Genomic DNA, 69,608 nt, shown 5'->3' with positions numbered 1-69,608 from the left:
CCTCAGAGCCAGCAGCTCTCCTGCTTGGACTGCACAATGGTAGACACCCTGCCAGAGCTCCAGGGCTAAAGGTCTCCACCAGCTTGCCAACGGGAGGCCACAGAGGCACTCTTCCTACTGCAGTGCCCTACCCTGGACCACTGCATCCACAAGCCCGTGGGCACAGCACGGCTCACTCACAAATGGACCAGGTGATGGGCCTCGGAACCCATGGCCTTACCACTCCACACTTATTTCCAGCAGCAGCTCTAGGCAGTGAATGCAGGAGGATTGTCCTTGATTTCCCAAGTAGGTCCAGTACAATCACATGAACCTTTCACAAATGAGAAATGAGAAAGAGGAGGAAATCCAGAAAATCTAAAGTATGACAAGAGGACTCACCATTACCAACTTAGAGACGGAGGGGCAAGGTGGGAAGTGTGAGAATGGGACAACTCTGTCAGCATTCTGAATCTGCCTAGAAGCAGATTCTTCTCCATTCCCTCCAGAAACGTCAGCTGACCTGTGAACTGGGGCTGCTGCCTTGAGAGGCCCCAGGCAGGGACCCTGCTGAACTCACCCAGGCTTGGGACACTCTGAGATAATGAGTCTGGTTTTAAGCCACTAAATTGGTGAGAATTTGCCATGTAGCAATAGAAAATTATAGAAGTCAGTTGGTGGACATTAGCCAAGTACAACAGCTATAGAATTAGGCAAGAACAGTCTTCAATACATGTGATTATCCTTCCATAGCAGAGAGACAATCCAGAAGAAATACTCCCAGGAAACTGGTCTGATGACTACCATTAGAGAGAAGCACTTTAAAAAGTCTTACACATGGGGCAGCCTGGGTGGCCCAGTGGTTTAGTGCCACCTTCAGCCCAGGGCCTGATCCTAGAGACCTGGGATCGAGTCCCACGTTGAGTTCCCTGTGTGGAGCCTGTTTCTCTCTCTCTGCCTGCGTGTCTGCCTCTCTCTCTCTCTCTGTGTCTCTCATGAATAAATAAATACAATCTTTTTTAAAAAAAAAGTCCTACACAAAAATCTACTCGTAATTAATGTTATCTCACTCCACCCACACTTACAGAGTTAATTTTTCTTATTTGGATTGGCAACATGTCACATGATTTAAACACATTCCTTGATCTCTAGGAACTGATATTTTGCTTGCTACAGCAGGCTTTGCCTAAGATATAAGGCTGTAAGTGTCCAGGCAGTGGACTCTCAGGCTATCAGGACCCCTTGGGGACACTTCTGCTATAAAGAAACACCACTGCTCCAAACTGCCGCTGTCACCCAGAGGTTTGTGTGACACTTCTCACACAACAACCCACTTCAACCAGGAAGGTGAGCTCGTTTTCTTTTGAAGAAGTGAACACTAGGCTGAAAATAAAAATATTCCAGAACTGAGGAATATGGTTCATCCCAAAAACAATAGCTTCTATTCTTAAAAATCATATTTCTTGGGCAGCCCGGGGGGCTCAGTGGTTTAGCACCACCTTCAGCCCAGGTTGTGATCCTGGAGACCCGGGATCAAGTCCCACGTGGGGCTCCCTGGATGGAGCCTGCTTCTCCCTCTGCCTGTGTCTCTGCCTCTCTCTCGTGCTCTGTCTCTCATGAATAAATAAATAAAATCTTTTTAAAAAATCATATTTCTTTTAACAATGTTCATGGTATATGGAATTGTTAAAAAGGCTTTTAAGAAATTACACAATATAATTATAATTTTATAAAAACGAAGCATTGTGTGTATAACTCACAAATGATTATTAAAATGGTACTTGTAGTCACTACTCAGAGCGCCAGGAGCGACTGCAGCAAGTGGGAGGGCGGTGGGGGGGGGGCACTGCAGGTCCCCAGCCCCGCCCCGCCCGCACCCGGACTCCCGCGGGCCCCCAACCCCGCCCCGCCCGCACCCGGACTCCCGCGGGCCCCCAGCCCCGCCCCGCCCGCACCCGGACTCCCGCGGGTCCCCAGCCCCGCCCCGCCCGCACCCGCACTCCCGCGGGTCCCCAGCCCCGCCCCGCCCGCACCCGGACTCCCCCGATCCCCAGCCCCGCCCCGCCCGCACCCGGACTCCCGCGGGTCCCCAGCCCCGCCCCGCCCGCACCCGCACTCCCGCGGGTCCCCAGCCCCGCCCCGCCCGCACCCGCACTCCCCCGATCCCCAGCCCCGCCCCGCCCGCACCCGGACTCCCGCGGGTCCCCAGCCCCGCCCCGCCCGCACCCGCACTCCCGCGGGTCCCCAGCCCCGCCCCGCCCGCACCCGCACTCCCGCGGGTCCCCAGCCCCGCCCCGCCCGCACCCGGACTCCCGCGGGTCCCCAGCCCCGCCCCGCCCGCACCCGCACTCCCGCGGGTCCCCAGCCCCGCCCCGCCCGCACCGGGACTCCCGCGGTCCCCAGCCCCGCCCCGCCCGCACCCGCACTCCCCCATCCCCAGCCCCGCCCCGCCCGCACCCGGACTCCCGCGGGTCCCCAGCCCCGCCCCGCCCGCACCCGCACTCCCGCGGGTCCCCAGCCCCGCCCCGCCCGCACCCGCACTCCCCCGATCCCCAGCCCCGCCCCGCCCGCACCCGCACTCCCCCGATCCCCAGCCCCGCCCCGCCCGCACCCGCACTCCCCCGATCCCCAGCCCCGCCCCGCCCGCACCCGCACTCCCGCGGGTCCCCAGCCCCGCCCCGCCCGCACCCGCACTCCCCCGATCCCCAGCCCCGCCCCGCCCGCACCCGCACTCCCGCGGTCCCCAGCCCCGCCCCGCCCGCACCCGCACTCCCCCGATCCCCAGCCCCGCCCCGCCCGCACCCGCACTCCCCCGATCCCCAGCCCCGCCCCGCCCGCACCCGCACTCCCCCGATCCCCAGCCCCGCCCCGCCCGCACCCGCACTCCCGCGGGTCCCCAGCCCCGCCCCGCCCGCACCCGCACTCCCGCGGGCCCCCAGCCCCGCCCCGCCCGCACCCGCACTCCCCCATCCCCAGCCCCGCCCCGCCCGCACCCGGACTCCCGCGGGTCCCCAGCCCCGCCCCGCCCGCACCCGCACTCCCGCGGGTCCCCAGCCCCGCCCCGCCCGCACCCGCACTCCCCCGATCCCCAGCCCCGCCCCGCCCGCACCCGGACTCCCGCGGGTCCCCAGCCCCGCCCCGCCCGCACCCGCACTCCCCCGATCCCCAGCCCCGCCCCGCCCGCACCCGCACTCCCGCGGGTCCCCAGCCCCGCCCCGCCCGCACCCGCACTCCCGCGGTCCCCAGCCCCGCCCCGCCCGCACCCGCACTCCCCCGATCCCCAGCCCCGCCCCGCCCGCACCCGCACTCCCCCGATCCCCAGCCCCGCCCCGCCCGCACCCGCACTCCCCCATCCCCAGCCCCGCCCCGCCCGCACCCGGACTCCCGCGGTCCCCAGCCCCGCCCCGCCCGCACCCGCACTCCCCCGATCCCCAGCCCCGCCCCGCCCGCACCCGCACTCCCCCGATCCCCAGCCCCGCCCCGCCCGCACCCGCACTCCCCCATCCCCAGCCCCGCCCCGCCCGCACCCGGACTCCCGCGGTCCCCAGCCCCGCCCCGCCCGCACCCGCACTCCCCCGATCCCCAGCCCCGCCCCGCCCGCACCCGCACTCCCGCGGGTCCGCAGCCCCGCCCCGCCCGCACCCGCACTCCCCCATCCCCAGCCCCGCCCGCCCGCACCCGCACTCCCGCGGGTCCCCAGCCCCGCCCCGCCCGCACCCGGACTCCCGCGGTCCCCAGCCCCGCCCCGCCCGCCCCGCCCGACGCCGGGTTTAGTGCCGGTTGTTTGCGGCGGCGGCTCGCCCCCAGGCTGGACCGCGGAGGGGATGTGCTCACATCGTGCCTAAAGGACCACAGAGAGGCGATGCTTCAAGTGAAACTCCGAAGGAGCCGGTTTTCACAGCAGCATCCTCACCGCGCGTGTGGGAACGACGCCGAAGGACCGAGCGGGTGGTCCGGGGGAAGACGCTTTCCCGCGGGGCGTGTGGCCGGGAGCTGCCGGGGCCGCGTCCCAGCCCCCGTCCCAGCCCCCGTCCCAGCCCCCATCCCAGCCCCCGTCCGCGCCCCCATCCCAGCCCCCGTCCGCCGGAACGCGGAGCCCGCCCACCGCAGGTTTCCGCGCAGGCCGGACTTCCGCGCACACCTGGGAGCGTGCGGCGGCGCTTCCGGCCCGCTCCGCCGGAGGAGACCGACTTCCGGGGCTGTGACCTGGAGGCTTCGATGCCTCCCGCGTCAAGGGGATGCCAGTGCACCGCCGCGGGAGCTCCGCGTGTCTCGGAGCTGCGCAAAGCGATTTTAAAGGTTTCCCGGAAACTTGAATCGTGAAGGAATTGTCGAGGGCAATGAAGGTTTTATAGAGGGGGCTTCCCGTTCCCCGCGGGACGCGTCGGGCGCGGCCGGAAGAGGGTCTCCCCGGGGAGCAGGGCGCACGGCGTCCTGGGCGGGGCCGCGGCCGCGGAGCTACGTGACCTTCGCCCCTGTCGCCCCGGGCGGACACAGTTCAGTCGCTTGGAAGTCGAAGTGCGAGGACAGTGAATAAAAAGAGTGAAAATAGCAAGGAGTGTGGAGGATGTTTGTATAATTTTGGAGGAAAGACGACTTTTTAAAGCAATACGTTATGAGCGTATAGTATTTCTCAAACAGGTAAAACCACCCTAGGGGCCCCCGCGGGGCTCCGCGGTTGAGCGCCCGCCTCCCGCCCGGGGTGGCCCCGGCGTCCCGGCGTCCCGGGGTCCAGTCCCGCGTCCGGCTCCCCGCAGGGCGCCTGCTTCGCCCTCTGCCTGTGTCTCTGCCTCTCTGTGTCCCATGAATACGTACATAACATCTTTTTAAAAATGATAAAATAAAACCACTCTAGTAAGCTTCCAGACTTACCCATGCGCAGAAGAACTCTGATCATCTGCTTTCTGTGGGCAATAAAAATTCATAAAGTGAAAAAATTTGTTGACTGTGAGCTTATTCTTCTACAAAATTCAAGCCACTTATTAGTTAATTCTGAGTAACGGTAGTTCTGAGTCTCCTGGGTCCCAGGAAATGACCTCACTGGGGGGGTGGTAGCACCCTTGTTCCACAATACTCACGCTTTCTCTTCTATCAGGTAAGAAACTTAAGAGTGGGATCGCTGGTTAAATGGAAAGAATAGATTCTACTTTTTAAAGAAAATTCCAAGCTGCTTATCAAAGTGATATAATTTGCTGTCCCCACTAGCAACATAGGAGACTTCCTTCTCTACAGCTTCACCGACACTTGGTATTGTTTTTCCTTTTGATTATAGTCATTCTAACGTGTGTAATGGATCTTGTGGTTTTCATTTGTTTTTTCTTAATGGTAAATGATGTTGACCGTTTTGTCACCCATAGACCCTCCTTGGTGAACAGCTGGTTCAAAGTTTTTGCCCATATAAAAAATTAAGGTAGTGGGTCATTTTTCTTATAACTGAATTTTGAAAGTTCTTTGTATGCTCTGGACACAATATATGATTTACAAGTATTTCATTTCTGCCTGTGACTTTTATTTTCATTTTCTTAATGGTGACCTTTTGAAAAGCAAATGTTTTTAATTTTGATGAGAGGCAGCTACAGAAATATCTGGCCCTAAATGACGTCAGCCCTGCCAGGAGTCGGCCCCCCGGCTTGGTTCTGTACATAGTGAATGCAGAGATGGTATAACACACATGCAACACACACACTAAACACACAAACATACACTGCATCACAGACACAACCACACACACCATGCACACTCACACACCACCACACACAAACATACACTGCATCTCACACTAAACATTGATAAATCACACATACACACTGCATCACTCACCATGCACACTCACCCACTCACACATACAGAATCAGAGGATTGTGCCAACACAAGTCCCAGCTGCAAGCTGACCCTGGCATTGCCTCAGGCCTACATAATATGAATAGTGAAGTAGCAAGACAACCCATACCTGTGGGGATCCTATTGGGAAGGACAGCTCTTTCTTTTCTGATAAAGCTCTTGCTGGAGTCTTTTGGTGGCGGCGCTGTGTCATGTAGTCAAATGTGCTCAACTTCTTGGCCACTAGAGAGGACAGAGGAGGAAACAGGCAGTTACAATTATGCAAGTAGGCAGAGTGGCCCATGTGCCACAACCCAGCCGTCCAGGGCTCCCCCATCTAGGGTGCTGGGAGCTGCCTCCTAAGCTGGAGCACTGGGGGACTGTTGGATGGCCAGTCCAGAGCCCCTCTGGCCTGTGGGCAGCAGACAGCAGCTCCTCACACCCCCGGGGCCTACTGGATTCCAACCCTAGGAGCAGCTGTCCTGCCTGCCTCCCAAGCCTGCAGAGTCAATACGGAGCGATGCTGAGGGCTGTGCCCAGCTCTGCTGGGCTGGGACACTAGCTCCAGCATCATGGCAGGAACACCCCGGGCCGCTGGAAGAACATCTGAGGCCTAGGTTTACTGGTAGACAGCACTATTCACAAAATGGGTTCTGTGCCTGTTGCAGCCATGTGCTTCAGTGGAGGTGCCTAACTTCCCATTTCTCTTTCCCTAAAGCCAACAGACATGAAGACAGATGGCTGCTTATTATTTCTGGAAAGTGAGAAAGGCCACCCACCAAAGCCTATTTGCAGCTCGAGGAGCAGACGGAGGACGGACCGCTCCACACACCCCCGTGGAGCCCTCAGAGGCTGCTCCCCAGGTGGAGAGAGCTCCTGTGGAACGGAGCCCAACCCCTTCCTGGGTTCTCTGTACAAGTGCTTTTGTTTTTGTTTGCTTTGGCTTCTCTTTCTCAGTTAACGCCACCTGGCTCCTCACACCCCCTCAGAACCTGTGTCTCAGGGTATAAACTTGCACTTGGTTACATGCTAGTGGAAACACTCCTTCTTTTGCATGGATTTGCACAGCTACCAGCACCATCAGATGGTCAGCACACACTGTCTCCCAGAGCTCACACTTGTCTTGAATTTCATCTGAGAGTAACAAGAGGAAATGCAGCTGAGGAAGTGAAGCCAGAGCGCAGGGTTAAGTGTCCACCATGTTCCCTCTAGCGTTACAGGAGCTGGAGGCCACTGTCCTTCAGGATGCTTTCGCTCCCACTTCTGAAGGTGGCTTTCCCCACCCCTGCTGCTGGCACTCCCACATCTCTGTGTCTTCCCGGGAGATCTTTCCCTCACCAACGCTCCCACTCCTGCTCACATGCTGCAGACCCATCTGGATATCCTTTTCCCAAGCTTGGAAATGGAACATCCAACTGCTGGGAGTTTCTGATGTGTCCCCCAGCAGTTCCCCCCACCTCAGGGCATTAGTGGAGTCCCCTCCCCTGGAGAGCAGGCTGACCCCAGCAGCTTGCAGAAAAGGTGAAGGGGCATCACTTCCACAACTGAGCTACACAAGGCTGGTCCTGTCTGGCTCTGCTGAGGATGAGGACACTATCAGCTGAGAGGGCCCACTGGTGCCACCTTCTTCCACACAGAGGCCACAGAGGGTCACGTACGTTCAAGGAAGGGCTTCATGGGGAGAACCCTGCCCTCCCTGTGCCCAGGCAGAGCCCGCAGCACATGATGCTCTGCGGACACCAGAAAACCGCCAGGCTCCCTGTGGTGAGTTTGGTCGGCAGATACCCATCACTGCTTTACTTTTTTCATTGTTTGGATTTAGTGCCTCCCTAAATCCCCTGATCTTTTTTCAAGGTGCCCTGTTCCTGCCTCAGATTCTGCTCCTTCATTTCTGAACATTCAAAGTCACTCTTAAAATCCTAAAATCCTTCTCGTGTTTCAGATGTCTCAGAACGGAACGAGTCCTGCTGCCCCTCAAGGGGTGTCTCTTCCCGCCTTGTGATTTGTCTTGTGCTTGTTTCTGGCAGGGGCCAGCTGAGCAGTCTTCTGACTTGGGACACAAGCGAATGCATGGAGGCCTGACTGGAGTAGGGGCTCAGACACATACTTAGGTAGAGGTGGAAGATAAGCAGGTGCCCAAGCAGTAGGAGGCTGATGACATCTAACAGCAGCACTAGCACCCCGATGCTGAGGACCACCGGGATCTTCGTCTTTACAGGGAAAAGTGGGAGGAACAGCAGCCAGGTGTTCTTGTTGGAGATCTCTGTGGAGGCAGGGCAGACACCCACTTGTCCATCACCGGGGGCACGGCGGCTGCACCTCCCCTCAGGACATGGCTCAGCAGTGTGAGAAGGAAACCAGCCCAAGGGAGCCCCTCTTCCTTGCCCCGGGATGTGCCTTACCTTACCTAAGTGCAGCCACACCCACCCGCAACAATCCCACTTATAGGTCTGGAAGAGGATAACTAAGTGTCCAGAACCCAGAGCCTGGCCCACTGCCTGGCCCTAGCCCTTCCCCATTCTCAACCAGTCACTCTCACAGAGAACTACAGAGCTGTAGCCAACGCCTCGGGGCATCTCCAGAACACGGTCCTCTGTGTGCCAAAGGCTGCTGATACTTCCAAACTGAGGAATCTGCAGGCAGGCCCATGAGATGGAATTCCAGCTGAAATGCCCTCATTTCACTCTAGAAGGTGCTTGACTCCAGTCCCTTACGTAGCACCCCAAAAGGTGGCTGCTGGCCTCAGGGGCTGCAACACCATGGGGGTGGGGGGCTGGCTGGACCATGGGATGGTCAACCCCACGCTGTCCCCTTAGCTGGTGCTGTTTTCATGAATTCCCACCAATGACAGCAAAGTGTCCCAGGGAACTGGTGGTTAAGCAGCCCTGTGGAATCTTCTGAAACAGTAAACCCAGGAGATCGCCTCAGTCATCAGGTATTCATGTGTAGCTGGTCCCACTATTGCTGCATGGCCAGCAAGTCCCAGAGAGAAGCCAGGGTCACTTGGCCTCTCTGTACCTGCTGTGGCCACAGAGGCTAGTGGGCTCCAGGCAGTCACCATGCCCTGTGACCCCGCGCTACACATCAGTGTGGAGGCCATGAAGAAATGTGCAGAGGTGCAGCGCGGGCACTTGGGTGTGCCGAGGTCCCCGCTCACAGCTGCAAGCCACATTTGGAGCGTGTAAGGACCTTGGGAGGCCATGTAATGGGACGGGCCGTGCCCACCCTTGACTGTTCTGGAGGCTGCCGGCACGGCTAGCCCCCCTGGCTCAGGCTACGTGTAGAGACTGTCAGGGAGCATCGCAGGTGGAGGCTTCCAGCTGGCTGTGTGCAAAGCACGGGCAGCTCTTCTGCTGAGTGGGGCCTGGTCTCGCTGAGACCCCCACTGATCCCTTTTACCACAGAAATAACCAGGATGTGTTCTGGAGCAGATGCAGGTCAGACAGTCTGTGCCACGAGGGCTCCTCCATGCCAGGGGCTGTGTGGGCCAGTGGTAAAGGTGCACAGGCATCGCACCCCCCAGGAAGAAGGGCGGTGCAGCTGGGCTCTGGTTAGATGGCAGAGGGAGAAGGGAGACGCGGGGGCTCAGTCCCACCACCGCATCCTCTCACTGGCCCTGTAACTGCTGGCGGCTCACTTTCCTGGGAGCAGGGCACTGTCCAGACCTGCTCTGGAGCCCGACACAGGGCCTTGCTGAGATGTTGGAGCCCGGGCGGGGTGACAGTCCCTGGAATGTTCTGAGGTGGGCCACAAGTGCCTCCATTCTCCTGCTCTTTGTGCTGGGCTGTGATGACGTGCTCTGGAGAGAGGCCTGGACAGCATTGCTCTGCACCCCAAGGGCTGTGGTCCCTGAACACTCAGGACAGACACAAAAGGTACTCCACTTGAGGTCCTCCCAGCATCGGTGTCTGGGCTGCTGACCAATGACCAATGACCACAGTCTGGGTGGTTTAAACAGACATGGAGCCTAGAAGTCAGGGTGTAGCAGGGCCCAGGCACCCCTGGGCTTGTGGCTGTGTCCCTCAGGTCTCTTATAGGGATGTTCTCAATGGATCCAACACCCCTCACACACACTCCCTGGTAACCTATGATCATTTCAGGATCCCTAATCATGTCTTTAAAAACCCTTTCCCAAATAAGGTCTGGGGGTGAGATCAGGACATACCTCCGAGGCCACATCCAATCCCACGTCTGCTCTCAAGGCCAGGTCCTGGACCCACTCAGCAGAGGCCCACAGCCACACATCACCCAGAAGCCGTCCCCAAGCAGCCCTGTCCTCCCACCCCACTAAGGCTAACTCCAGGATGACTGGGTGAGGGGCCCCCTCCAGTGCTTGGCGCTACCTGGGAGCATGACCTCAGCAGCTGGTGCCCACAGGCCCTGAACCCCTCCTCCTGGTGCCTGGGAGGCTGCTGCCCACCTGCCAGCCCCACTGCTCACCTAGCTGGGGGCAGGCCAGGCTGATGCTCCCCAGAAGGAAGGCTTTTACCCCAAAGGCAGCCGGAGGGACAGGCTACCGCTTGCTAGTGACCCGAGGGGAAGCAACGCCACAGAGAAGCCAGTGCGTACTTTTGTAGTAAGGGTGCGTGCGGAGCTCTGCTGGGTTGATGAAGAACTGGATGAAGATATAGAGCAGGATGGCTGTCAGGCAGACCACACCGGCCAAGGCGGAGGCCACAGAGCAGAAGAAGTACCTGCAGGAGAGGCAGAGGCAGAGCCGGGCTCAGAACCTGGCGACCTGGATCCAAGACCCAGCCTTCTTCCCGTCTCCTATCCTGGGAGCCCCTTTTGAGTTCTCCAGGGGCCGCTGCTGGTTTGAGGCCGCCCTGACGGCACCAGTGGTTTCCGTATCTCATGGCTTCCAGACGTGTTCCCCTTTGACCCCCACCAGCTGGTGAGGAGGAGCCACCCTGGGCCACAGGTAGGGACGCACTCTGGGCCAAGTAGGGTGCACAGTCACCCACATCTCAGCTGCCGCTCACCTGGGGCTCCTGCCCGGTCACATAACTGTGGAAAATGAGCCCTTGTGGCTCCTAGCCTCGGGTTGTGGTCGTGACTGCTGCCACTGAATAGAATTGGGTGTGGACACATGGTGGGGGCTCCTGGTGCTGGCCTTCCATCAGGGCACCAAAGCCGAGTTAGGTTGGGGAGGCCAGGGGTGTGCTGTAACAGGGGCCTGGCCCTGTGCAGCTCACAGGTGGCCATCTCCACACACCCTCCCTGGGGCTGTGCACGCTGCTGTGCACGATGATGTCCTGTGCTTTGACATTAGACCAGAATCAGTCCTGCCCCCCTGCATGTACTCAGAGACCCAGAGAATAACTGATCCATCCAGAAAATACGCTGTGGGTAGCAGTTCTTGGAATATGCTCCCACTGCAACGTCTTCCCCTGGGCTTTCTGCTCTTGGGACAGGGAAGGGAACTACTCCTTTAACATTTTCAATCCCAGTATTATCTCTTCATCTGAAATTTAGCGGATTCCATTATCTTTTTCAGAAATTTTTAAAAAAGATTTTATTTATTTATTCATGAGAAACAGAGAGAGAGAGGCAGACGCAGGCAGAGGTAGAAGCAGGCCCCATGCAGGGAGCCCAATGTGGGACTCGATCCCAGGTCTCCAGGATCAGGCCCTGAGCCAAAGGCAGATGCGCTTAACTGCTGAGCCACTCAGGCATCCCTTTTCCAGAACTTCTTGAGGGTTCTTTACATATGTCTTTAGGTGGAGAGCTAAAATGTGCACGTTCCTGCAGGGTCAGGTGGCTGTGGAGTGGGGCCCTAGGGTCCCAGGGAGTAGCTGTCTTGAGGGCTATCCCCGGTTCCCCAGGTATGTCTCCTGCATGGTCCTGCACAGGCCCAGTGCCCTGTGTCCTCAAGCCTGGCCCTGTACCTGGATTTGGTTTCCAGAGAGCCCCTCTAGGCATTGGAAGCCCCTCAGCTGTCCTGTCCTGATGTCAGGGCAAGGCCCTGACAGGCCCTTCCAATAGGCAGGGCACCAAGGCCTGTCCAGCCAACATTCAGGACATGAAACATTGCCTCCCTCTCTGACCCCTGGGTCTGTGGCACCTCAGCACCTTATCTAGCACTTCTCTGTGAAGACCTGGCTTCTCTCAGGGCTTGCTATGCTTTGATCACTTTTTTTTGACAAATTGTCTTGTAAATGCAGTCACTCCCTCTTGCTTTCTCTGCTGGATGATTGCAGGGACAGGAATCTGGGCAGATGTGCAGGAACGGTGGCCCTGTGCTCACTCCGAGTATCCCCTACGCTGTATGTCAGGCACCTGTTCCTTCCTGCCGACCCTGCCCAGCAGATGCCAGGGGGGCTCCAGGGCTCCTCCATGGTCCAGGGTCTTCTCGTCCCCACTGGGAGCTCCCTCTGACTGCTGGGCCGAGGGCCCACTGTCAGGACCTCTGAGCTCAACCTGTGTGCCATGGGACCCAGTCCACTCAGTCTTCATCAGTGGCAGGGCTGCACACCCATAACGGCTAACTGGACCTCAAGGTGACCAGCGCATGGCAGCAAGGCCTGAAGGAGGTGCGTCCAGGGGGAGAAGAGAGCCACCCCACACTGGCTGGCCCTGGGCTCCTCTTCCTAGTGAGGAAGCAGGACGGGGACTTCCAGGCAGCCCCTGTCACCTGATGCTGATTGGGTTTTTCTAACTATGAGAGCTCTGTATTTCCTTCTGCTCAAAGCAGCAGTGTTCCCCAGGCCTGAACAAGTGGCTCCCTCCTGACATGGTCTTCCCTCGGCACATCAGCTGCAGGATGGCATGTATAGTCAGCGAAGGCCAGTGTGAGCTGGGGGGCTGCAGCCTTTCATGGCTACTCAGAGCCCAGGCTCCAGCACAGGGTCCTAGTGATGCTCATGGGCCCTACATCTGAGCCCATCCGGGCCTGGACACTGGTCCTACAGCAGCCTCAGCCCACATACTCTTGGATGGCCTCACTGGAAGGAGGAGGCTGGGCCAGGCCAGCGGGTCAATGACCAGGCAGCTGGGTCCATGCCCCTGCCAACGTCACAGGTTTCAGAGCCACAGGAGAACAGAGGGACATGAAATACCACCGTGCTGGAGATAGGAAGTGACCCCCCCAACTGCCTGGGGCCCCCACCCTCACCCAGGAGGTCCCCCACCACTTCACCCTTCCCCCACACCTGGGTCTCCCCCCCACTCTCCAAGACCCCCATCAGCCCCCAGCCCCTCACCAGTAATTCCTGCTGCCCACACAGTTGTTCAGCCATTTGCAGTGGTGGTCAAAGCCAGAGATGCACTTGTTGCAGGCACTACAGTGTTTGGCTTTCTCGCTCCTGAAAGGAAGAATTCAGATCAGGAGGGGGTCTGTGGCAGCACCTGCAGGAGGAAGCTGGGTCAGAGCCCTGCCCACCTGGGGCATCCACATGGTGCCAGGCCTCAGATCCACCCTGAGCTGTGGCCTCCCTCCAGGCTGCCCACTGGGTGGAGACCCCAGGGCCTCGACCAGCCCAGGTAGAGGTCTGATGGGGGTGGCTAGACCGGGGAGGAGCCCTGTGTGTCTGAGGACAGTGGTGCTGGTCAGCTGCCTGGACACAGGGTGGTCCTGGGCGGCCCCACCCCTGCGTGGTCCCCCAGGGTGGCAGGCCACAGAGGGATCAGCTCCCCCCCCCCCAATGCCGCCTGCCTCCACACCCAGGGCACTCACAGGGTGAGCTCACACAGGTGGCAGTACTGGTTCTGGATCACATGTGTGTGTTTGGACTGGTCAAAGGTTGGCATAGGCTCAGAGTAGTTCTTGAGACGGACGTTAGCTTCAGCTGGGTCGATGGAAACTGTAATCAAGTGGACCAGGAAGTGGAGAAAGAAGAGCCCACCAGTCACCTGAGGAGGGAGTGTCAAGGAACAACACAGCGAAGGTGCCCACTCAAGGCGGCCGCCGGTCAGTGCCATGGGAGCTGTGAGCCTGGCACCAGGGGAGCCCCACACAGGAGACAGGCTCTCCCATTGGAAGGGGGCCGTGGAGGTGCAGTGAGGGGTGTGTGCCATGCCGGGTGCTGAAGGTGGTGTCGGGGCTCTTCGGGAGGCTCCCACAGCACATGTGGGGTAGGAGGCAGGCATATCATCAAGAAGTGAAGGGGAGGGAGGGCGTTGTGTGAGGCACCCGGTCTGCCTCCATCTGCCCTCATGTCTCCCTGCCCCTGGCCCCTCCGGCTTTCCAGCACCCACTCCCTCCGCAGCACCCAGGGTAAAACCAGGCCCGGGGATTGCACCCTCTCCTCCTCCTCCACCTCAGGACCAACATGCCATCCCCATGGAAACCAAACAGAGGAGGTGGAGGCCGCCTCCCAGTCAGCCCTGCCCCGCTTCCCTGGAGGGCTCCAGGGTGTGGCGGGGAAATGAGCAGCCGGGTGCTCAGGACTCTGCAGTGGTTTTATGGGGTGGGGTTCCTGAGCAGGGGCTGTGGGAAGCCCCCCTTGGGGTCCCTCTCGGCTCTGTCACTGTTGTGATCCGGGGTCTGCTGCGCACTTCGCAAAAACACTCAGCCTTGGCCTGGCCTGGAGTTGGCAGGCGTGCCCCTCCTTCCATGAGCTCCTCGTAAGAAATGTCCATGATGCGCCAAAAGCCTGAGGGAGAGGCTGTTTCTGGCCAGAGCTGATTATGGTCCCTCGTCCTCTCGCCTCCAGGTACAGTGCAGACCTAGGATGTGGGCTCGGAGGCTGGGGTGCCAGCCCTGCTGGGGAGACCTGGCTGTACAGAGGGCAGGCAAGAATGAACTGAGAGCCAAGATAGTCAGACGGGAAGGCTGGCACCCAGGCCAGGGGCAGATGACGGCGGCTGAGCCACACCTCGGGAGACCTGCAGGGGGAAGGGACTGACCAGATCCCTCGGGCCATAGAGAAGATGCAGTGACATCAAGACCCTGCTCCATGCAGGGTATGGGGCAGCAGGTGGGCGGTCAGGGCCAGGCTAGGCTTCACTACCACAGCAGGAGACAACAACGCAACACTGGCAGGCCAGTCCCCCTGCACCTGCTCCCCAAAGCCTGAGGCGCTGGCCAGATGCATGGTGCTGTTTGTGTGGTTACCAGGGCAATAGGAACATCCTGAGCAGCAGGTCCAGGGCAATAAGATGCAGCAGGAAGTGAAACCACGCCCCAGCCCCAGGGCAGTCCCTTTCTCTGCCTGTATCAGAACTGGATGGGCGGGTGACCAGGAGGGAGCACAGTAGGGAGCATGAGAGAGAGCCTGGGAGGGAGCATGAGAGAGCACAAGAGGGAGGTCAGGAGGGACCCAGGAGGGAGCGCAGCCAGGAGCATCGGAGGGAGCCTTGGAGGGAGCTGGGGAGGGAGCCTGGGAGGGAGCCTGGGAGGGAGCACGGGAGGGAGCACGGGAGGGAGTACAGGAGGGTGCATGAGAGGGAGCCTGGGCAGGAGCACAACAGGGAGCCCAGGAGGGAGCATGGGAGGAAACATGAGAAGGAGCACAGGTCGGCAGCAGGTAAGGCTGGGCCTGGATGTGTGGTTGAAGCCCTCTGCCCCCATGGCTACACTTGGCTCATAGGAGACCACCGGGGAGACTGTGGGGACAGCATGGCTGGCACTCCAACCCTCGATGTGCAGGTACCTAAGGCATGTGACTTGAGCCTGATGGGCCAGGCACATGGAGCTGCCTGTGGCCAATTTCCCCAGATCTCCCCATGCTTCAGGTGTCCTGGCCAGGCCGCCCCTGGGATGGGTCCCCCATCCCCCAGGAATGAAGAGGCACCCTGGGGCATGAAGCTGCCCAAGCAAGAACACAGCCCAGCAGTTTGTCTGACCTAACGCCGCCCAGCCAGCACTCAGGCAGGTTCAGGGGGGCCCTCACAGCCCAGGTCACCCACAGAAGTGCGGACCAGAAGACCATTCACTCAGCCACACACTGCGGACGTTGATGGACATCAGTGAGCAGGGGCTGAGCCCCCAGTGTCACGGAGTGGGTACCACACCAAATTCCCGCTCTCATTTATCTCAAGAGGATCTCAGGTTCCCATGAACGACAAAGAGGGAAAGCAACAGGGTAGGAGGTCTGGCTCTCAGTTAGCAGAGGCCTGGTCCCCTAGCAACAATCTGTGTTTGGTAAACAGGCAATGGCGCCAGCCCAGGACACCCGCCAGCCCAGGACACACGCCCTCCCGTCCTTCCGGTTCTTCAGCAGGAAGAGGTGAGGCGCCCCCAGAGCCACCCTCCCCACCCCCCCACCCCGCGTCTGCCTCACCCCAGCCCCTGGAATCAGAGGGAGATGTCGCCAGCACTGTCATAGCAGTGCAACAGGGGCTTTTGCACCCTGGCCACAGCCACAGCCCCTCGGACTAAGTCCCGTCACATCAGACACTGGTCCCTCTGCACAGTGGGCGCTATGGGCTGGGGGTCAGCCTGCTTCCCGTTGCAGGATGGCGGGGGAGGCTCAGACTCTGAGGGTCAGCCAGGAACCCATGGACCCGCCTCCTGAGCAATGTCTTCCTGAGGTGCCCTCCTCCCTGGGGCCCAGCGGTCCCTGCAGGCGTGGAAGGACACTGGCGCCCCCCGGTGGCCAGAGTGCAGGGCCCAGGCGGCAGTGAGGCCTGAGGGAAGTCCCCAGACCCAAGAAGACGCCTGGTGTCCTAGGGCAGCCTGAGTCCTGGATGTCCGTGAAGCCAGCTGGAATGGACCTCTGGGCCCCAGAGCAGGTGAGTGCCAGCGTGCCCCCTGAACAAAATACACAGGGAAGCTCAAAAAACACCCCCAAACAGGCAGAGCTCTGGTCAGTCGAGGGACCATGAGGATGAGGGCTTGTAACCCAGCACGTGAGCAGACCCCAGTCAAGGGCACACATTAGAATACAGACAAGGAGGGGCAGCAGAGACAGGGGAGCCCACCCGCACCTGCTGGCTTCCACTGCTCTGCTCCAGCGGCTGCCACCTTGCCCTATGCACAGCCTCTAAGTGAGCTGAGCACACAGGAGGAGTGGCAAACAGAGACCCCCCCCAACAAGCCCCAGCCAGAGGGGGCTCCAATGGGAAGGCCTACCTGCAGGCTGGCCCCGCTATGGGGGTGGTGCACAGACCAGGGCACCTGTGGACACAGCGCTGGGCCAGAATGGGAGACCCAACACCACACGCAAGGTGTGAACTGTGACTGGATTCTGGGTAAATTACTCCCATGTTTTGAGGACCACTGGAGAAATTTTAAGATAGGCTGCCTTTAAGATGGGTATTCCTATCCATCCTGTCGGCAGTGAAAGCACAAGTGCGTTGGGCCCTGCCTCACACCCCGTCAGACCACCAGATGGCAGGAGGGGCTGCTGGGCCCGGGGCACACAGGACCCATGTTCCCCTGCTCTGCTTCTGGGGACCAGGCACTCTGAGGGCCCTGCAGGGGGACCATCAGGTCAGGGGCCACCAGGCGCAGGGGAGGCAGTGGGCACGCCCGTCAGGCCATGGCGGATGCCTAGGTGCATTGGTGGGGTCTGCAGCTGTGGCCCCCAGACACGGACGCGCTGGTGGAACTGAGATCCGCCACCCACACTGTAAGGCGTGAAGAGGGGCATGGTGGGTGACACCTGGGCGGCTGGGGGCGGAGCACAGCACCTCCACGCATCCTGCACCGTGGCCTGTGTTGTGAGTCCCAGCAGCCGGCAGGCTTTCTCTCTGCCAGGTCCGCCACCACCCACCACAGGCTCCTGTATTACCAGAGGGACCAAACAGGAAAGCACAATGATGAACAGCTGAAGGCGGGCCACCATTATAATCAGTGTTATAAAAACACCCCCTCGGCCCCCGGCATGGCTCCCCCACCCAACCTGTTGGACCCAGCCCACTGTGGACATGTGAGGGGACCCTGAGACCAAACCCTTCATTCTCTGAGCCAGATGGGCTGTTCAGATGCGAGGAAGTACCTGTGTGTGTGAACACGGGCATGGCTGCTGTGGGACTGTGCCCATGTGTGCCTGCATGGATGCCCTGGCCATGTGATTCCTTCCCGTCCTTGGCCCCACCCCGGGGCCCCTCCACCCCTGGCCACCGAGAGTGCTCTCCCCAAACCGAGGGTGGCCAAGCGGCAGACATGCCTATGCTTTTAGTCAGGACTCAGAGCCAGTGAGCCACACAGGGAACAGATGTGGGCATCAGGCGCTGTGGCCATGGTGGCTGTCTGGGGTGAACAGGGGGAATGGGATCAGAGGGCAGGGTGATACACCTGGGGATGACTCAGAGCCGAGGATGGAGCAGTGAGGACAGAATAGCAAGGGGAACCAGCAGGCATGGCCTGACCCTGAGCCAGCTTGGGGAGGGCCCCTTGGGAGCCTCCCTGGGACAGCAGGTGCTGCTCCCACAGTAAAGGATACACCATAGGCAACGTACTTCCAGTTATGTGGCAGGAAGGGAATGAAGATGCCAAAGTTGGCAACAGCCAAGATGAGGAATGTGGCCCAGGCCACCACCTGGAAGGAGTGCAGGGGCCTCGACCAGCCATTCACTCGGGACAGCTGCGGGGGTGAGGCCTGCTTGCCCCCGGCTTCTGGGACGACCCATCTCCAGCTCCTGCTGCACAAATCCATCTGCAAGGGGTGCAGACAGGTGTGCATGGATGCTTCCCGTGGCCTGTGTGGCAAGGGGACCCCAGGGCTGCCCACATCTTGAGGAATATGGTGGGTGGAGCCCTCCAGGGTCCCTGGGGAATCCCGCAATTTGCCCAGGCCACAGCAGCAAAGTACTGGTGCTAACACTCTGGAGGGTGTGAGGCCCACAGGGCCCAGGACCCAGGAGGGTACACGCCAGGACTCCAGTGCAGTGCAGGCCCAATTCCAGAGATGAGTGTGGGCTTTGTTTACAAATGTGCACTGATGCATCAGGAACCCCATCATGTGCAGGAGGAAGACCCACATCAGGATGAGGCCCTCATCCCTGGGAAACCGATAATGAGTCTGCAGGAAAAGCAGACCCTTGTTGGTGTGACCATGTGACGCTTTCACCTGCCTGAAATCCTCAGAGAATCTTCCTGTAAGTTTCCCTTAAGGACAGAACAAGATACCACATCCCCAGAGAGTCGTACTATTCCTGCCACAGGACGAAGATCTGAGGACCGTGGGGCTTCTGGGGCCTCAGGTGCTCTGGGGTCACTGGGGTTGAGCCCAGGGGCTGGGAGGGACCTGTGGCCACGTCTGGCCAGGCAGCAGGCTGTCAGGATGGGTGAGCGACACGGCACAGCCACCACAGGTGGAGCCCTGAGACTTTGCCACAGGAGGGCAGAGTGTGGCTGCTGTCCATGGGCCGGCCGCCTCGTTCCTGGGCTGTGGGGCCAGGTGGGGCTTCCCTGGTCAGTGGGACCCTCAGGGGCCCATGGTGGGCATCCCACTGGGCCAGCGAGGCCAGAGCACTGGGCAGTGGGGTAGTACCCTGCATGACAGTACGATTCCTGAGTAACCGCAACATTCAGACAGAAGCGCCAATCAACAGAAAGAACACTGCCAGGAACCAAACCCCGTGATGGAGAAGGTCAGCTCGAGGGCACGTGCAGACCTTGGGACAGGAAGGCAACGCCATGGCACTGACCGAAGAAATTCTAAGTGACATGAGAACAGAGGTAGAGACACCACTCATCCTGCAGAAGGAGCAAACGCGAGGATGTGGGTCAGCCCAGGGCTGCCCGCACTGGCACCCTGTCCTAAGGGCTCCCCAGGATGGAAATGTCACCATGACCGAGTGTGGAAGCCCCAAAGCTGCAACTGGTATTGCAATGTGTAAAATTTAAGAGTGATTCTTCAGGTTCTGAGAGCGGTTTGAACCTCAACAGACCCTGCCCAAGTGTCACGAGTGTGCAGTGGCCAAGCATGAGGTCTGGAGGGACACCAAGTCCCTGCTCCTCCAAGGGCTCCGGGAAGCTCCCACATCAGACCTGGAGGAGGCCCCGAGACCTCGGGAGGCACCAAGGGAAATGCACAGGGGCAAGTGCAGCCCAGGGTTGCAGGGGTCACGCCTAGATAGAAGCCGCCCCGCGGTTGGAGCGCCACAGGAGGCGCACACTCACCCTTGATTCCCAGGAGCAGGCAGGGCAGGCGTGGCGGTAGTCAGTCCCCAGGGCTTCGCAGCTGCGTGGGCTCTGGCGGGCAAGGGTCCCCTCCCATGGCGGGCACTTCGCTCACACACACCTCTGTGCACGAAAAAACACACGTTCTCCTCAACTCGTCTGACGTGTGTGCAAAAGGGGCAGAGCATCTCCTCTGCTCTGATCCTTAGCTCATGGGGATCACACCAGTTCAAAACTTGCAAATGAACCCTAGGCTCGCAACAAATGTGGGACGTCCTGTCTCCTGGGGTGCAAAGGGCACAGTTAACGTGGGCTCCACGTGCAGACAAGACACCCGAGAGGACACCATCCTCCCTGAACATGCATATACCACACGTGCATCACATGCACACCACACACACAACACACTGTATGCAAACTACAGAAACATCCCAAACACACAACACATGCACCACAAATGCACACCACAGACACACAGGGTTTCTGGACCCATTTCTCTTCTTCCTCTTTCTCAGCCTATTTCCTTGGCCTGGAACCGCGCGCCCCATCCCCGCGAACAGCCATCTCTTGATCTTGCGCCTGTCGTGGTGTCACTGTCTCTGGACAACCTCCCTGACACCCGCCAAATCTACTCCTGTAAATGCTGAAACTGATAGTCTGGACCCCGCCCGTGGGAAGGGGGGAGCATGACACCCCACTGGGTAGACCTGGTAGTGGGCTTGGGAAATGAGCCCTGCTAGGCCTGGGGCCCATTTTAGCCCGTTTGGTTCCTAACATTTGTGTTTTGTCCTCCCTAAGGGTTCTAGCCTGTGTCCTGGTGTGCGATGCTCCCACAAGGCCACTGTCACCTCCACGTCCCCAACACGAGCAAGGCCGACTTGCAGGAGCTTCGTGTAGGTGCCACTGTGCTGGTCCCCCCACTGTAGATGGGGGCAAGGCTGAAACTGCTCTTCCTACATCTCCTGTGTCCCCATCCCCAGGTGCAGACCCTGTCACACCGTGCTCCCCAGCACAGGGCATCCTGGGCACCCTGCCTACGTATTTATGACACTACAACCTGTGCAGATGTGACCTTCTGGACTCATCACCTAACACAGGTCCTGCCAGCTTCTCAGTGGTTGCTTTGCTCTCTATCCCACCTGGGACGTGCAGAGCTTATACCTGCAAGTTCCCCAGTCAGAACAGAAGCTCGAGGCACCTACCCCCCCTGCCTCGGGAGCCAGAACCCACTCTGCGAGCCCCCGATCAGCGGTCCAGGCTGGACAGAAGAGCACGGGCCTCTCGCTTGGCCCAGACCCAGCTGAGGACCCCTGGTTGCCACGGCAGCGACGGAACCCTGGGAGGTGCCTCATAAAGCCAGGGCTACCCCCCTCCCCGGAGCCCCCGCTGCCTGCTGGGTGAGGGGCGGGGTGCAGAGACAGCACAGGGGCCCCCAACAGGCCGTGCTGGCAGGCAGCACCCGCAGGCGGGAGGCCTTCTACTTGGTCCCGAGTTCTGACTACAGCACCTCTCACGGCAGCCCCTCAGTGAACCAGCAGAAGGCTCCTGCCACCTCTTTTTTCAGTGGCAGGGGCCTTGATCCCAAGGCTCCTTGTGACGTCTGACCTGGTGGCTAAGTCTTCTCTAGGGGCCCAAACTCACATGCTCTGTCCAGGTCGGATCAGACACCACCGTCCCCAGTCTGCCCCCCTCAGGAGCCACAAAAGGGCCAACATGGAGGCGGGGGGGCAAAGGGCACATGGACACCATGTGCCAGGAAGGGGTCCCTCCCGACGATGGCTCAGCACAGACGTCCCCTCCCCTGCCTCTTTCCTCAGAGTCTCAATCATCAAGAATAGGACATTTCCAGTGCCCATTTGGGTCCAAGGACCCCCCACACGGCCTTCTCTGACCATTCCCTGGTGGGGGACAGCAGAGGCTCTATAGACTCCAGCATCACACACTTCCTGGGGGAAGCCACCCAAGCCAGGAGTGCTGAGCGGCTTCCCACAGGCAGTGTGTGGCCCTGCTGCCCAGCACCCATGGTGGTTGGGGTTTTTGCTTCTCACCAGACAGCAGGGCCAGGCCCAAGATGGAAGAGAAGCCAGTGGGCAGGGCCAGGGCGGCCATGAGAACCCTGCTGGGGTGCCTGGGGACTTCTCCTCTGGGCAGGGAGCTGGGCCACGCGGCTGGTGCTGAGGCCTACTTCTGGGGTGGGTCAGTCCCCCTCCACCCAGTCTGTGTTCACTCGGGCTTCTGCATCCTTACACTTGTGTCCCTCTGGCCCAACATGTCCCAAGTAATCTCAAGGAGCAGAGTACGCATGCGGATGAGAGGGATGCTGATCCTGGCCACCTTGTGTGACCATGATGGGCAGGAGACAGGGCCCGAGATGAGAGGGGCCTAGGGGATGAGGGGGCTGAAGGCCAGGCTGCTGGCAGTGGGGAGAGTGGCCACCTCCTGTGGGCCCTGCACACCAGCACCTGCCCATGGGCAGACCACCAGGTCCCTGAAAGGGAGGAGCCAGAGACCCACGCAGCTGGGCCTGCCGGCCACCACTATCCATACTGCTCCCAGGCCAGGCCAATACACCACCAGACACCTGGGTCTCAGAACCCCGAGCATCCGGCAACAGCACAGGAGGGGCTGTGGACAGTGGGAGGTGTCAGGAGTAACTGAACTGGTTGCTGGGAACTGGACATGAGAGCAGGGCACCCTCGAGTGTGGTCATTCCATGCACACTCATTTCTGGAAGGCCTGTCTCTGGCAGAACATGCAAGTGTCAGCAGCAAGGCCACGGCTCCTATCTGCAGTGATGCATCGCTCCAGCTGCTGGAAAGTGCAGTCTGTACAGGGCCTAAAAGTGCTTTCCAGTAAATTAAGATGAGCAACATCTCTGCCTCTTGCACAGAACATGCTTCTCCAGACACACCTGTGTGCAGGCTGCCAGGCCCTCCCCAGGGGTTTTCCTGGGGCCTGTGACCTCTAGACCCGGTGCCCCGCACCTCAGCAAACCCTAAAGGAGGTTGCTGAGGAGTGGAAGGCACTGACCAGGAGCCTGCCAGGCTCCTCAAGCAGAGGGCCCAGGGAGGCAAACCAAGCCCCAGATTCCCCCTTCATGGCTGACACTGCCAGTAGCAGCCTGAGCCCTGGCAGGGTCCATGGCAAGGACAGGGCATCCCTGGGCCCATGCTGACATACCCTACATGAAAGAACTTTGAAAACACTGTGCTGAGGAAAGGAAGCCAGGCACAAAAGGCCATGTAGCACAGATTCCACTAAGACGAGATGCTCAGAACGGGAAAATTCATGGATGCCAAAAGTGGAGCAGTTGCCAGGGGCTCCAGGACGGGATGAGAGTGGCCGCTAATGGGGATGGGGTTTCCTTTTGGGGTAATGGAAATATTCCAGAATTCAATAGTAGTGGTTGCACAACATTGTGAATGTGCCAGATGATGCTCAATTGCATATTTTAAAGCGGTCAGTGGTTAATTTAAGGTCACGTGAATTTTACTGAAATAAAAAGATGGCTCAGTGGGCCCTCCTATCCCGGTCTTCCCTTCTGTGGGGCATGTGGCCTTCTGAGTAGCAGCCTGTGGCTCCCCAGGGGCCATGCCCAGACAGCAGGGATCCCCAGGTCGCCCTGCCCGATCTGCCCATCTGCAGTGCAGGCACATGTGAGTGATGAGGCCCTCAGGGTGGGGGGGCCGGTCCCTTCATGGGGGATGGGGCTCCATGGCCTCCTACTGTCTGAGTAGGTCTCACAAAAACATACACCAGGGCCATGTCCCAGAGGCACGGTCGTGAACCCCAGCTGAGGGCCAGGGAGAGGAAAGGGCTCAGCAAGGCAACTCCAGCCTCTGAACCCAGGACCAAACCCTGCCCAGAACCTCACCTTCGGAGCCCTGGGGAAGGCAGAGCCCACCCGCAGACCTGCACCCTCCTGACCTTGTGGTGGCAGGCTGGCAGCTGACCGCGGTTCACCCTCCAGCGGCTTGTTCCTTCACTGGCACTCTGCCACAGCTGCTTCCTGACACCTCGCTTGTGCTCCCTTTACCTCATGTCTGTGAGGGGCCCTGTGCACCCAGGGGCGCTCGGGGGCCGGGGCGCATGGCGCCGCCCACTGCCTCAGTCACGCACTCTCTCCCAGGACTGACTTGCCCTGGGATGTAACAGAGCCCTCAACTTTGTTTTCAAAAAAGGAACACAAGCAAATGTGCAGGGTGGTCAAGTTGGATATTGTTGCAGGAGAGACATGGGCTAGACACAGAGGGAGGGGAGATGGTGAGCGTCACGAGTGGACACCGGCAACCTTTCATGACAAAGCTTTTTGCTGAGAAGTCCCTCAGTAGCAGACACCCATGGTGCTACGAATAATTATACGCAATCACTCTGTATTTTATTGAGATCTCTGTTTTGTAAATGTAAACAGGCATCCAGTAAACACATCCAGAATAAAAAAGGTCTATGGACACAGCACGTGGCCGTGACCAGGAGGCAGTGTGGTCTTCCAGCAGAAGGCAGGCCTCGCCCGGCACAGGAGGAGGAGCACAGGGCCAGTCCCAGGCCGGGAAGGTGCGGGCCCCCAGGACCTGCCTCGGAGACGCGGGGGCGCAGGGGGTGGGCAGGGCAGAGAGCACGTAGGAGTCCCGCTGTGGGCAGGTCCGCATCCCAGGGAGCACAGGCCAGCGCACGGACAGGCTTTACATTCTGCTCAAAGCTCAGACACGGACACCGGCTCAACCCCATGTGGCTGCACACCCTTCTGTGTGCTGCCCACTCTTCAGAGTTCATGGGCTGGGGCTATGCACACAAACACTGGATCCGTGCGTAGCCGACATGGTACTAGAGACAACTCACCACCTCCCCAGGGCTGCTTCCCGCGAGCCAAAGGGGACAAAATGGAAGTCTTTGTCTCAGGACAAAAACTCTGTACATGCAAATAAAAAAAATTAAAAAATAATGGAAGACTATCTACAAGGCTAGCTCTTCGTAGAGGCTGCAGGTTCCGGAGACTGCAGAAACTCGTACGGGTCATGGGTCACCTCTGGCTGCTCCCCAACACTGAGGCGAGAAGGGCTTCCTGCAAGTGTGGGAAAGACGGGGCGCTCACACGATGGGTCTGCACACACACCATGCACCAGACCCGTGGAAATGTGTCCTCGTGACTGTGGTCAGCCACAGAGCCATGGACCCTCCTCCTCCCACCCCCCACCTCAAGCTGATAAGCACCCCCTAACTGCCCAACATCAACAGGGGCTCAGCAGAGCTGGTGCTCGTATCTGAGAACTGAAACAGCAGCTCAGGGAGCTCACTGAGCAAATTCAAGAAGCCAGGAAGCAACGCTTGGTTCCCTTCCTGGAGGAGCTGAAATCCTGGTGGCGTCCATGCATCTGCCCGTCACCCTATTCGTTAAAGAGAGAAGGCCCCAGGCCAAGGCCACCTGCTCTCCCCACATCAGAGTCCTGGAGGAACAAAGCATTTCTCAACACCCTATTCTAGGACTAACAAGAACAGCAGAAGAAACCAACGTCCCCAAAGTTGAACTCAACGTGCCTGTCAGTGTCTGGGGCCTGGTGCTTCCCTGTCCAAGGGCCTTGGGATGTGGCAGGAGCCAGGGCTCCTGACACAGGGACAACCAGCACCCCACAGCCAAGACCACAACACCTAACACGGAGTAAATTCCATTCAAAACGCTGACCCGTGCACTTCCTGACGAGGGAGATGTGGTTCAGAATCCCCGGGGGCAGGGACGCCCTGCAGAGGGAGCAGGGCCTGCAGAGTTCTGGGGGCTCAACCCGCAGCCCGTGTGAGCACCCAAGTACCAGGATCTTTGGCCCCGCCCACCAGCGGCTCGGCTGCCCTCTTCCCAGATGATGTGCAACGCCTGTGGGCTGAGACAGACGCTGGGGCCTAGGGCTCCCTTACCCAGGTGGTGCTGGTCCCTGTCAGAGGGGGAGGTGTTGGACAGGGAGCTGAGGTTGGAGGATGGCCGGGAGCCCCCACGCTCTGCCTGTGCCTCGTGCAGGTCCTGCAGGAGCTTTGCTGTCTCATCCAAGTTCAGGTGGCCGTCGTCAGCATCCAGCTCCTTCTTCACTTTCCCTGTGCAAACACAGGACGACTGGATGCGGGGCTGCCAGCAGCCTTGGCTAGCACTGCACGCCGGCACCTGTGGCCTGTAACCATGCACTCTCCCTCACTTCTATGCACGCTCAGGATGACAGCCAATGTGCACGAAGCTGGGGGAGCACAGGGAAACCTGGAGGGCAGGGCAAGATTGCCAGAGTAGACGAGAACCAGGTGCCACGTCCAATCTGGGCCATCTCACACACAGAGCTATAACACCCCCCCCCCCCCCGCTGAACCCCCTACCCCCCACATAAACCAACAGGATGCAGGACAGTGTGTACTAGAGGCCTGAAAATGCCAGGATAGGCCACAGGCCAGAGCCGGGTGGGGGCCCAGAGCCATGGGCAGTCTAAGAGCAGGTGAAGATGGGCTGCCTAGACACCTCCCAGGTCTGGCGGGAAGGGGACCTGTGTGTGTATGGGGAGGTCACAACCCCCCAGGAAATTCAAGAGCTCATACACGTCTCCAACACCTGTGGCCTATGTCTGCAAAAGGATATAGCCCAATGGTGGGACCAAGGCCCCCCTACACTAAATGTGTCTTGGGGCTATCCCAAGAACACTGCAAAACAAAACCTGGGCAGGGTCTGAAGGCTACACATCACTCACGGCCTGTCAGAATAAGACCCAGCACGTCTGATGGCAGAGCTGCAGGGTGACCTGTGGGGAGCCACCACTGGGCAGGAGAGCAGGAAAGGGTATGAACAAGACAGACACTGATCACTGGGCACTTGTCCCTCAAAGGCAGAGGAGAAAGGTGGGCAGGGGGAGAGAGGTGTCTGTAACAAGCCCCCACCCTACCCCGAGAATGGCAACAGCAGGTTAGCCGTGGTGGCTGGACGGCCAGACACAAAGCACAGAAGGGACTAGGCAATAAATGGCAGAACTGGGGACCCAGCTTGCCAGGGGTGATGAAGTTGACAAAGCCCCAAGGTCACTCAACCGAACCAAACACAGGAATAGTCAAGCTAACAAAGGCCTGTGGAAGCACGTTATAGCCAAACGACCAAAACCAGCACAGATGAGAAAATCGTCAGCAGAGTTCAAGAAAGAACGGCTGGCAGAGCGTTAACACTGCAGCCTCAGACCAGTGGCCTCAAAAGCTAGGATGGCCCCTGGCTGCTGATGGTCCCCACCACCCCAAGACACAGGAGGCCCTGCACATCAACTAACCACACCGTCGATGTGGTTTCCAGTCAACACTTGCTGTCCTTCCTGGAGCCTGCGATCTGCAGACGTGCCACCTGGTCTCCCGCAGACCCCGCCTGTGTCCCCGTTCCCTCTGTGCATCCTGGCACGTACCCCTGTGCTATAGTGAACCAGAGCCAGGAGGCCCAGGGAACCATCAAACCTGGTGGTCAGCGTGGGGACCTCCAAACAACTGGGAGAATAACCAGGAGCAAGATGGTAGACCCAAACTGGATGGGGTTACTGCACTACACACACTACACTAAAGACACCCCACCCTAAGGCAGAGATGCAAGACCCAGTCTCATGTCATCTGAAGGTCAGTTGAAACCCACTTCTGACATAGCCAGGGTTTGTGAACTTCAGCAGCAGTGACCCCTGGGGCTGGGTTGTTCCTGGGGGGCTGCTCCCTGCGCCTCAGAGTGTTGAGCAGCATGTGTGGCCTCCCCCTCAATGCCAGAAGCACACCTCCAAGTGTGACAGCCAAAGACGTCTCCAGACACCACCATGCGCGATGGGGGTTTGGGTGGACGGGGTAGGGGAGGGCGCTCTCAGGAGAGAAACCCCGAGGTAAGGCTCCGGTGTGTCCAAAGTAAAGGAGAGGAAGAACACCATGAGAGCCACTGGTCGGCAGGAAGCCAGGCGGTCAAGGAGACCCCGAAACCAAGTGCTGTGCAGAGCAGAGGATGTTGTGTGTGGCAGGGCAGGGGTCAGCTGTCCACAGGGGCACGGCCACGTGGGTACATGTACACACACCAATGCAGCGATGGCAGGCTGAGGCCGGCAGCTCATCCCTGTGTGAACTGCACAGCGATCCTGCACTTGGAGCAGGATGGCAGAAAGGAGACTGGGCAAGACTGCTTGAGGGCCCCCTGGAGGGGGTCCCAAGGACGGTGGCCACACTCCTGGAAGCAAGGACATGCCTCAGTGTATCAGTCCAGACCCCCAGGGGCTGCCCTGCAGGCTACTGCTGCAGCAGGGCCAAGAGCAGAGTCCGCCTCTTCCAAGGAGCCCAATGACGCGAGCATGCCCAACACAACCTACCCAGAGAGCCAAGCATGGAGATGTCCAGAGAGGCGTCAGAGTAGGACTTCATCGCCATGAAGTCCAGAACGGAGCTGCCGTCGCCCAGCGAGTCCCCAGCCTGCAGGAGACAGATAGACACAAAGCAGAAGACAAAAGAAGTCACTGAGCGAGTAGTTAACACCAGCTGAACTCACAGGAGCAACGGCAGCATTGGGGCCCCACACCCATAGGCAGGACAGGCCCGCTCTACTGCGTCCACATCTGAGCAGCAGGCAGGACCACAGCATGTCCAGTCCACACTGCCACACCCACGATCATGGGGGGAACTCAGGAGGGCTGTCCTGTGGAGACCAAACCAACACCACACAAAGGCTGTGGGTTCTTGGGGAGGGACAGGTCCCAGCAACAGACACAGGACACCAAGGGCTCACAACTGCTGTGGACTGCACACTAGATGGGGAGGCAGACCCACGCCAGCGTGTTCCCTTTCCTCTGTGGCACCTGCTGCCCTCCTGCACCTCTACAGTGTCAAATCCTGCTCTGCGTCATTATGGAAACAATGCTGCGTTCCCCAACACTCACTCCCCACCACTTGCAAAGCTTCCACACCTGTTCGTTGTTCGAAGATACTAGGATATAACAGCTAACATGTGGCTACCTTAAAAATAAACCTAAAGGAGCCATCTCTGGTATTTTAAGGGATACCTGGGTCACTGCTGGAGAGCTACTGTCCAATGAGACTGCACTCCCCGACATAGCTTGGGAGGACAGTCTTCACCATCTGTGAGCCCTCTCCCGTTGGGCTGTCTTCCCTGGGTGTGAGTCCGCTCCTGTCGGGCTGTCTGGGGCTGGGTGTGAGCCCTCTCCCATCAGGCTGCCTTCCCTGGGTGTGAGCCCGCTCCCGTCAGGCTGTCTGGGGCTGGGTGTGAGTCTGCTCCCATTGGGCTGTCTAGGGCTGGGTGTGAGCCCTCTCCTGTCAGGCTGTCTTCTCTGGGTGTGAGCCCTCTCCTGTCAGGCTGTCTTCCCTGGCTGGGAGCCCTCTTCCGCCAGGCTGTCTTCTCTAGGTGTGAGCCTGCTCTCATCGGGCTATCTTCCCTGGGTGTGAGCCCACTCCCATCGGGCTGTCTTCTCTGGGTGGGAGCCTGCTCCCATCGGGCTGTCTGGGGCTGGGTCTGGGGCTGGGTGTGAGCCCTCTACCATCAGGCTGTCTTCCCTGGGTGTGAGCCCACTCCCATCGGGCTGTCTTTCCTGGGTGTGAGCCCCATTCTGTTAAGTTCTTCTAGATGATTTGTAAATTTGTTTCTTTCACTTGGCTTTCCTAAGAGTCACTTCTGTCCATGCTCTGATAAATAACTTCTCTTAAAAGAAGTGTTACAGGGATGACTCTGGGCCATCAACACACCAGGCTGAGCTAGTTTACAGAGTATGGCAGCAGCCAGACACCAGAGTGAGTGCTGCCATAGCCCTACAACCACCCCACAATTACCACCCTCTCTGCAACCAGAGACTAAGGCTTGGCACGGTCTGCCAGGGCCCCACATAAGGCCCTTGCTCTACATGGCTGGAGCAATTATCCCACAGCTATGGCTTTCAAGGTTATTACAGGTTTACCTGATGACCCTAAAATATGAGGCACCTTAAAGCTCGTAAAAACAATTTCAAAGAAACTGGTTTGCTTACAATATTTCCTTAGAGACCACACACAGCCACAGCCTCCACACACACCCCGAAAACATCCCAGAGGTTAGCGTGCCCTGTGGCTCTCCTACAGGAAAGTACTCTGGTGCCCACCTTCCCATCAACCAGTTTTGCATACTTGTTAAGTATGGAGATCTATGCTCCAGAGTAGTGTGAAAATGACATTATCATTAGAGTCTGTGCCTTTAACTGTGTTAAAAATTTAAGTCTAAAGAAAACCACGAATGGTGTGTTTGCAAAGATGTCTGGAGCCCTAAGTGGTGACAGGGAGACATTGCCACAGATGCTGTGAGGGGTGCATGCACCAATGGAATGAGGAGAGATGAGGCAGAGGCAGGCACCTCCTCATGTGCCAAGACCAGGCCGCACACCGCCTGCCAGCGGGAATTCACCCAATGACTGGCTGCTACCATGGGCTTGAGAGGGTAGGGAACTGGGTGGGGCCTGGTGCTCCCTGCACAAGGGACAGCCTAGGTGACAGGAGGCCTCTTCAGAAAGCTCCCTGGGCAGTCCCTGGGCTGTCTGCATGGAGGCGAGGGTGGTTGGACAGAGGGAGTGAGTGCTGGGCTCCCACGTCAAGACGGCCTGCAGCACATCCCAGCTCTCCACAGACACCATGTGGGACGTGTGCTCCAGGCCAGAGACCCTGAGCAGGACCCCACCTGTGTCTCAAACCTGGCCACACCAGGGAACACACCCTCAGAGAGACACCCATTCTGTCACTCAATGAGCCCCACTTGATGGGCACCTGTCACACCTGCCCTGAGTGGGCCTTCTGTCCACTGAGGCCAGGTAACACCTGTGGCCCAGGCCCCCACAGGATACCCCAAAGCCTAGGGCTGCTGCTCCAACACAGGGGCTATGTTCAAAGCTTATTGTCAAAGTGCACGTTTCAAGTTACTCCCAAGGAACACGAAAAATGCGGAAACTAAGAGCAGACCACAATGAAGTTTCCTCAAATCTAGACGGTCTGCTTTAGGTTCTGGGAATGCTCCAAGGACACAGGTCTCCAAAGCTGGCCTTCCTCACCAGTGTGCAGTACACACGCACCTGGCTGACAGCACACAGTTCCTGCTGAGAGGGCTGAAGAACCCACCGCTCTAGGAACTAAGCTTACTCCTCGCTATACAGGCCCCAACAGGCCCCCTGCTCCCCCAGGCACCTGCAGACACAGAGCCCCCAGCTTGGTCACTGCTCTGCGGGCTGCTGCATCTGGGCTGGAAGAGAAGTGCTTTGGCTTTCTATCCTTTACCCAAGTCATTAAAAATCAGAGTTGGGGAGACTACCACTTAATCAGTTTCTCAATAAAACACATGAACCTCTTCTCAGCCATCCCATTTCAGAGGCTGAATGTGACCCTTCCCCACATGAATGCTCATAACTAGGTTTTTACTTATGAGTCTGTACAACTCACCTTCACTTCGTCTGGAGGCTTCACTGGAACATTTCTCCTCTGCAAATCAAAACAGGAGAGAAGCCAGTTTTTCCAAAGCAGTTCTATATAGGACCATCCATTCATGTCACATCCACATGCGTGAACTGAAAACAGCTTACTATCACTGGGATTGTCCCCGTGATGTTCACACCAGAGTGTGAACCAGAGCTGGGCCCTGCCTGCTTCCTTGGAGCTGGCCGACGGAGCGAGACAGCCAAGCCGACCTGTAGAAGGCACGATTCATGCAGCCCCAGCCAAGACCCCTGGCAGGTTACCGAGTGCCCGGAGAATACCCTGGGCAAGATGGAGATGAAGAAGTGAGAGGGCACCCACGTTATTCCACAAAGTCACAGCCTGACATTGAACTGTCTCAGGGGCAACACGGGAAAAATGCCAAGACTGGTGGTTTATGTGTTTGATGAAGAGGCACCTGTGCCCTCAGATGGGGGACATTATGGGGCCACGTACCCTTCTCATCAGGCTACACAGCACCCACTTCACTACTACTGCGTGACCACATTCCGTATGAGACTTCGAGCTACACATGACCACGTGTGGAGATCACAAACCTAAATCCAACTACCCTACAACCTTGCAGGAGCGTCACCTTCAGCATAACCTAGTGTGTGCGTGTACCTAGAAACAATCATTCGGCTTGTAGGCTTTTGCATCTGAGACCTTTCGTTTATGATAATGTTTTGGAAATCCACTTCCACTGTGATTTTTATAAAGTGAAATCGAAAAATAAGTATCGTCACTATTTCACACATAAGCCTCTGCTAACGTATACACTTTATTATCAAACGTTACCCAATCCTGAAGCACACTGGAAATCACACAACTCCTACCATGCAAGTTCACTCAGAAAAGTCATCCAACCAGAATCTAGAAAGCAAAGTGAGTCAGCAGGATGTGATGGGGCTTTCGGCTCTAACCACCACGTGGCATAAAGACAGCTTCAGACACTCAGCCCAGGGCAGCGCCGGGAGGAAACCCTCAGGCCACAGTAGCCACAGCAGGTTGAAAAGTGAGAGTTCACAGGCTGGTGGGACAAAGTCTGGAGAGGACAACTCATAGCAAGGGCTTCAAAATCCAGGAGGGTCAAACCCAGCAGACAAGAACCTGTGCATACAGATGGAACACACGGGGCCAGGAGTGCACGATGGGACACATCTGAGCTCCACTTGGCCAAGCAAAGCCCTCACTGCAGTCCACCAGAAGGGACCCCAGAGGGCCATTCCTCAGTATCAAGGCCTAACTCACCCAACATAAAGGCCACCTAGACCCGCCCTGACAAAGCTTAAAAACAAACCCCAAGAAATCAGGTAACTCACAAGAACTCTGCCAAACAGAACGCCAATATTCTTTAAAGGAACACAGTAAAATCCAGACCAGCCTTGCCCAGCGGTAATAGGAGCAGACATCAAACTTCAGTTTCCCACTAGCCAATTAAAACTAATGTTAATGCACAACTAACAATACATATTTCACTTAATCTAATGTACCAAAAGAATTTTTTAACATATAATCCAAATAAAACAATAAAATATTTTTACATTTCATTTTTTGTATTCATCTCTAAAATTCTGGTTTGTAGCTCACATTTTCATCCTAAGTTCAGACGAGCCGCAGTAATGTTTCCATCAGCCACCTGAGGCTGCTGGCTGCTCTATCAGCAATCTAGATGGTAGAGACTCAAGAGTGTGACGCCTAGGATTCAATCAAACAAAAAAGCAACAAATCATGGCCTAGAAGCAAAGGAAAATCTGCCAACAGGCAAATCCAGCAGTGAGAGAGATGACAGAATGAGTGCGTAAGGACTTTAAAGCACCTGTAATAAACGTCAGAAATAGGTGCAAAGATTTAGAGGAAAGCATGAACACAATGTGGTAGAAGGGAAAATGCAAGAAAGAACGAAACAGAAGTCAAGATGAATACAGTGCCTGAAATGAAAAACTCATCGTCTGTGATTAATGGCAGATATAGACATGGCATAAAAACAGATCACTCAACTTGAAGCCACGGCAACAGAAACCATTCAAACTGAAGGAGGGGAAAAAAGACTAAAAAAGAACAGAGCATTAACAGCATGTGGAATGGTTGAGATCTCTAACACCAGTGTTGAAGTCTTAGAAAAATGAAGGAAGTGGAGGGTGGGCAGAAATGGTATTTGAAGAAATAATGGATGAAAATCTTCCAAATTTGGGGATCCCTGGGTGGCGCAGTGGTTTGGCGCCTGCCTTTGGCCCAGGGCGCGATCCTGGAGACCCGGGATCGAATCCCACGTCGGGCTCCCGGTGCATGGAGCCTGCTTCTCCCTCTGCCTGTGTCTCTGCCTCTCTCTCTCTCTCTCTCTCTGTGTGTGACTATCATAAATAAATAAAAAAAAAAAAAAAAAGAAAGAAAATCTTCCAAATTTGATGAAAACTATAAACTGACAGGTCCAAGAAGGTCAACAAATGTTAAGCGGAATAAACACGAAGAACATGACATATCAGTAATGAGCCGCTGAGAATCTGTTACAATGATTAAAGTTTAAAAGCATCTAGAGCAGCAGTCAGTAAACTTTCTCCAAAGGACCAAACCTAAGGTCTGTCACACACTCTTCTTTTTTTATAGTCATTAAGAAAAGTAAAAGAACATTTGTAGCTCTTGGGCCAAAGTGTGCCAATCCCTGATGTCGACCAGACAATGGGGGAGAAGTGGAAAACAGATAAAAATGATTATAGATGCTTCAGAAACAATGTGACCGGGCATCTTTGAGACAGAAAGACAACCATCTGTAATTCCAGACCCAGGAACGACAAATGTCAAAGATAAAGGTAAAATAAAAATATTTTTCAGACCAAAAAAAGATGACCAAATACACTGTCAGCAAGTCTACACCAGAAAAAATATTAAAGAAGGTTCTCCGGGATGAAGGAAAACAAGAGCAGATGAAAGAAATTTCAGGTACACACAAAGTTATAAAGAGTGCCAGAAACGGTGAATATGTGGTCAACAGAGAGGACTTACAATGAATGAGGGACGAACAGCTAGCAATTCCCTAACAACCACATCAGTCAGGATGGGCTCCTTCTATGGCAGTGGTGCCAACGGCAGGAGCCAAGGGCATGTGGGTGCATGACAAGTAGGACCACACAGCACACCCACCTGCCTCAGCTGGAAGAGCATTCGTGAGTGGTCCCCACCAGTGATCTGGTCCAGGAGGTCATCCACCATTTTCTTGCTATAGCTCCCAGCATCCTTCACAAATTCCTGCAGGCTGGAAGGGCCGTGAGAGAACATGTCAAACAGGCACCACCTGCTCTAGTCTTCCAGATTCTTTCACCAGTGCCACTGGTCCTGACCCTAGGAGCCTGCCCTATTCAGCCCTCCTCAGACGGTCCTCTACAAGAGAGGGTGTTATCGAGAACAGCAAACCTCCCAGATACAGTTTCAGAGAGGGTATCAGGAGTCTTCATCAGATTTTAAAAGTGGTCTATGACCCAAAAAAGGCTAGAAACAATTCAAGAAAAAATTATTTTTAAAAAAAGCAATGTGAACAACAGTCTACGCATGTTCAGGTGATCCATGATCTGTGCAGGATTAGAGGCGCCAACCTGCCCAGCTGAAAATCTGCATAAAACTTCTGACTCCCCCAAAACTTAACTACTAATAGTCTACTGTTGACCAGAAACCTTTCTGATGAGATAAAACAACTGAGTACTACAGATCTTGTACATTATATGGATTACATATCATATGCTTACAATAAAGCTAAATAAAAACACGTTACAAAAAATACGAGAAAAAATACGTTTATAGTACTGTACTACGCTTAATGAAAAGAAAAAGCCAAAAAGGGGATCCCTGGGTGGCGCAGCGGTTTGGCGCCTGCCTTTGGCCCAGGGCGCGATCTTGGAGACCCGGGATCAAATCCCACATCGGGGTCCCAGTGCATGGAGCCTGCTTCTCCCTCTGTCTGTGTCTCTGCCTGTCTCTCTCTCTCTGTATGTCTATCATAAATAAATAAAAATTAAAAAAATTGTTTAAAAAAAAAAAAGGAAAAGCCACGTATAAACCTGCACAGCTGAAAGCTGTGTTGCTCAAGTGTCAACCAAATATCTTCTACTAACTTCTGTAAAAGAAACCTAATTTTTTTTTTTTTTTTTTTTTTTTTTGGACTTAAAAACTAAGTAGATCGAGGAGAGATGCTCCGGAATGGGAAGGGGGGGAAAAGGTATGGAAACAAGAGTCTCCATGTACACCCTAGAGCATCATTTTGATTTTGGGACCCACATAAATGCTAAAAAATAAAAAATAAATAAAAGATTTTGAAAAAGAAGCAAAGAACAAAAGCCCAAGTTCTAGCATCAAACCCCAGGCAAAGGCTCCAAACGGCTTCCCAGATGTCAGAAATTCACACAGAGTGGAAGCGACAAACTATGACAATGCACAAGTCTCCACCAGGAGCATCTTAGGAGACACCAGCAAACAGGGTGTGAAGGGAGCAGGGTATGGTCTGGAAGCACCCCAGAACAGAGCATGTGGAGAAGTGGCATGGGGACACCAGGGAGGAGTGCTATTTGCTTGCCACACACTGCCCACAGGACTGGGATTTCCACTGTACTATGTGTTTCAGGCACATGCCTGGGGAAGGCCACCACAGCCGGGAGCATTGTGCCGCCTGAACTGAAGGTGGCTGCTGTCCCTGAAGGGCTGTGACAGCACAGGGGGTAAAGGAGACGGTCACCACTTGTGACCTGTCCTTGCCTATAACAAATTTCCTCCTTGGTTCCACTTCTACTTCTCTGGTCTCACAAAAGTCGCATAAGGTACTCACTTACTGTATTAAGGGCTGACTTCTTATTGTTCATTTTTAAAATACACCCTATATTCTGTTTAGAATTAAAAGAAGCTCTAATGTGGACAAAACCAATTTCTTAGAGGTTAGCAAAATTTTATTTTTCTCCTGGAAAATTACTAAAATTCTGTAGAAGGGACCCATCTCTACCTAGCATGGAGAGCAAGAAAATACACAGAAAAACAGTTCTACAAAAGCACAGTACTGCTTTTAAAACCACATCTAGGGCAGCCTGGGTGGCTCGGAGGTTTAGTGCCTGCCTTCAGCCCAAGGCATGATCCTGGAGACCGGCATCAGGATCCCTCCATGGAGCCTGTTTCTCCCTCTGCCTATCTCTCTGCCTCTCTCTGTGTGTCTCTCATGAATAAATAAATAAAATCTTAAAAAAAAAAATAAAACCACACCTAATAAAACCACATCAAAGTCCCTGTTAGGGACTCGCCTGTATCCATAATTCTCATGTTCTAGCCCTAACCCTGGTGCTTCAGAATGCGAGTGTCTTTGGAGACAAGGCCTGTAAGAGGTGATCAAGTTAGAATGAAGTCTTTAAGGTGGGCCCTCATCCCTTATGATTGGTGTCCTTAAAGGAAGCAGAGGTGAGGACACAGGCTCACAGTGCAGGATGCCCAAGTGAAGGCACAGGGAGACCTGGCATCTACATGCCCAGGAGAACCAGCCCTGCCTGCCCCGGGACCTCAGACTCCAGCCTCCAGGACCACCAGATGACAAATGCCTGTTATCAAAGCCATCCGGCCTGTGGCGCTCCATTTTGGTGGTCCAAGCAGACCAGTATAGCCACGAAGCCATATTTCAGTAAAATCACACAACAGACTCTAAACAAGCACAGCGGTGCTGTATATACACGTTCTCACATTCTTTTTAAAGCAGAACCTGGATCGTCACCTGCTTACAGTACTAGCCGAGTTACCTGAACTTCAAGATCAGCCTGCAGCACACCAGTGGTTTATAGAAATTAGGTTGCAAATTGCTGTGCAGACCCACTGCCACCAGTTCTCTCTCCTTGCCAACCCCACACTAGGAACAGTCCCACTGTGCAGCAAGCAAGAAGCCGGGTGGTGATGCCAAACCTGCTTACCTCAGCGCGCACTGCACACCCGTCTCATCCCCGTAGGCAGAATAAAGCAGTTCCGTTTCGTCCGATTTCAAGTCGCCAAATACTGAATTGTTGTGCATGGAAAGTGCAGTAGTGGCACTGGAGAGAAATGTCACTGAGAGCACAAGAGGGAGAGCAAGAGGACATGAGACACATGTGCTAGTGGTGCCTGGCAGGAGACACACTGCACTGTCCAGGGGCTGTGCGCCCCCACCCCCACCATCACACCCCACCTCCTGCGTGCTACTCCGCTCTTGACACACCTGAAGCCAGAGCAGCTTTCTGGGTCTAACTAGTAGAACTGCCTCAACACCCTCGTTTTACAAGCAGAGAACCAGTTACATTCTGTAGTGAGGTGAGCATCGGGTTCCCATCCCATCCCAAAGAGTGCTGGCAGCTGTGCCAGCAGACAGAGGCTGCCTCCTGCCCAGAGGATGTCAAGGGAGTCAGAGGATCACCACCCACGAGAAGGCGTTGCTGGCACCTCCACATAAGTCAGACCTTGAGAGGAGGGAGTGCTCTGGGCCTCTCCCCACTCGATGCCGGCAGTACCAGTGTGACCAGAAAACATCCCCAGGGACTGCTAGGTGTCCCCTGGGAACAAAGCTGCTGCATGCCCTGACGTACTCTGAAACCGGCAAGCCGGCCACAAACACCAGCGCAGCCAACACCGCAGCCTCTCCCTCCTCCAGTGTGCCCACCCAGCCCTCCGTCTCCCACCTTGCTCACTCGTGCTGTCCAGACACTCTCATGCACTCCCCACCATTGGCATGGGGCTCAGATCCACCCATTGGTAAGAGCAGACGGCAAGGGAAGAGCTCGCCCGCTCACTTCTATTCTATTCCCCTCACTCCTAATGACCTTAACTTCGCCGCTACATCAGAGCCAGCATGTGGACACAGTAGTAAAAACAGGTGATCCCTGAATACCTTGGGGAGGACCCCGCTCCACACCCCTACTGTGACACCCCCCCCCCCCCCCCGCCAACCTGCCCGTCTCACTCACCTTTGCCCCTTCTCTCGTCTTTGAAGCCCAGCGTGGTGAAGCCGGGCAGCAGCTTGCTGGAGAGCGAGCTTAGGTCCACTGGGTGGGTCTCCTCCTCTGCAAGAGGACCTGCTGTGAGCTTGCAGCTCGGGAGCCCCCAGCCCCTGCAGTGCCTCTCATGGGCATGGGCATGGGGGAGGGCACAGGCGCTTTTCACAAACACCAGCTAGAGTCAAATTCACAGGAGCCACTATAATTCTCAAACCTTCTCTTTTTCTTTCCAAGCCAGCACTTGATCCGCTTATCTGTTCTCTCACAAGAACATTACCACTCATTCCAGCCAGAGTGCACACATGGTCTGCATTGGAGAACACGACGCAAACCTATCTCCCGTCCAGGGCCCCCCTCCCCACCCCAAGAGAACACTGCCGGGTGCCCTGGTGGGTGGGAGCAGCCCTACAGCCATGCAGGCGAGACCAATGCACAGTATCTCATTTTCCCTGGTACATGAGTGTCTTACAAGTGCAAGCGAACTTTGCCTTTCTTCAAAGGACAACCCTTTGAGACACTTTTCAAAGAGATGGATGAGGATACACATGCTTCTTAGAGCCCAGAGAAGTGACTGCATAGGTGAGCAGACCCAGCATCTGTGCCTCCCTCAAGATTCTCCTTATTAACAGGATTCTCAAACAGGGAATTTCTTCCAAAGCTCACAGTTGGGGCTCTTCCGAGCTCTGCGAGTGGAGATTTGAATACTCTGGTTTCTCTCTGACATATCAAGAAATCCTCTGCGATGCCATCAGGAAGTCGAGCCATAAGGACTTCTAGAATTGCAGCTCTGCAGGAATGCAGCTCCAAGTCCTGCCGCCTAGCCTAGGGGCCACTGAGCATGAGAGGCCTGAGCAACACCTCTGCCCCCACTGGACTGCCCTCTGTCCATTTATCACACACAGGTCTTATCAAGGAGATGCTTATCTGTGCTCTACCATGGGTGCCATGCTCTGCAGGGGAAACACTGATCTCAAACAAAACCCCTGGCAGTGCAGAGATGGAGAAAGCAGCATGTGGGCCTCAGAGAAGCCCAGCCCCTCCAGAGCCCACTCACCATCAGCGTCCGGCTCAGCCGTGTTGACCACACTGTAGAGGAGGCTGCCGTCCCCATTCTTCCTCAGATAACCCATCTGCAAAAAAGCACAACTGAGTGCCTGTACCCCCAATGAGCTTCCTGCTATCGTGGCTGCTGCTGCTATGCCAATAAAATCAAGGCCTTCCAGTACAGCCTAAGTGGGATGAATCCCAGGCCACGAGGTTCTTGGTTTCCCCATGGAAAAGGCCACAGAGGCCCCTCTCGTACCTTCCCCAATTTAACTTCAGACGTGTGTGCACTGGGAGGACTCAGGCTTGTGACCCTTCTAAAGCCGCTTTGGAAATAGGAGACTTTAGGCAGAACTGACCAATTTATAGGGCATGGGAACTTGAACCAGATGAAGCTAGAACAAGACCCTAGTCTCCAAGTGCCGTGTCTGTGGACAGCCTAGAGGCTCCATCTCTAAACCACAAGGGACTTACTTCCACTTAAAGACCAACCATGAACAAAACCACTCCTCCTCTAAAAACCTCTAGGAACGTTTGTCCAGGAAGAGGAGCACCTGCACGTTGATGTGGGAATGGGATGAGGAGGGCCTTTGGGCCTGCGAGCTGGAGTCTGAGTGCAGGGCTGGGAGGAGAAGTGGGGACGGGAGGACTGATTGTCCCTGACCAAGAAATTAATCAGGTTTCTCACTGTGGAATTCTAACACCAAAACAGAGGACAGCGAAGCAGGTGCAGTGCCAGGAGCAATGGGTGTTGGTGTGGGCACGTGCTTCTGACCAGTACACACAGGTCAACACCGGGTTTTTCCAAGCCCTACCCATGGAGGGCCCCAGGGCTCCTTGGAGACCCCAAAGTTAGAGCACAACAGGCGTGCAGACCAGCAGCTCCAGGAGAACACCACCACAAGCTACAAAGGGAACGTCAAACTTCCTACCAGGAAGCTTTATAGTAAGTAAAAAAGAAATTTACCTCAGCGTTTTTATATAACCTGGCATATCTAAAATTTCATCGGTCAGAATTCTTTATACTCTGTTCACTGAACATTTTGAAGAGTTCACGTTAAAATAGAATGTGAAGTTCTAGTGTTTTTCATAGAGTACCTGCTGACAGGAGACTGTGGATATACCATGTCAATAAAACGTACCAGGATTAATTTCATCTCCATCCTTGTTACCAAGACTACATGGTTTAAAACTACGCAGGGAACGCCTGAGTGGCTCAGTGGTTGACCTGCCTTCGGCTCAGGTCATGATCCCGAGGTCCTGGGATCGAGTCCCACAACAGGGACTCGCAGGGAGCCTGCTTCTCCCTCTTTCTGGGTCTCTCATGAATAAATAAATAAAATCTAAACCGCTCTATATCTGCACGGTTTCTACAGGACATGCTGATCTATTCTTATGGCAGAAAACGTGCTGAAAGGATGCAGGGGCCTCTTCCTGAGGACCAGCAGCTGCTGCGGCAGCTCCCAAGGCCCACACCTGGGACACATGAGCCCACGGCATACCACAGAGGTGCAGAGACACGAGCACACCAGAAGGTTCAAGCTGTGGTGCAGAAGCCTGGCAGGCCCAGCTTCCATCAATGGTAACCAACATTCCCACTGAAGGGCGGGTCTGTCATGGCCGTCCACCCACTGCACACCACCTCTGGGAGGGTCCTGCCTGTGAGGCACCCTCGGAGGCCTTTCCCACCCAGGAAACAGAGCCGGTGACAGGAGCCAACACAACTCCGCAGTGAACAATGCATCAACAGGGTGCAGCGCCGCCCAGACCTCCTGACGCTACCTTGCCCCTGGGAGGAGCCGGTTGATCCTGTCCCGAGCCTCGTCAGCTGCGTGCTCCACCAAGGCCAGCACGTGCTCCTCCGCCGTGCTGTCAGTCAGGCTGCAAGCATTTCCTTCCGGCTCAAACATGCAGCTATGAAGAAGCAGGAGCACCACACAAGTCACCAGGAGACCGGGGCACATGCTGCTCCCACCTCACCCGTGGCCAGTCCCTAACACTCCTCAAGGTCACCAGGAGCTGGCAGGAGCAACACAAGGCATATCTTAATCCGTACCTTTTAGCTGCAACCACAGAAATACAAAACACTTCCCCCTAGGAGTAAAGGTAACCCCAACAGCCACAAGGCATTCCTCGTGTCCCAGTTACACATGTCCATCTGAGAGCCACCTGACTGGAACCTCAATGCCTGATATAGGAAGCTGACAAAACTACAGTGTCATTTGAGGCACCATTTGAAAAAGGGGCAAAACTCCGTGGAGAGCCGAAGCACCAGCAACAAGTGTGAGCTGGAAAGACAAGGGGCCCCAGGAGCCCCATGTGAAGGAGTTCTTTACTCAAACAATCAAGAGTCACCGGGTGCAGCACCCAAGGGAGGTGGGCCTCTCCTGTGGAACGTTCTAGATGCAAATGGTAGACTTTTTATAAGGAGCTATGGGAGCAAAGCCTGCCTGGGGACCCTGAGCCTATAAGAAAGCTCTCTCTCTGGTCCAGGGTGTAGGACCGCAGGAGCTGGACACTCAGGGGGTACGATGAGAAAGAAGCCCCAGCCCCAACTCCCATGTGTGCCACCTGCCCAACAGCACAGTTCTGTCTCGAGGCTGAGAGAGTTAAGCCAGGCCAGCAGCATGCGTCCTGCATAGGACAGAACCTCTTAGGAGTGAAGGGCCAATGATTATCCACAAACAACACATGCATGGGAGCAGCTGTGACCTGATGGGCTCTGGTGACATGGCTGGGACAGAGCCCCAGTGTGGTGGCAGAGGCTGTCCTGCCCTTGGCCCCCTATGTCCACAAGCAAGACAGTGACTCTCCTGCAGAACAAATCCTAGCTGGTCCAGGTTGGCTGCCAGCTGCCTGGTAACACCTGATGCTAGAGCTCGGATCTAGGCCCAGGGGCCTGTGTTCCCCCCAGCGCGTGGCACAAGGAGCCCGTCCTTGAGCAACTCCAAGGACGTGGGCCCTGGCACAGGCTCACCCCCCCGCCTTCCCAAGTGTGTCCCACACAGCAGGCAAATGCACTTCCCTGTACCTGATAACTTCTCTACTCGGCCTTTTGGATTTCTTGGCAGTTTCTACTTGTACAGGTGCCACTTCGGGGACAGGTTCCTCGACAGCTGTATCTTCATTGCCCAGAAGAGCTGCCTGCTGAGAAAAATCCATGTCCTGCATAAACGACATGCTGCGCTTCAAAGCTAACAGCCGCTCCTAGAATCAAAAAGGACAGAGCAGCAGGGCTTTACCTCTGCCCCACACCAGGGTGCCATGACGATGGGTGGGATGGGGATGGCCCAGCCTCACCTGGCCTAACCGCTGACCCCCACAGCGCTACCACAGGAGGTGGTCACGGGAGTCAGCACCAAATGTGTAGGTGACCAGCTGGGAGCACCCCGGGGCCAGCAGAGGGGACAGGCCGGGGGGCACGGGGCCCGCACCTCACCTATAGGCTGATCGGGCACAAGGCACTGGTCCTAGATGCATGACGCATGCAACCTGGCTCATGGGACAGATCTGGGAGGCCACTCCGACAGCCAAGATGTCTCATCTAGATTCAGTGGGCAGCCACGTAAAACAAATCATAGGCTGGCTGCAATCCAGTGAGACAAGATGCCCAGGCTCAGATCGACAGATCCAGAACTTTCCACCAACCCTACGGGAGACGTTACAGCTGGGTCATGAGCATGAGCAGAGAGAGAGAAAAGAGACTGCCTGCAGGGAAGGGTGACCTGGGACATCTACCCTAGAGCAGGGGGTCCACACCGCGGCCAGTGACGGATGGATGGAAGCATGTCATTCACTGGGGGTGAGGTTCTGTTTAGGCATAAAAATACAGAGGAGAACTCTCGTTTCTGTGGCTCCTTGCTGTCAATGGGCTTCTTACTTTGCTCATCATCTTAAAGCCTGCATGAAGGATCTTCTTGGCTAACTTGTAATACACAGTGTCTGGTCTGTTGTAGGTCATGGCGTTATCACACATCAGTTTAAAATCTGCCTGAAAGGGAAAAAAAAAAATAGTATCCATCCAATTTGAAATACCACCAAGACAAGAGCAGAAATTGGATTCCTGTCAAGAGGCTCAAAGTGAGTGAGAAACAACTAGATTAAGCTCATTAGTTTAACAAACGGTTTCCACAGCCCTTCAGAAAAACGTCCCTAACTGTTCATTGGTCTTTCCCTGCACACGGTGAGAAGCCTGCCAAGCCCTGAACTTCCTCCCAAGTGTGACATGCACACATTCTAAGAATATGGCAGCTCCCTCTCTTCCATCTCCAGCTCACCCATTCTGGGAGGAACTCAGATGTAAATGGAATAAGAACTGACAGTCAGCTTCTTTTGATTAAAGTTAAGGGATGAGCTGAGACCTGGGCACGTTCATGTCCTCTATCTCTGGGATTTTTCCACAGAATTCAGAATTTGGTCTACAGGTAATTTCTCTACAAGTATCAGAAAAAACATTTCCCTAAAACAAGGAAACTCTTACTGAACAACTTATGTTAAAGGTAAACTATTGGAAACTTCAGTATCTTGTCCCCCTAACCAAATTACATTGGGCACACACCTATCACAGGTGAGTCAGCCACCAGGAGGCACAAAGATAGCTAAAGCCAGCCGGGCAATGCAGTGCAATCTCTCCCGGCCCTTTCCAAATGCCAGCACTGGCCCTGAGCCAAGGCCTCCAAGCCCCTGTCCTTCGCTGGCCCCGAGGTACCAGTCTTGAGGATGCCAGGGGTAAGGGGACACTGCTCACAGCCAGGACGGTCACCGGGCAGCAGATGAAACTCAGGCCCATGTTAGGAAGGTAGAGGAGTTTCGGGCTGCCGCTAGCCATCTGCCCAACCCTTCCGTGGAAACCCCACCGCACGCCGTACCCTTTCACGAGGTACTGCTTCTGCAACTCAGCAAAACCTCTCAGTCACGTCACCAGGAAATGAAAGTAAAAAAGCCAAGTCTTCCAAATTTCACAGAAACTAAGAAAGAAACCTGATGCCCTTTCCTAAATGACATTATTAGCAAAATTGTCACTCATTTTAATCCCTCTAGGTTTTGAAGCCAAGAACCAATTTCTATCTCACAGATGGTAACAAAAAACAGATTTAAAAACTACGTACGTGGGACACCTGGGTGGCTCAATGGTTTAGCCCCTGCCTTTGGCCCAGGGCGTGATCCTGGAGTCCTGGGGTGGAGTCCTGCATTGGAATCCCTGCATGGAGCCTGCTTCTCCCTCTGCCTGTGTCTCTGCCTCTCTCTCTCTCTATCTCTTGTGAATAAATAAAATCTTAAAAATAAATAAGTAAATAAAAGCTATATACTCAAGAACTGTAAGAATTTATTATTAAAAAAAAAAAAAAAAACGCGGATCCCTGGGTGGCTCAGCGGTTTGGCGCCTGCCTTTGGCCCAGGGCGGGATCTTGGAGTCCCAAGATCGAGTCCTACGTCAGGCTCATGGCATGGAGCCTGCTTCTCCTTCCTCCTGTGTCTCTGCCTCTCTCTCTATCATAAATAAATAAACAAAAATAAATCTTTTTTTTTTTAAAAAAAGCTAAATTCCTGGTTAATATAAAACTAAATATTAGAATAACTTTTTCTAGAAATAAACACTCTATAGCTAGACCAAATCGGACACACTCCTGTTTGACCCAATGCGTTTCTATGGCTTTGCAACATACAGTCGGGTTTCCAGACAAAAACAAGGAGAACGTTTCAGTCAACCCGCTCCTTCAATGCGAACGTTTCAGTCAACCCGCTCCTCAGTTTGTGTCTGGGCGACCCCAGCCCAGATGCTCCAAAGCCCATGGAAACTTGCAACTGGAAACGAGCTAAGACAGAGTGTTCACTGGACATAAACAAACAGAGCCTCACAACAGTGATTTGAGGAACTGAAACTAGTTTACCTTAAATTCCGTGACTGACTTGTATTCGTTGGCTACAATCTTGTCTTTCATTGTGCCAAAATCCATGGGATGTTTTATTATCATTGAGTATCCTGGAGCAATTGCATCCGTGACAGGAAAAGCAAAAAACCCATGAGGATCTTTTCTAAAAACAAAAACATCTTTACTTAAACTGGGAAAACTACAGATCTAGATCTCCAAATGATACAAAACTCCAGATAATAAAAACGTAACACAACTCACCAAGTTTTAAGCCTGTTTCTTAAAAAATAAAACAAAACACCTATGCTGCTTACAATTGTGGTAGATGTTTTATGTGACTAAGAATTCCGAAACAGCCTTCCTGGCTCCAGTGACATGTGAATCATGACGGCCTTGACCCCTCTGCGCTGACTTGGCAGCCGGCTCTTCCACGCTGCTCCCCCAGATGCTCACCCACCCCCCACCCTACCAGCGGTCTGCCTCTCAGGTGGAGGTGGGGGAAGACACCCCCATGTTCCCAAGCTCAAGCTCTCAAGAAACTGTTTACCTCTGGAGCTGGCGAAGAAAATGCTCTAATAGTTGCTGAATAGGCGTGCTCTCATTCTCAGCTGATGATTCAAAAAAATAAAAAAAATAAAGGTGAGTCGAGAGATTTTGTTCTCACAGCATTGTAAAGCTCCGACACCATGAGATGCACTTAGCTTTTGTTAGCTATTTTGTGTTTCATGGTGTTTTCAGTTCCAAAGGAACTGGGTACAAGAGTAAACCAGGCCCAGTCCTGGCCACTAAAACGCTAAGCTGGGTGGGAAAGGGTATCACTCACAGCATCAAGTCCCAAAAACCCCTCAGAGCACCAACACCTGAGTGTGACAACAGGGAACTATCACTCAGCCATGTGTGACAGTGCCAGTCACCCTAGGCCCGGCATATTCCAGACATGGTATGAAGAAGAGACTATGACACAGAGGTGGAGCTTCGCCAAATGACCTCTCACGAGAGTCCTAGATCTCTGGTCCTGCCTGTTCCTCATCTGTGCAGGAAGCGCACGCGTACACACACACACACACACACACACACACACACACACACACACCAGGTTAGCAATGTCTCTGGGCCCACAGTGTGAACATGAGGATTCTGGTGAATGTAAACACAGAGGCTGGCACAGGTTTTGTTCTCTTGGTTGTGAGCAGGCAGGTGCCTTTCCTCCTGCCCCCCACTGAGGGCCATATCAGCACCCAGACCTCAGTTTCTGAACGCTGTGCTGCACTAAGGAGTGCAGACCTGCAGTGGGTCTTCGAGGTGTGCCATCAGCACTTCAAGCACATGGGAGGGAAGCACTGCACGTAGGACCTGAAGCAAGCCGTTATTCAGACTCAGCTCACAGTGACTGGCAACTGTCTAAACTCCGCACACACACTCACCTAGTGCGCTGCTGCTCTGCGCCCCACCTCCCACCTGCTCGCCATGGCAATGACCTACACAGAGCAAGGGGATCCCTCCAAAACTATAGATAGTCAAATCCCAAGTCCAGAAAACACCATAGCCTCCCAACCATGTGCAAGTCTCTGACAGAAGTGGCTCAGAACCTTTCCTCTGGTGAAGCCGGTATGACCCTGTGGTTTCTGACAGCCTCACTAATTGACTCGACCATGAGTTTCCTCCTACCCACGATGAGATTGGGAGTTTACAGGGGGAGCGGGACACAGGAGCAGCTGGCCAAGCTTCGCGCTAGAAGTTCAAAGGTGACAGTAAGACCTGAGGCCCAGCTACGCTTCATATCGAGAAAATAGCATTCCCTCCCTCCCGCGCTCCTCCTGAGACACCAACCAGCACACCAGTGCCGACCAAGATGTCACAGACACGAGCCGTGATGCTCCCGGAAAACCTCACCTGGCTGTGTTCGGCACGCTCGAACAGGCCTATCGGGGGGCGGCTCCACCTCCACCTTCTTCCCAGGATCAAAGTCATCGGTCTCTCCCTCCGTGTCGCCATGCTCCTTTTCCCGCTTCCGCTTCTTCTCTTCCTGTGAGGCAGAGGCAGGGCAGCGAGAGCAACGCAAGCAGTTTTAAATAGATCTCCTGGAACTGAGGGGAAACACAGAACTAAGAGAGAAACCCCTGCAGAGCACTTCTTACTCAGAGCCCCACCTCACAGCAACCACCCCGGGGCTCAGGCCAGAAGGACCTGCTGGCCTGGGTTTTGCTACAAACAGGACAACCCTGGCCTGAGGCCGTGCAGCACTCACAGGCCGCTGTGTCCCTGGCTCTACCTTTCTTTTCCTTCTTTCTTCGTCGTCCAGGTGCTTCTCCTTCTCTGATTTCTTTTTCTTCTTCTTCTTCTTCTCTTTGTGCCGCTCTCGCTCGTGGTCCGACCTGTCATCATAATAACTGGAATCGTGCCCAGACCCCGAGAGCTCAGTCACTTCACTTCCTCCGACTTTGAGAACCAGCTTCAGGGGCTTCTCCAGAGGCTTGTCTGTGTAATCTGTGGACAGAAACCCGGGGCCTCACTGTGTGTTCCTCCCCAGGTGATGGCACGGCGGGCTCAACGTGCAGGTGTGACCACCAGAATGCCCAGGCCCCAGGAGGCAGTGGCATCGGCCCAGCTAAGGCAGCAGGCAGGGGAACAGCAGAACCACGGTGGAAAGACAGGGAGGTGGACCCCAGAGCAGCCACTGTTTCCTCCCCTTCATGCCGCCTTATGCTCAGGGGGCCCAGGAGGAAGCAGTCGGCGGGGGAGGGGGACCAATCCAGGAGCTTCCCACCCCGCCCCTAAGCTCTGGGACTCAGTCCACCCCCTGGTCCTGCAGCAGCCGCTGGGTTGACTCATGTGGGCACAAGCTGCCGCAGGCCCGTTGGCAGGCACTGGGATGGTCACCCCCTACTCAAAGACCAGAGCAGCCAACAGATGCTCGACTCCCTTCTCAAGGATTCAGGACCCAACCAGATGCCTGAGAGCCCTGGACTCCTGCCTAGAACCACCTCCAGTGATCCCTCCTGCCCTGGACCCTTCCTGGGGACCTGCCGAGGCCCTGAAAGCCCTCCCTGGGGCCCCCGCCGAGGCCAGCCCTTGCACCCTCTCCCTGCCCCCGGCCCCTCCCGGGCCCCCGCCGAGGCCAGCCCTTGCACCCTCTCCCTGCCCCGGGCCCCTCCCCGGGCCCCGCCGAGGCCAGCCCTTGCACCCTCTCCCTGCCCCCGCCCCTCCCCGGACCCCCGCCGAGGCCAGCCCTTGCACCCTCTCCCTGCCCCGGGTCCCCTCCCCGGGCCCCCGCCGAGGCCAGCCCTTGCACCCTCTCCCTGCCCCGGGCCCCTCCCCGGGACCCCCGCCGAGGCCAGCCCTTGCACCCTCTCCCTGCCCCGGGCCCCTCCCCGGGCCCCCGCCGAGGCCAGCCCTTGCACCCTCTCCCTGCCCCGGGCCCCTCCCCGGGCCCCCGCCGAGGCCAGCCCTTGCACCCTCTCCCTGCCCCGGGCCCCTCCCCGGGCCCCCGCCGAGGCCAGCCCTTGCACCCTCTCCCTGCCCCGGGCCCCTCCCGGGACCCCGCCGAGGCCAGCCCTTGCACCCTCTCCCTGCCCCGGGCCCCTCCCCGGGCCCCCGCCGAGGCCAGCCCTTGCACCCTCTCCCTGCCCCGGGTCCCTCCCCGGACCCCCGCCGAGGCCAGCCCTTGCACCCTCTCCCTGCCCCGGCCCCTCCCCGGGCCCCCGCCGAGGCCAGCCCTTGCACCCTCTCCCTGCCCCGGGCCCCTCCCTGGGACCCCGCCGAGGCCAGCCCTTGCACCCTCTCCCTGCCCCGGGCCCCTCCCCGGGCCCCCGCCGAGGCCAGCCCTTGCACCCTCTCCCTGCCCCCGGCCCCTCCCCGGGCCCCCGCCGAGGCCAGCCCTTGCACCCTCTCCCTGCCCCGGGTCCCTCCCCGGACCCCCGCCGAGGCCAGCCCTTGCACCCTCTCCCTGCCCCGGCCCCTCCCCGGGCCCCCGCCGAGGCCAGCCCTTGCACCCTCTCCCTGCCCCGGGCCCCTCCCGGGACCCCGCCGAGGCCAGCCCTTGCACCCTCTCCCTGCCCCGGGCCCCTCCCCGGCCCCCGCCGAGGCCAGCCCTTGCACCCTCTCCCTGCCCCGGGCCCCTCCCTGGGACCCCTACCAAGGCCAGCCCTTGCACCCTCTCCCTGCCCCCCGCCCCGGCGCTCAGGGCCCTCCCTCGGGACCCCGCCCGCCGCGAACGCCCCGCCCGGCGTCACAAAGCGCGCCCGCCGCCTCACCCTCGTAGGACGAGCGCCACTCGGTCTTGTGCTTCTTGTGCTTCTTGCCCATGGCGGCGCGGGGCCCGGGCGCGGGGCCGAGGGCAGCAGCGAGCCCGGCCGGAGCGTGGCCGCCGCCCCCGCGGCCCTGGCTCGCCGCCCGCCTAGCCCCGCGCAGGTCGCGGGGCCGCGCCGGAAGCAGGCGCCGCGGCCGGAAGTCGGCCCTCCCCGCCCTGCCGGCGCCTAGCGCTTCCGGGTCAGGGGTCGGCGCGCGGCACTTTCAAGCGCGGGCGGGCGGCGGGAGCGGCGGCGGCGGGGGTGCTGGTGGCGGTGGCGGTGCAGGGCGCGAGGCGGCGACGGCCACGCTCCGGCCGGGCCCCCGCTGCTCCGGGCGGCGGCGCCATGGACGAGGCGGTGGGCGACCTGAAGCAGGCGCTGCCTTGCGTGGCCGAGGCGCCGACCGTGCATGTGGAGGTGCACCAGCGCAGCTGCAGGTGAGCCCCAGCCCGACCCCGGCCCTGACCCCGGACCCGGACCGCGGCCCTGACTCATGCGGGCGCTCGCACGGCGCGAGAGAGGACGGGCTGCGGCTCCGGAGGGAGCGCGGGGCCTGCCCCGGGAGATGGGTCTGGGCCTGGGAGCAGGAGCCGCCCTTCCAGAGCTGCTTGCGCCGCCTGGGACGCTCCCGGGCTCCGAGGGTCGCAGAGCGGGGGATCTGGGTCCCAGGGCCAGCCGGGGTCCTCAAGGGTCCTGTGATGCCCTGCAAGCTGGGCTTCTCTCCAATGAACCACACCCCCGGGGCTCCTGGCAAAAGGCTTCCCTAGGCGCTGGGAGGTTTGCTCTTTCACTTGTAGCGGTCAGAGCCGGCCCTTCCTGAGCACTGGCTGTGCACCGCCTGGTCCCCAGCACCCGGACGTGCTGACCCACCCTCCACGCCTGGTGCCCAGCACCTGGACCTGCTGACCCACCCTCCCGGCCTGGTCCCCAGCCCCTGGAGGTGCTGACCCACCCTCCCAGCCTGGTGCCCAGCACCCGGACGTGCTGACCCACCCTCCCGGCCTGGTCCCCAGCCCCTGGAGGTGCTGACCCACCCTCCCAGCCTGGTGCCCAGCACCCGGACGTGCTGACCCACCTTCCCAGCCTGGTCCCTAGCACTGTGAGTGTGCTGACCCACCCTCCCGGCCTGGTCCCCAGCACCTGGACCTGCTGACCCACCTTCCCAGCCTGGTCCCTAGCACTGTGAGTGTGCTGACCCACGCTCCCGGCCTGGTCCCCAGCACCTGGACCTGCTGACCCACCTTCCCAGCCTGGTCCCTAGCACTGTGGGTGTGCTGACCCACCCTCCCGGCCTGGTCCCCAGCACCTGGACTTGCTGACCCACCTTCCCAGCCTGGTCCCCAGCACCTGGACTTGCTGACCCACCTTCCCAGCCTGGTCCCTAGCACTGTGGGTGTGCTGACCCACCCTCCTGGCCTGGTCCCCAGCACCTGGGCGTGCTGACCCACTCTCCGGGCCACTGGTATAGCAGGAAGCACTACTGCCACCCCTTTCTCTGAAGGAGAGCATACAGGTTCTGGATCATCCTCCAAGCACTCCCTGTAGCTGCAAGTGAGGTGCAGGTGGATCCGTAGGCAAGAGTTGTGCCATCTGCAGTGGCCTCACTTGAAGGCTTACTGTCACAGTCTAGTAAGCTGAGCCCTTATCTTACTGTCTCCTTTGTTTTCCCAGCACTGCAAAAAAAGAAGACATTAAGCTGAGTGTAAGAAAGCTACTCAACAGGCATAATATTGTGTTTGGGGACTACAAGTGGAATGAGTTCGATGATCCTTTTCTGGCCAGAAACGTGCAGTCAGTGTCTATTGTTGACACAGAGTTAAAGGTGAAAGACCCACAGGTAATTGGTTCACCATGAAGAGGAATCCCTCATCCCCAGCTGAATATAGAGTCAGCATCACAAGGGCACCTGGCTGGCTCAGTCTGGGGAGCATGTAATCTTGGCCTTAGGTTCAGCAGTTGAGGCTCCACATTAGATGTAGAATTTACTTTTAAAAAGGAAAAAAACAACAACAACAAAGTATCACAAATATTTGCTTGGTTCTTTGGTGATGTGTTGTCAGAAACTGGCAGGTTTATCTGTTGGCTTTTAAGAGGAGCACCGGCTCTGTAAAGAGCCAGGTACTGAAGTGGATGTGGCCTTCCTCTTGGGATGCCGCACAGTGGGGTGGTGGGCTGTGGTGATGAGACCCCCCCCCGCCCCAGCCCACTCCCTGTTCTTGTGATCAGTGGGGGTCTGGTGGGCTCACTGGGCACAGGACCATAGGAGGCGTGGGGGCTGCAGAGAGGAGGTGGGCTTTCCTTCTAGAAGGTCCTCATTTAGTCCAGTGTGGACCACTCACCATCTTTGCATGAGAGGGTAGATGCTGTGGGGCCTTTCTGTCACTATGAAGACAACCCGAAGATGGGAAGATGCAGCACCTATGTTTGTGTGGTTCACGTCTCGTAAAGAATCAGTTTGTAGGATTGGCTTGGCACTGAGATTTTGCTTGCAAGGTGGACCTCCCCATCTGTATGCTGGGACTAACGTTTGTGGCTATGTCAGTTTTATTCGTCATCCTAGATTTTGGCTAGCCGGAAGGAACCTGATGAGCTTTCCACAGTGTGGAGGAAAGACAGCTTAACAGCCTAACTGGAGCTAGTAACCATGTTAACGTTCTCATCTTTGACCCTGCAGGTTCAGCTAGAGGAATTGTCTGGATGACAAGTGCGTGATTTTGCAGAGATACGTGAACGACTTATATATGTTGTTAAGAATAGTTCTATTTGAAATAATTGTTCATCAGTCAGAGGTTGGCTGGGCAAATGATACATCCACACCCAATGTGGAATTGCTAGGAAAAAGCACTGGTCAGATTCCTGTCTACTGACAGAAATGTTTCCAAGCTCTACCGAGGGGGAAAGGCACAGTTAGAAATCTGCAGTCAGATGTATTTTGGTCAAATACGTGTGGCTGTGTCATAGACCAGAGCATGGGTGAGGCGGATGTGGAGGCCTTTGGCATTCTTCATTCTGTGTTTTTTGTATTTTTCCACCTATTTTCAGGTTTATATGAAACTTTCATGATTACAAAGAATAATTAAGGGCTTTCTTAAACAAAAGGGGCGGGGAGAAACATTTTAAAATTAGGTAATCCTAAATTTGAACATAAAAGCTTCTCTTCCTGATCTAAAAACTGTTTTTTGACATTCTGCACGTTTGATCTTTGTTTTTGGAAATTACCATCTAATTTTGATGAGTAGAATTAGGAAGTGAGTTATTTTCAGTTTGCGTGGATTTATTTGATCTCTTTTCTCACCACAGCCCATTGATCTGGGTGCTTGCACAATTGCACTTCACGTCTTCCAGCTGAATGAGGGTGGCCCCAGCAGCGAGACTCTAGAGGAGGAAACCGAGAACATCACTGCGGCAAGTCACTGGGTCCTGCCTGCAGGTGCGGGACAGTGATGGTGGGCAGGCCACACCCGGGACACAACATCAGATGCCGGCATGTGACTCTCCCAAGTTGTTAACTGAGGGGACTGTATTCATCCCTAGGCTTTTGGGATGTCTTATTTCTTAAAGGTGGAAAACATGTCACATAGAGGAGAGGAGAGGTCTCCACTGTGAAACTGTATCCCCTCAGGCAGGTCCCTCTGAGCTGGTGCGGATTGAGAATCTGGAGGTGTTCCTTTCCTGCCCAGTTGGTCACCTGCTGAGCCACTCTTTGCTCCTGCCTTCTCTGTGCTTCTCTGTGGACTTTGCCGTAGTTCTAGCAGGTGGAGTCCTGGGGTTAATTCCCTCCTTGGAGTTTATGTCTGAAGTCCTAACAGCTGGACTAGACTGGCCGCTGCTCTGCCCCAGTGCTGGCTAGTGGGGGGGAGTGGTGGCGGGCCAGGGTCTGCGCTCCTGGCAGAGTGCAGGTCCACAAACACAATTGTGTGTGGTAACATGACAAGAAAATAACTGTATTCTTTTGAATTATCTGTCAAAAGTTACGTGACTGGTAGTTATTTAACATCTTTATAGTTTTGGGCAGCCCGGGTGGCTCAGCGGTTTAGCGCTGCCTTCAACCCAGGGCGTGATCCTAGAGACCCGGGATTGAGTCCCACTTTCGGGCTCCCTGCATGGAGCCTACTACTTCTTCTGCCTGTGTCTCTGCCTCTCTCTGTGTGTGTCTCTCATGAATAAATAAGTAAAACCTTTAAAAAAAAAAAAAAAAACAACTTCAGTTTTAAAAAGAATTGAAATTTTAAGAAAACTTCAAAAGTTTAACTTTCTTATAGTAAGAATCTCAGCCAGCCACACATGGAGCAATGGAGAGCATCCATGGCTCAGAGCAGACCTCATAGATCAGTGTAATGTCTCCTTTCCTAAAATTAGGTTTTTGTTTTATTCTCTCCCAGCTGAATTCCATGGGCTTTGGGACAGCCTGGTATATGATGTGGAAGTCAAATCTCATGTAAGTTGCTGTGCTATTTTCCAAGAAGGCCGGTTGTTTAAAGTGGGATCAACATTGTATTGCTCTTCAACATCTTGTAACCCCTTGACTCCAATAGGCTTTGGGAACTTAGGTCCACCTACAGCCCATGTCCTGCGTATCTGTCCTTGGGTTGTCCCCAGCAGAGTCAGTCTCGGGGAGAAAGGGGAAGGTGCCCAATATGAAGACAGCTTTCATTGATGGTGCTCTTAAGAACCCACAGGGACTGAGGAGGCAGGGCCGGGGGCAGACAGAGCAGGTGGGCAGGCCCAAGTGAGCACCAGTTCCTCTGAGCCCCCTTCAAGGGGAGGGGTCCTTCTGTAGGCTGTGGGGGACACTGGAGGCCCAGCCCCCCAGACACAGAGTCCTGGCTAGTGTCCTGAGCACACATGCTGCGGCTTACCCACTGCTCTGTTGTCCCCGAGGTGGGAGCTTACTCATCACTTGATAAATCTCATCGTTCTGTATCATCATTTTTAGTCAAAGTGACCCCCGCATTTGTCCTTTATGCTTACAATAGTAGCAGCCAGCCTATCCTCCTGTTTTGAGTTTCTTCTAAACCGAGAGCCTGTGAGGCATCTGCATGCAGTGGTGCTGGCAGCCTCTGAGGGGTGGCCGGGTGCCCATCCGCCCTCCTTGGGCATGAGCTCTAGCAGCACCTCTGGTGGGAATTCTCTACCCTGTCCGCAGCTTTTGACTGCATTTTACCTTTCTTCACTCAGCTCCTCGACTATGTGATGACAACTTTACTGTTCTCAGACAAGAATGTCGACAGCAATCTCATTGCCTGGAACCGGGTAGTGCTGCTGCACGGTAAAGCGTGTGGGGTGTCACTTATATAACAAGATAAACTGTGTCAAACCGGGCTTTTTTATTTGTCGCATTGACTTCTTTAAGATTTACCATTCTGTTTTCTGATGCAGCCAGAGTTGTTCTAGAATGTACCTTCCCTGAGGAGCCAATCTAGCTCACATTACTCGGGGCATCTGCTACTTGACCCTTCACTTGGTGGCCACCCACTGCCTTGGGACTTTCCTATGTTATTATCAAACTTTTCAAATAACTGCCTAATTCCCCCAAGTGATCATACGAACCTTAGGGTAGAAGTTGCCTCGTGTTTCTTTGCAGTATCCTTAGAGCTTCACTTTGTGACCGTAAACCACAACAACCATATTTTACTGAAATTCTGTCTGAATCTTCTCTGAGGAAGACACTGGGTTTTTTCTTGATGTCAGTGGTTAGAAAGGAATCCAGAGAATACTCAAATGATAGTGAGGTGGGATGCAAAGTAATTAGCTTCTTCCACCAGTTAAGGTTATAGGCTCCTGTGCCATCTTAAAGTGTCTTAAGCAGCAGATATTCTCAGCACGTTGTCCTACTAGTTCTGAGTTGGTGATCCACAGGTATTCTAATTAGTGAAAGAGCTCATTTTCTCTTTAGAATTATGTGTTTTTGTTTTGTTTTTTAATTATCAGGACCGTGTGCAGAAAATCAGAGTTGAATGTCTCTGTGTTTCCTGACAGATGCATTTGTTCTTCTACATTAGTTATCTCAGAGCTGCCACCAGGCCCCATGCTAAGTGGCACATGGGGAAGAAGCTGTGGGAATGGGGGGCCCTTGCCTGGCCATGGTTGTGGTTGAGTGTGGGCCTCAGTGAAATGATTGCCACGAGAGACACTTGACCTTTCGCAAGGTGCCTCAGTGAGCGAATTTTATAGAGGACCGGGACAAGGATGGTGTCAGTGAAGACAGAGACCAGGAAATGTAGTGCTTGCTCGGGATGCTGAGGAGACCCACCTGCCAGGAAGCAGTGTGGTGTTGCGGTCTTGGAAGCTAAGACCAGAGACGCAAGCTGAGTTCAAACTAGGAAGAAATGGAAAGACTCATGAAGCCTGTTGACATTTTGTGACATTCACCCTGCTGGCAGACTTCTTTGTGAGTCAGCGAGCAGTACTTGGGGTGATAGCATTCATAGCATTAAGTGCTGCTCCCCATTTTGTCTGCTGTGGGTAATGCAACTACTGTTGTTTCAAGAAACCTGTTGCAGAGCTGACTTAACATTTGCTTGGGTTTTGTTGCAGGTCCTCCGGGAACTGGAAAAACATCCCTGTGTAAAGCATTAGCCCAGAAACTGACCATTAGGCTTTCAAGCAGGTAACGTGGTAATTCGAGAACGGAGAGCTGGACAAGATTGCCTGTTTCTCTTTGTGGCACAGAGGGGTTTTTATTTTTTCATGATGTCCCTTGACCCACACGAAGTCCCTCTCTTTCAGGCAGGTTAACTAATGCCTCTGTACTCAGCAGTGCCCTGAGACCCTTCTCAGTCATTTTAAATTGATGGTGCTGGCTTTACTTTAAGTATGTGGTCTTTCTGGTGACTGTCCCATACACGTCAGGACACAGTGTCTGCTCTCAGGGATGGGACTCAACGGCAGCTTGGGGTGCATACTGCTCTGGCTGACAGCACTGCTCTGTCACCTGGGAGAGGAGTGGCCAGCCTCTCAGGATGGGTCTGTTTCTCCATCGTTGTGCTTAGACACCCTGTGCCCGTTTTTTCAGCTACCTCCCATTTTCTAGGAACCCATTTATTCACACGTTCAGTCGCCAATATTGTCCCGTGGCCACTTAGGTGCTGTTTTGTCTTAATGGGCTTTTAGAATTTTATGTGTTCCATTTTGGGTCATTTTCTAAAATACCTAATCTGCTGTTAATTCCATTCAGTGACATCTTCATTTCTGATGGTGTTTTTCTTTTCTGGAGGCTCTGCTTGGTTCCTTTTATGCCTCTCAGGTCTCTCGTTGTGCTCTTGCTAAAATGCTCAAGCACTGGCGTTTTGACTTCATTCTCTACTAATTCCATCGTTGTTGTCAGTTCTGAGTCTCTTGATTGATGGTTGTTTCTCTTGCTTTGGGGTCAATTTCTGCTTCTTGTCCTATAGGGTAAGTTTTGATTAAAGGCAAGCATTGTTTTTGTTGGGTTTTGTTCTAGCGAGTATTTCAGTTACTTGTGATTTGGTGTGATCCTCTTAAAGTTTGTTTTTAAGCTTTGTTGGAGAGAGGTCTAGACCGAATGTTGAACCGAGGCCCTTCCGGGGTCTCAGCCTGGCACCCTGAGTGATAGCAGGTACTGTCCACTGGGGCCGTTGGGAACGTGAATGTCCCAGCTGCGAATGCCTGGAACTGTGTGGCTCTCGGCTCTCCGGCCTCCTGGGATTTCTCCTTTGAAGCATACTCAAGTGTTCAGAAAAGACCCAGAAGGACCCCGTGATGATTCCTAGAGTTTTAGTCCTGCTTATCTGCGCCCCTTCTGGAACTCTGCTCTGCAGACCCCAGCTGCTTCAGGCTTCTGGAACTCAGGCCTGTGTTTCCAAGTCCACCCAGCAGCTGCGCACTTTTTGGGTCCCCTCCAGGGTTGTGGTTGGAAGGTGCTGCAGGCAGAGAGCCAGAGCAGTTGTCGGGCTCCCTCAGTCCCGTGTGGGTTAACAGTCCTTCATGTCTGCTGTCCAGTCCCTTCACATGTGCTGTTGCAGTTTTGTCTCTTGTTCTCTGGTTGATTAATTTGGAGAGTTAATCTGATACTTATTGCTCCAGTATGACTTTAGAAGAGGGAATCCTATGAGGTATACTTTAAGTTAATCTATTTTACTTCTTTTAAAGGATGTAATTATTTTTATGTAGGGAAATTGCTCTATTTCTACTGTTTATTCATGTTTAACAACTTGGTATTCATCTTGACTTATTGAAATGCAGCCATGTTTTCAAGATCTCTTGGGGCGGTTTCCTAAAACACCAGAGACTAAGGATGTTACTAATAAATACAACTGTACAACCATCTAGAAATATGCATTTATTTTGTGGCTTATAAATTGTAAGAATAAACCTTAGCCTTTGTTGCTCTACTTATCAAAATGCTTTAGAATTAAACATTAACATTCAGGCCATCTTTATATCGTTAGGTTGTTTCTCTCTTTCCTCTTTTGTAAACAGAAAAGAAGTGATTTGGAAGTGATTATTTTTCTCGTGTGGACTTTCAAGGTGCAGGGGACCTGGCTTAGCTTCCCTTCTGCCTCAGTCTCACCTGTTTGATTTTAGTTAGAACTAAGCCCATGCAGGTCTCGGCCACCTCCAGTGTGCAAAGAGGGTCAGCACTAGATTCCAGTCAGTATGTGGAACGTCACTATGACATTCACTTTGGGGCGTCTGGGCACCCCAGGGCTCAGGCAGTGATTCTGTGTTAGGAAACAGATTGTCACGCTCATTTGGGTTTTACAGAAGAAGGAAAGCTTATTCAGCTCCAGCAAACAACTTCTGATGATGTTTTGTTTTGCTTGCTGTGTTATTATTGGTAGTACTTCTTATAACACTAGGGGTGTGAACTGTGAGTAGGTTAGAAGTAAGGGAAATTTTACTCTTGCTTTGATTCAAATGAAGCTGTTATTCAATTCAAAACACTTTGCTTCAACCAGAACCACCGACCGTATGTCATTAAGTTTTCATAATTATTTGAGCCCTCGTTGGTATTATCTTGAGGTGATTCATTATTACTTCCAGCCTGGTTGGTAGCTGGTGATATAACCAGTTAGTGGGCAGTGTGAAAGAAGGAGTGGTTGCCACTGGGGGTGCCATAGGAATGATTTATAGACCGATTGTCTTAACTTTGTTTTATCTTCCCAGGTACCAGTATGGCCAACTAATTGAAATAAACAGCCACAGCCTCTTTTCTAAGTGGTTTTCAGAAGTAAGTATTGGCATCACTTCTACTTCTCAGGATTGCTGACCACGTAGTTGAAAAGGTCCCACATAGTAGGCAAACTTCCTTTACCAGGAGCATTAGAAATGGTAACACATGACAGTGGGGCTGACTTAAGGGTCAGAGAGAAGTTCCGGAACTAAGCAGTAACTTGGAAATAGTGTGAGACTTGAGAGGACCCTCTGCTGGTCACATCCAGACCTTTGGGTGGGACAGATCCTCAACTTAGGGAGGGGACCCACATTCTAGCAAGGGTCGCATCCTCAGCTGAGCATGCCCTCAGGGCTCAGCCAGGGTGATGCTGTAGGGGCCCTTCACCCAGGAGAGCTCTACATAGGTGCCTGTGTCAGAAGATCCCTCTGGGGTGGTGAGCCAGGATGGGGAACCCCTGTAAGGTGTGCGCCCACCAGCTTATATGTTTGCATACATGACCCATCTTGTTCCTGGTCATGGGGACGGTATGGAAAGAGAAGGAGGAAGTGCACTGAGGTGTGAGGCGCTCATGCCAAGTGGCCCAGAGCTGAGCCAGTGTGGGTCCAGACTCGCTGCCCTGGCACATGGAGCAGGACAAGGTGGCATGTGCGTCGGCCTTCTCCCATGTGGCCCTACCTTCTGGGATTTAGGGATTTCTCCAAGGGGCCCTCAGGAGACAGTGGACTTGTGGGGCCCCCTGGCTCAGACTGAGCTGGGTAGGGACCATGGATTCGAAAGTGCAAGTCAACACTGAAGGATCATTTCGGTTCTAGAGTGGCAAGCTGGTAACAAAGATGTTCCAGAAGATTCAGGACTTAATCGATGACAAAGATGCCCTGGTATTTGTGCTGATTGATGAGGTAGGCATGTCTGGACATCACACCCGGGACTGATGCAAATCCAAGCACTGGCTGAACATGGCCTCCATCCGGCATTGCAATCACGCAGCCCGCTCCTCCTGGGCGTCCTGCGCGGGGCGCTCCCAGCATAACAAGCTCACACGTGCATGCACCTGTTCCTCACTTGCTCAGTTGATGCTCCTGGGGCAATGTACTGGCCTTTTCCACCTTTTGTCCCGTCCCCACAGGTGGAGAGCCTCACGGCCGCCCGCAATGCTTGCAGGGCAGGCACCGAGCCTTCAGATGCCATCCGGGTGGTCAACGCCGTCTTGACCCAGATCGATCAGATTAAGAGGTAATGGTGATGTGGTGGCAGCACATGAGGAGCCAAGGCAGAGTGTGAGGGGCCTGCACACCCCTAGGTCTTAACTTCTGCCTCCTGTTTTATGGAGATGGGGTTGCTGCTGCTGAGTATTCGTTCTGTCTACGCCCATGTGAAGTATAGTGTATCTGTTACATGCAGAGCTTAGGAATTAAGTACTTGTACTAAACTACTAAAAACATAAAGCGAAGCTTGAGTGTAAAAGGTGGTCACAGCTGGGGTGCGGCCCTGCCCTCCAGAGTGGCACTCAGGAGCCAGCTTGCTACATGTGGACTTGCAGGGAACTGAGCTGTGCTAAGGGCTCTTTGCTCCAGGCCTTCGGGGAAGTTTCACCACAGAGAGGCTCTGGCTGCCTAAGACACTGCTATTGGCTATTGGGGTCCGCGGGGCCACTTGTGTGAGGTACGGGCCTGCCCGTACGTCCTGCCCTGCCCCCATCTGGCTTCCACCCCTGCCTCCTTCACCTGAGGGCCATTGCTCTCCAAGGAGTTGGCGACAGCATCTGACCCCGGCAAACCTCTCCTCCCTCCACTCTCCAGGCCACCTCAGTTTCTGCCACTGGCCTCTCCTCTCTTCAGGCGGCCTGGGCAGCCCATGCCTGGCCTTCTACCCTCTTCTGTCGCTCAGCCTTCAGAGGCCTGTGGTCTTCCTGGACCAGGTCAGGTGCACTCATTCAGCACTGAAACCCCCACATCCAGGGCTCCCAGGGCATGGATGGCCTCGTGGGGTACCACTACTCGAGCCAGTAGGTGGGGCCCCACGCCCCTGGGACCTTGTAGGGTAGGCTCCAGAGGGGATGGTGACACGTGGGCCTCTGGTCTTGCGCACCTTCCTGTCCCCTTTACTTCAGGTCCCTCGGGGTGACTTCCCAGCCAGCCTTTGTGTGGGTCTGACTCCTGGGCTCCTAGGATCCAAGCACTCCCCGCCCCCACCTTCACTGGTTCACCCCTGCTCACCTTGCATTATGCATCCAGCAGCTAAAGCTGGCCCTCTGGCCCTAGGGGACCCTGCGGCGTCCACCGCCCGTGAGCCCCCGCGGCTGTCATATGCCTGCTCTGTGGTGGCCCACATCAGTGAGCAGACTAGACAAAGGTGCCTTCTCGTGCAGCTTCGGAGCTAAAGGGGAAGGAGCTGGTACCTAGGATAAATAGTCTGCTTCATGACATGTGGGGGTGATGAGAACATGTGCAGAGCAGTTACTGGGCAGGTTGATGGGGTGGTCAGGGCTCTGCACACAGGTGAGAGCTTGGCTGCACTGTGGCTGAGGGAGGAGAGGGAACAGTTAAGGGGGGGGGGCGGCGCTGGTACCTAGGAGAACTTTCCAGAAGGCAGAGGAGTAGAGGATCTGCTTGGTGTCTTGTGTCGCTGTCAAGAGAGCCTGATGGGAGTCGGGGTCCGGCAGGCGCTCAGGGATGAGCCTTGGAAGGCCTTATGGGCTGGTGTCGGGACATGGAGTGCAGCCTGCTGGAACGCTGGCTGAACACTGGGACCTCCAGGAACGGGGTATGAGGGAGTCATGGAGGCACCTGGTGACTGGCATGTCCTCTGCCTCCAGGCACTGCAACGTGGTAATTCTGACTACTTCTAACATCACGGAGAGGATTGACGTGGCCTTTGTGGACAGGGCTGACATCAGGCAATACATCGGGCCACCCTCTGCGGCAGCCATCTTCAAAATCTACCTCTCCTGTTTGGAAGAACTAATGAAGGTACTGGCTGTTCTTTCATTCTTTTAGCAGTGGATTTCTGGTGTTCTGTTCTGTTTGTTCCCTGACATAGCTCAGAATAGATCATTCCAACATGGAGTTAGTTATCTGATCATGACGTTAACCCTTTTAGGTTGAAAACTGCAGTTATGACTTGAAGGTTGAGTTGATATTTGAAATTGTGGCCACTGATTCATTAGGTCAGCCTGACTGGATGTCACGGTGCTCAGGGAAGTCAGCCTGACCAGTGGTCACGGTGCTCAGGGAAGTCAGCCTGACCGGAGGTCACGGCCCACGGGGAGGTCAGCCTGACTGGAGGTCACAGCCCACGGGGAGGTCAGCCTGACGAGGTCACGGTGCTCAGAGACGTCAGCCTGACCAGAGGTCACAGCGCATGGGAGGTCAGCCTGACCGGAGGTCACGGCGCTCGGGGAGGTCAGCCTGACCAGAGGTCACGACTCGGGGACGTCAGCCTGACCAGAGGTCACGACTCGGGGACGTCAGCCTGACCAGAGGTCACGGCGCACGGGAGGTCAGCCTGACCGGAGGTCACGGCGCTCGGGGAGGTCAGCCTGACCAGAGGTCACGACTCGGGGACGTCAGCCTGACCAGAGGTCACGGCGCATGGAGGAACCCCGCCTGGCACCACGGAGCTGGGGCCCCAATGCCCCCAGCAAGGATGACGTCGCCCATGGTGGGCATGGGAGAACTGGTCGTGGTGTGTGCATCCCACCCTGCTTTTCTGTGGCAAAGAGAAAGGGAGGTGCCCTATGGAGCTGTGATTTGAGGTCCTTGGTAAACTTCAGAAAGTGTCGCTGTCGGGAAGTCGGCATGGTGAGATCCTGCCAGCAGTCACAAGCGCACGGAGGCTGTGCATCCAGAAGATGCTCTAAGGCTTAGACAAACGTATAGACTTTTCTAGGAGCTGAGCATGTGGGGCAGGGGTGGTTCTTTAGATGGTTTACAGGGAATGAAGACATTCCAGTGGCCTAGTGCAGATTTGGCTGCTCCTGAAGGCCGTCACCTGAGACTGGCCCACTGTGTCAGGAGCCAGCAGTTCTCGTGTGCCTGGATGGCCTGTGTCACGGGCGGGCGGGGGGGAGGGGGCAGTCCCAGGAAGGCTGCAGGGGGCCTGAGGGACTGTCACTTTAGAAAGAGGAGAACAAGGAATGCCTGGGTGGCTCAGTGATTGAGCGTCTGCCTTCGGCCTAGGGCGTGTGATCCTGGAGTCCCACATCGGGCTCCCTGCATGGAGCCTGCTTCTCTCTCTGCCTGTGTCTCTGCCTGCGTCTCTGTGTCTCTCATGAATAATAAATAAATAAAAATGGAAGGAAGGAATGAAAAGAAAGAGAGAAAGAAGGAGAGAAAGAGAAGGAAGGAAGGAGGGAAAGGAAAGGAAAAAGGAAAAGAAAGAAAGAAAACACTCCTAACACAAACCATGTTTCTTAAATTTACCCACAGTCTTCACCAACCCTCCAAAAAGAGTTCACGTGAGGAGTCATTCCACAGTGGTCACTGGGCACCCTAATGCATTTAGCCTGGGCGGGAACTCGGGCCCAAGTCCAGGGTCAGGCTGCACCATTGGACCACACAACAGTCTGATCATAAAAATGATGCATGAAGACTGTCCTAGAAAGGCCAACTCAGGCCAGGTCCTGGCTCCTGGGCCAGCTCTGCTCCCCTGGGCTAAGGTGTAGCACTGAAGCCCAGGACCAGGCAGGCCTGGGCCCCCCAAATCCCTCCCTGCCATGACAATGCAGTCAAGACACCTCCTGACCAAAGGCACAGAAGAGGGTGGGCTGCTGCTCCCTGAGGCGTGGTTTTCCCTGTCTTGGAAGGAATGGGGGTGTGCATATGAGCAAGAGGGGAGCGGCCGGCAGCTGGTGTGGCTGTGCCCGCACTGCCATGGGATGGCATGTGGTCGCCTGCTCCCTGGGTGCCGTCCCCGTGGCTGACAGGGAAGGCACACTCTGCCCTGCCGAGCCTGCCGTAATGCCCTGTCTCTGTCTCCAGTGTCAGATCATATACCCTCGCCAGCAGCTGCTGACCCTCCGGGAGCTGGAGATGATTGGCTTCATTGAAAACAACGTGTCGAAGTTGAGCCTTCTCCTGAGTGAAATTTCAAGGTGTGAATTGACTCCGTTGCACCAAGAAAAGTGCCTCTGTTGTGGTGATGGGTGGGGCGTAGCTGGCTGTAGCAGCCTGAGGTGGCAGTTTGCTGTCCAAGGGCAGGGAGTTGAATCCTGAGGCCTCTGTCCTGTACGTGCCAAGGGCCCTTGACCACTGCGGTCTCGGGTTCCTGGGCCAGAGTGTCAGCTGCCCTCCCACAGGCGGCTTTCAAAACTTGGAAACAGCACGGTGCTTCTGTCTGTAAAGGTAGACGTTCAAATCAAGGCTCTCGACATCTCAATGGTTTTAAAATGGTATTTGTAAAATTTGTACAAACTGCCAAGAAGAAAACATGGTAAGCTTCTGTTTGAGCAAGCGGAGCTCAAAGAACTGCAGCGTCCTGTGCTTGGTGCTTTGGGAGGGGAAGGAGAGAGCACACCCAGAGCCCTGGCTGTCAGGAGGGACGTGCTCCGCCCTGAGCCTCGAGGGGGGGCCGCACATGCGTGGGGGCCCACGACTACAGTGCTGTCAGCCTCCCAGATGGCTTTGGTGATCGAGGGCATGAGGAGGGAAGGCAGGGAGATGGAGCAGAGCCTCAAAGGACAGAACTGTGATAAACTGAAGAGAGATGGGATGGCCGCAGGTGCCCTGTGTGCAAGGGGACCTCAGCTGGGTCATGCTGCAGAGATGGCCACAGTCCCCAGGCCATGTTCTGCCCAGGGAGCATGAACTTTCTGAAGCCATGAGGCTTGTGGAAGGTTTTGAACAAAGGGATAGCCTGATGAACATTGTTTTTTGAGTAAATCTGTTGAAGAGATTTAAACTGATTGACAAGGGGCCGGGAGGGGCATTCAGACACTTGTGCAAAAGTACTAGATTCGGACCAGCCTGGTTCCTGGGGGCTGTGCCGCTGGCGGTGCCTATGGTGTCGTGTGTGCTCCAAGGCAGGTGGTGTGTCGTCCCGCCTTGGGCCATAGCTGGGGACTGGGGGAGACCAGCCCCCCTCGAGACCCACTGGTGGGGGGACAACGTTCAGAGATGAGGGAACCCGGCTTGAACCTGTTCCCCAAATCTGGTTCTGCCCACAGGAAGAGTGAGGGCCTCAGTGGCCGCGTCCTGAGAAAACTCCCTTTCCTGGCTCACGCGCTGTACATCCAGGTGAGTCTTCCGCGGCCGTCCCTGCCTCTGGCTCTCTGCCCTCCCTGCCACTGCTCTGTGTGGCAGGGCAGAGCCTCGCTGGGCATCGCATGGGACACCATCAACCTGATTTCTCTCCATGTCTAAGAGATGGGCTCCTGGGCAAGAGGAGGCTTATGGCTCGCTGCCTCTGTGGTGACCAGGGGGTGCTGGCGCCTCACACACATGCGTGGCTCACTGAGAGCCATACTGGCCCTCCCTGACCCTCGCTGACCCTCCCTTGCCCTCCCTGGCCCTCTCTGACTCTCCCTGGCCCACCCTGGCCCTCCCCAGCCCTCCCTGCCCCACTTGGAGCATCCATGCAAAATAGCATGGTGGAGTCCCCCTGCCTGTCCCATGCTGTGGCTGTGCCCCTGCACCTGCTAGTGGCCCTGGCGAGGGCAGGCACAGCCCACGTGCCCGTATCTCCTTCTAGGCCCCCACCGTCACCATTGAGGGCTTCCTCCAGGCCCTGTCTCTGGCGGTGGACAAGCAGTTTGAAGAGAGGAAGAAGCTCTCATCTTGCATTTGATCTGGGCTCCTGGCCCCAGGATTTCTAATTGTGAACACGACCGGAAGTGATGTCACTCCTCACGGCAGCAACTGCCCAGAAATCTCCCAACACTCAGCCCAGGTGTACAGGCCAGAAGCCCACAAGGCTGAGCAGTGTTCACAGACATGTGTTATTATTTACGTGTTTTTAAGACAAACATCCTGTTGTGTTCACTGTTTTGAAAGACGATCACTTAAGTTCTGTCCTGTAAAGAACCGTCTTGTGCTCATTTCATTCTGTGTCTGGTCGATCGGACACAAAATGCTGACAAATGTTGGAAGAAGGCAGTTAACATAGGTTTTAAGAAACAAAAGAGAAAACTTACCGCCTTAAAGAAGAATGTAATCGTAGCATTAAAAATGCCCACCTCACTGAAGCCAGAAGGCAGCCTTTGCTTCCTGCCTCAAGCTTGTTTTGTTTACTGCAAACACTTCAGACCCATGAATAAAGAACACCCTATTCCTGTGTCCTGAGACTTGAGACAAAAATTGCAGGTAGAGCATTCTTCCCAATACTCTGCTGGTGCTGTTTGAGGGAAAGGTTCAGCCTCCGCGTCAGGGGGCCTGTGCCACACCCCTTGGCGTCTGCAACAGGTGGTGTCGTGCAGCCTGTCGCGTCGTTCCTTCCCTCACGTGCCCGTGGCTCCGGTGCAGATTCACGTGAACAATGTAAAGTGGCTGAGAATCAGGGTGTCTCATGGAATGCCAGGTTTTGCTCTTATCTGATGCTAAAATTCTGTTTGTGTTTTATATACGTCTCTGAGGAACATGTTACTCTTTGTTACAGAACTTTGTAAGTACTAAAACTTTTTCCCCAGACTTTTCTCACTTTGAATTTTATTAAAATATTATTCACATGAATAATTAGCCTTGAACCTGTGCCATACTTTGAGTTGTAGGAGGGGACTGTGCCCGTTTGTGGGAATGGCACCAAGAACCAGATTCAGAGCCTGGAGCCTCCTGCCTGGAGACCAGAGCCTGGCCCTGTGGTTCCCTCGAGACCCTGAAGTGGGGGTCAGGAAAAGGGGCGCGCCATGCTCCAGGATCAGGGACCCTGAGAACTTCATCTGGCCAGTTTGCTACTGAAATGCCTGCTACCTGGGTGCCCAGATGGAAGGAAGGGGCCAAGGCCCTGGGCTGGTGCAGGTGGGCAGAAAGACGGGGGTGTGGGGGGGTAGGTGGCAGGGGGAGGAGGGGCCCGGAGGGACAGACTAGGTGGGCACAGGGCCCTAGAGGCCAGCCCCACAGGCAGAGGACAAGAAATCTAAGGGGGGGTAGGGTCCACCAGACCAAGACCCGTTTCTCAGAAAGTCGGTTCCAGATGCTCTTGGGTGCATCTGATGCGTCTGCCTGTGGGCCACTAGAGGGTGACACTGCCCCGTGCAGTGGGACAGGAGGGGTTTCCAGGGCTCAGCAAGGGCCCTGGTGTAGACAGACCAACTGGTCAGCAGAGGCCCTCTCTTCTCCCCATGTGCCATGTGTGTCCACATGTGTTTGTGCCTTGGGACATGTGTAGGTACAGACTTCCCACCTCTTGGGAGCCAGCAGGGGCCTCGGGGACACAGTGTTCTCAGCCTGTCATGCTTCCTTAGGACCTAGCTCACAGGTGAGTTTAAGAAGCTGTAGGGGCCAGTCCCACCCACTCAGCCGTCCTGAGGGGCCTGCTGGAGACGGGTGGGCCAAAGTGTAAGAAGGGGGCCACACTGGGCCCCGGGACAGAGGACACAAGCCCAGTCTCCTTCCTGGCACAGGCTGTTGTGGGCACTTCATGGGTGGTGGCCCCAACTCCCCATGTGCTCGTCGCTGGGCACGGCTAGGTGCTCCTAGGGGCTCCCTGCCCCGGGGGCAGGTTCATGAGGGGCAGCTGGACCATGTCCTTGTGGTTTGCAGCCCACTCCGCATTGGAGAAACAGGCCAGAGCGCTGCCTCCCTGCCACAGCTGCCCGGGGGCCGTGAGCTTGATCCATGGGGAGGTGAGCACCACACAGGCAAGGCCTCTTCTGAGTCCTCCAAATCAGGGAGCACAAGCCACAACCCAAGGCCCCCTAGACCACCGTAGCCACGAGGCTGTGCTTGGCGAAGGGGTGTGGGCACCCGGGCCAGTGGGGCTACTGCATAGCCAAGCCTGAGGGTGTCCACGGTCATCACAGGGTTGTGGTCCCAGAAGTTCCAGGCAGTGAGTGAACAGGAATGGGAGAAGCCCCCTGCCCCCTTCTACCACGTGCTGCTGGAGGCTGGGTTCCCAGGTGGTCTCCTGCTCTCTCCCAATGGGCGGGACCCGATGTAGAGAACTCGGCTCAATCTCAACAAGCGCAGCCAGGAGATGCAGGTGGCGTTGTGGCCATGTGGGCCCTCAAGCACCGAGGCCTGGTCCCTAGCCCCCTGTGCCCACCCACCCTCCTTGGCTGCCATGGCTCCACCTGGCCTCCAAGGGCCTTTGCACCAGGGGTAGCTCATTCCCCGGTCTTTGCTGAGGGATCCAACCCCATGTCCCGCGGAAGCTCCTGAAGTCCCGAAGGCTCGCAGGCCTGTCTTTCCCTCCAGCTCCCTGGCAGCATCCTGGGGTTGGGCAGGTCCCCAGCTGTGCTCTTCAGCCCTGGTTTGGGGCCACGGCTAGAGGCTAGAAGGTCCGACAGGTCTGGGGTAGACTCGGGGCCTGTTCACCCAGACGGCGTATCCCTGGGTAATGGTCTGGGATCCCATAGGGGCGCTGAATGGTGGGGTCTCCGCAGAGCACTCAACCATCTTGGGTCCAGCTGCTCAACCACAGAATTCTCTGCTTTTCTGCTGTGTAAGCTGTGCTTCCCTGAGCATCTGCAGACTCTGGCCCTCACGCTCCCCTGCGGTCATCCCTTTCATGCACACAGGACGCCCTCAAACCTTAGTAACCACCACCCACCGCCCTGTCCTTGCATTGGTCATTCCTGTGAGCACCTCACACCCCTCTGGCTTCTGTGCAGGTGACAGCCAGCCTCCTCTGTCCCTGCTGGCTGAGTACCTTCCCCACCAGGTGGTGAGCACCCCACCAGGGAAGAAGCAGGATTTGGCAAGGACGCCTTCAGACTGCCAAGCAGACTCAACCCTTTGCACTTAGTCAGCCACAGGGCCACCGGAGCCAAGACGGGCTGTCGGCAGAGGCCCTGTGGGGAGAAAAGACTGGCCCCTTGCACTACTGTGGGGGTCACTTACAAGCAAATGCGTCCCATGGATGCTGGTGAGAAATTCAAGACTTTGGGTGGCAGAGGGAGGTCTTCGTGTCTCAGGGCACAGCGAGCAGCATGGGGTACCATGCTCCCTTGTCCCTCTTGTTGCCGTGCCCCGCAGGGCCACGACCTGGACCAACAGTACAGATGGAACCTTCTCTGCCCTGTGGGCTCTCACCGAGGGCTGGAAACCTTCTCCAGCAGGTGAGTCCCATCTGCAGTCATGTGCCCGTTTTCACTGCCACGTGAGTTTCCAGCATGTGGCCAGGGTTCCTCTGCCTCGACCGCAGGAGTGGTCGCTGGGCGGCCGGCTTCCTCTCTGCAGGCCGTCACGACCGCAGGCCTGTGCCCCAGTGTCGAGCTGTGGCGGCGCCCACCCTTCAACCCCCTCACCTGAGCTGCCATTTCAGCCTGGAGAACTGTCCGTGACCTCAGTTGCCATTTCCCATGATGTTCTTTCTTCTCTGTCTCCTGATTATGGTTTATGACAAAACTCCACTGCCGTTGATGAGCTGGGCCCTGCTGGATGTCGTAGCCGTGGTTTCCAACTGGAATGCACCCTTCTCTACCATCACCACATATCATGGGAGCGCTTCCTTTCCTACCAGCTTATGGAGTGGTTATTCCTGGAAACTTTGCTTCTCTTTTCCAGAGTCATCATTTGGGGCTGGTATTGCCTGAGTCTCAATCCATGACCGGCTCCCCTCTGCCTTTGCCTCCTGACTTGTCCTTGGTGGTCAGACACCTTCCTCCCTCCGTGATCTCTCACTTGAGCCTGGAAATCACCTGTCTCCGCCACCTGCCTGCCGCGGAGCGTCTGCTGCATCTACAATTGTGGCTGACAAGCCCCATCTCATCCACACGAGCCCTCCCCTCCCGTGAGGTCTGCTTTCGTCCACCCGACTTGTGAATGGTCACCGGAAACCCCCCTTTCTGCGTCACCCGAGCTCACACTGGCACCTGGGGCCTTCCTCACAGGTCACAGGAGTTTTGTTTAC

The 69,608-nt window shown here is 55.7% G+C and overlaps 3 protein-coding genes across 3 annotated transcripts in view; 1 reads left to right on the top strand and 2 right to left on the bottom strand.

The window, feature by feature from the left end:
- Window positions 1-19,928, bottom strand: part of ZDHHC11 (zinc finger DHHC-type containing 11) — a 44,653-nt gene extending 24,725 nt beyond the window's left edge. The window contains exons 1-7 of the mRNA XM_055308258.1: window positions 19,811-19,928; window positions 18,129-18,341; window positions 13,475-13,650; window positions 13,002-13,103; window positions 10,369-10,493; window positions 5,930-6,042; window positions 4,852-4,883 (exon numbers count right to left, since the gene is read on the bottom strand). Of these exons, the coding sequence (XP_055164233.1) occupies window positions 4,852-4,883; window positions 5,930-6,042; window positions 10,369-10,493; window positions 13,002-13,103; window positions 13,475-13,650; window positions 18,129-18,341 (761 nt within the window). The 5' untranslated portion in view covers window positions 19,811-19,928. The remainder of the gene's footprint in view (window positions 1-4,851; window positions 4,884-5,929; window positions 6,043-10,368; window positions 10,494-13,001; window positions 13,104-13,474; window positions 13,651-18,128; window positions 18,342-19,810) is intronic.
- A 4,235-nt stretch (window positions 19,929-24,163) lies between these two features.
- On the bottom strand, window positions 24,164-49,590 carry BRD9 (bromodomain containing 9). The gene is given in 16 exon segments (XM_055308259.1): window positions 24,164-24,872; window positions 25,718-25,891; window positions 28,150-28,249; window positions 31,244-31,282; window positions 34,418-34,529; window positions 37,207-37,339; window positions 38,230-38,325; window positions 39,314-39,389; window positions 41,073-41,217; window positions 42,335-42,447; window positions 43,184-43,294; window positions 45,195-45,339; window positions 45,724-45,784; window positions 47,070-47,202; window positions 47,449-47,663; window positions 49,430-49,590. Coding segments are annotated over 16 exon segments (1,806 nt in total). The 5' UTR covers window positions 49,482-49,590; the 3' UTR covers window positions 24,164-24,771.
- A 122-nt stretch (window positions 49,591-49,712) lies between these two features.
- Window positions 49,713-66,265, top strand: TRIP13 (thyroid hormone receptor interactor 13). The gene is made up of 13 exons (XM_055308529.1): window positions 49,713-49,902; window positions 51,137-51,302; window positions 52,766-52,895; window positions 53,848-53,903; window positions 54,644-54,734; window positions 56,003-56,075; window positions 58,595-58,658; window positions 59,417-59,503; window positions 59,731-59,837; window positions 61,420-61,573; window positions 63,584-63,696; window positions 64,768-64,837; window positions 65,292-66,265. The coding sequence occupies exons 1-13, from the start codon at window positions 49,811-49,813 to the stop codon at window positions 65,385-65,387; spliced, it is 1,299 nt and encodes a 432-aa protein (XP_055164504.1). The 5' UTR covers window positions 49,713-49,810; the 3' UTR covers window positions 65,388-66,265.
- The last annotated feature ends 3,343 nt before the right edge of the window (window positions 66,266-69,608 follow it).

This window comes from Nyctereutes procyonoides, unplaced genomic scaffold (assembly GCF_905146905.1).
Source record: "Nyctereutes procyonoides isolate TBG_1078 unplaced genomic scaffold, NYPRO_anot_genome, whole genome shotgun sequence".
NCBI lineage: Eukaryota > Metazoa > Chordata > Mammalia > Carnivora > Canidae > Nyctereutes > Nyctereutes procyonoides.
Note: the sequence above shows the minus strand (reverse complement) of the source record. Positions and strands in the feature narration are given on the sequence as shown.

Coding starts and splice junctions, on each gene's coding strand:
- TRIP13 (XM_055308529.1), top strand. CDS start 49,811: ATGGACGAGGCGGTGGGCGACCTGAAGCAGGCGCTGCCTTGCGTGGCC. Junction 52,896..53,847: donor TCACTGGGTCCTGCCTGCAG/GTGCGGGACAGT, acceptor ATTCTCTCCCAG/CTGAATTCCATGGGCTTTGG. Junction 54,735..56,002: donor CCGGGTAGTGCTGCTGCACG/GTAAAGCGTGTG, acceptor GTTTTGTTGCAG/GTCCTCCGGGAACTGGAAAA.